General features: G+C 44.6%; 1 protein-coding gene and 2 long non-coding RNA genes across 4 annotated transcripts; 2 read left to right on the top strand and 1 right to left on the bottom strand.

Moving 5' to 3' along the window:
- Window positions 1–11,510: 11,510 nt before the first annotated feature.
- On the top strand, window positions 11,511–21,755 carry LOC118177523. 2 transcript variants are annotated; one of them, XR_004755832.1, is made up of 4 exons: window positions 11,511–11,640; window positions 12,335–12,413; window positions 17,946–18,064; window positions 21,620–21,755. It is a non-coding gene; the product is annotated as an uncharacterized LOC118177523 (long non-coding RNA). The 2 variants fall into 2 exon arrangements; XR_004755831.1 differs by lacking the exon at window positions 12,335–12,413 and having other exon boundaries at window positions 11,512–11,640.
- Window positions 20,006–40,235, bottom strand: ADRA1A (adrenoceptor alpha 1A). Its single transcript, XM_035345291.1, has 3 exons — window positions 39,738–40,235; window positions 36,777–38,402; window positions 20,006–21,958 (listed from the first exon to the last, which is right to left on the bottom strand). Exons 2-3 carry the CDS (start codon window positions 37,684–37,686, stop codon window positions 21,438–21,440), a joined length of 1,431 nt encoding a protein of 476 aa, XP_035201182.1. The 5' UTR covers window positions 37,687–38,402; window positions 39,738–40,235; the 3' UTR covers window positions 20,006–21,437.
- On the top strand, window positions 27,128–55,062 carry LOC118177524. The gene is made up of 7 exons (XR_004755833.1): window positions 27,128–27,173; window positions 27,904–27,994; window positions 28,721–28,843; window positions 32,026–32,214; window positions 34,166–34,269; window positions 49,596–49,745; window positions 54,961–55,062. It is a non-coding gene; the product is annotated as an uncharacterized LOC118177524 (long non-coding RNA).
- Window positions 55,063–71,147: the final 16,085 nt, after the last annotated feature.

The raw sequence follows: 71,147 nt of genomic DNA, 5'->3' as shown, positions 1-71,147 counted from the left end.
CAGACCCAGTCCCCGTGGGATGCGTGTCCTGAAGGATGCCACACACCCTACAGCCTCTCATTTTGGCTGCTGATGAGGGTTTGTACCTGAAATGAAACCCAAACCGTAATGAACTTGAGGCACGCTGTGTCATGACAGGGGTTTCTTTCTCCTGAATGATGTTTTGGTTTTGCAAAGATCCTGGAGGGAGGGAATATTTCTGGCTTAGGCTGTGCTTCTGAGCAGGAAAGACAGAAAATACAAGCCACACACAGAGACAATGGAGGGGAAAGGTTGGAAGCAGCATCCCAAAATAACTCGGCGGTTCAGCCAGAAATACAGCGGGCCTGTCTGTGCTAAAAAGTGTTGCTTCAAGAGGCAGAAAGCAGTCGAATGGGAGGAGCGTGGGAAGGATGCTAGGTGCTGCGTACGTCTGTGTGTGCGCACAAAACCTCACAAAAGGCAATTGCTGTCCACGCGTGCCTAAGCCAAGGTGACCACTGCCAGAGCCGTACGTGGTTTGGAGAGGTTTCTGCGTGCACGTAAACATTGCCACGGATAAAAGTGATTAATTGGCAGATTAAAAATCTGACCCCAAAAGGTATTGTTCTCTGTGATGAAAGATGAGCCCGAGCAAGGATTTACAGCCCCAGCGTCTCATTGCCATAGTAGGGGCTGTGCTTGCAGGCGAGGTTATTATGGTGAATGTTAATGACAACTGCATCTGGGTAAAAGCCTCTCCATCACCTCTTGCTGTCGATGCCTCTTCCGTAGCTATGGAAATGGCACCTTCTGCTCAGCTGCTGCTTCTGATTAAAATTCAAGTGGAGAGGGATGGGGAGAGAAGAAAAGCCAGGGGACAAACACAGCTGATGAGCCAGGCAGCGTGGAGGAGAGGAAGGGTGCAGTGTTACCTGTTCAGCTTCTTGGAGGGAGAGAGGGTGCTGGGCTTCGTTGCTCTGACGGCTGCAATTTAGAATGAGAGCCACTGTATTTGCCTGGCACAAAATCTGTTTTAAGAAAGAGTCCCTGAAAGGAGTAACTTAAACTGTGAGTACCCCTAGGAACGGAAAAGACCAGGGCAGAATTCTTTGCCCTACACATCAGCAGCCCTCTCCCTCGCAGAGCCAGGTAGAGGCTGGGTTTCTGCCTGCCTGGCTGCTGCGCTGCTTCCCGTGGGTTTGGCTGCTGATTAAGACACTTCAGTAGTTTTTGCCTCTTTTAGTCTGTAAACACGTTTGCGAGAACAATAGCAGCTTAATGGCAGATTTCAAAGGTCTGTCATACATCCATCTTCTAATGCAGCTTGTGTGGAGCTGTCTCTGCCTTCAACAACTGGAATAAGGAAAGGGGCTCCTGCAATAAGCGTAGGAAAGGAAGCACAACTCGGTTGCCATAAATTTATGTTATTATGGCTATGACACAGTGGCAGCATGGGAGCATCCAGCCAAAACTGGGGCTCTATTGTCTGAGGCAAACGCTACTGTGCGGAGCATTAATAAAAGAGGTAGCCAGAGGAGGTATGTTAGTGCACGCGACGCTCTCCATTTTAAAGCTGGAGAAGAGAGGCCCGGAGAGACGAAGTCATCTCAGGCTATGCAGGAATCCTGTGGCAGAACCACCTGAGGAATCAATATGCTGTCCTCCAGCAGTGCACAGCCTCCTGGGGACGGGAGTGCTGTCCCTGGAGGACTGCCTTGCTTCCTTCCGTGTCATCTTATTGCTCGGGCAGAGTTTCAGCTCACAGACACCTGGTTCAACACACGAATTGGAGGTCTGACCTTATTAATTTGCAGATAATAGGATCTGCTGTGCCCTAGCTGCTACAGGGCAACCGTGACCCTCTGTGGGCTAATTCAGGTTAGGATGGATGATGCTGCAGAAGTGCTGAGGCTCTTGAGCACTCGGTGAAGGTAGAGATAACAGAGCATTGGTGTTTTCTAGGAGACCCTGCTGAGACAGCATCCTGGGGCTATAAAAGCATCAGTGCAGGATATTGTCCTTTAAAACTGCTATAAGAATGAACTCAATTCTGACCTGCCACTTTCCAGTGCAGTGCTGACTGATCCTTAATGGAGACACCAACCCATACCCATCAGGTGTCTTCAGAGAAAGCACAGGTTTGGCTTTACCTCGTCCTTATGTTTGCAAGACAAGACACACCGCTTTGCTGTTCCCCCAGGTGCTAGAATCAGTATTTCAGGAAGCACCTTTCATGCTCAAAGCAGGCTTGTTTTCCTTTTTAATGTGAACATGGTACTAGTAACGACACTAGGAGCTGGGGATATCACAGGATGTCTTCTGACCCCGTAGCCTCACAACTGATGTGCTCCCTGTGTCACGAGTTGAGTGATTCTCCAGTCCTTGGAGTGCCTTTAAGGCATTTGCTTACCATCACTAGGTTATACTAACACAGATTGTGTGGCCTATGGGTTTGACCAACTGCTTAAATGGGAAATGTTTTGTATTGTAACAATCCTTGGCCCCAAAGACACATGTTCCGATCTATTTAATCTGTATAAATCTTCCTATTTTATTTTAGCAGAGCTGCTCTGGAGTCATATCAAATTCTGATGCCAGTTTTGCTGTGGCTCTTACTATTTTCACAATGTTCCTGTGTAGCCACACTGGGTTTGGATCTGAGGTTATGAGGTACAAGTCATCCTTGGCAAGAGATACAATGAGCTTCATAGGCTGGTAATTGAGATCAGATTCTGGCTTTTAGCATTTCCCCCCTCTGGCTCTGGCTAACCAATTGTGCTGGGAACTTCAGCTAGAACAAATCAGCTCAAAATAATTCTGAACAGTTTGTTTTTTTAGTTAGTGCAGAAAGAGAGAGAGAGATCCCCATGAATAATTATGGATTTTTTCCCTACTAAAATTATCACTTTCCTCCTCCAGATTTCACTGGTCTCCCACATGAGCGCCCAGAACATTACCTGCTGCAGTGGACAGTAACAACTCAGCCAGGCAACATTATCCCTTCCTGAGGACTGGATCCAAACGGGAGGTGAGCTGTTTCCAGCACCAGTGTAGGAGCTTTTAGCAACAGCACAGGCTGGGGCTACAAAATCAGGACTGGAACCACGTGCCATGGCAGAGGTGCTGCTGGTAGCTCTTGCAGGAGGTGCCTTTCGGGACATCCCACATGTCTGGCTTTGGGCCCTTTCTTTGTTGTGCATTTTTTTCCAGGCACTGATTTTAAAGTGCCCGTAGGACCACTTCAATTTCAATTTGCAGGAGTGGAAAGAATATATTTTGGCATTCACTTTATTGTACGAACAACTTAGCTAGCATCTTTTCACCTCAATGGAAAGAAGGAAAACAGCCCCAGTGGTGCTACCTAGAGCTTAAATACAACCTTGGTGCTGATTTGTGATTCTGCTTGCTCAATCATCATTTAAAACCTTTTTTTCCTACAAGACTGAGCAAGGGAGAAAGATTTCTGTCCCATGACAAGCCGCAAAAATTAGCACAAAAGTGCTACATTCCCTGCTGGGAATGCCTGCATCAAAGGTACGGGAAATGAGTGCCACCCTCATGCCTGTTTCTGGTTAGGGAGACAGTGAGTTCCTTTACTTTGTGCCTCAGTTTACCCTTTATAGAAGAGAAATATGATTCTGACCACCTTTGTAAGGAGCGTGGAATTCCCCCGATGAAAGCATCTCATCAGAACTATTTTATTACAGTAAAGATGCTTAGGTTTGTTCTCATGGCAGAGCCCTAAGTCAGATTCTCTGAAGCAAAAATTGCTTGGGCTCAGAATTTTCCATATCCGTTCTCCTCTCCACACAGTCCAATGTTAATTTCAACAACCAAGAGCATGTCCTTTGTGACCGAGCTGCTCTCTCTTTCCCCAGCACCAAGAAATCCCTGAGTAGAGCAGTTCCCTTAACCCTGGCAAGGGCTAGCAAACCCTCAGAGCATCCCTGACCGAATCCCAGTGCTGCAGAGGGAGGAAGCCAGCTGCAACAAAGCCACTGTGGTCTTTTGGGGAACCAGCTTTGTGGTTTATTGGCAGCCCGTCCTTATTAAATGTGTGTGTGTGGATGGTGCTGAATTTTATTGGGCAGCCCCTTCAGATGTGATGAACAACGGAGATCTCGTTGGCACAGCTCTTAAAAATCCCACCCCACCCCCACGTCATGAAGCTGAACAGACCAAAATCTGGAGAAAAAAAATGAATTACAAACAAATTTTGTCCTCTTTTTCTTTTGTGGGGGCTACTCTGGTGTTAATAGTCAGGCCTTCGTTATCTCTTACTGGAGACTTCACCCCTCCTAGCACAGAGAGGCTGACTGGTGGTTGTTTTTTTATTCTAATCCAACTCTAAGCCAGTTTTTCCTGGTACTTTATTTCTAATGTGAGCAACATCCACCAGAGGGCAAGATTCCCTCATCCCGGACGCAAAGAGATCTCTCCCCGTCCCACATTAAAAACAGGCTGGTCCCAACTCACTTAAATCAATGGGAGTATTTCCATCCACTTCAGTGGTCTTTGGATTGGGTCCTAGTGTTCTTTTAATATAAAAAAAATCCCAGCAAGATGTTTTATATAAACTTAGAAACAAGGTTTTATAAACTGAAAATAAATAAAAAAAGGCATTTATACACTCTGGGTTTAGCTGTAACTTGTCAGATGGATGTTAAATGGACCTTTTATTTATAATATGTTTGTTTTTTAAATACTCATGTTATGAACAAGCCACAGCAACAGAGGGGATGTAATCCAAAACCCTACAACTTTTGTTTTAAATCCACTTTGCAAAGCTGTGTCTGCACTGTGATGGGGTGAGCACTGCTCGTTAATACTGGCATTGAAAGGTAAGTGCTTGGGAGGCAGTTTTTGGCCGTAATTTAGCAGACTCTGTTGGCATGTGCTTGCCTATAGGCGTTGTACCAGCTCACCAACTGCAATGGGAATTGATGAAACCTAAGGTTTGAAATCCTTCTTAGCCTCCTGGAGGAAAATCCCCAATCCTATTCCTCGACCCCAGCCCAGACGCTTTGTGCAGGGCTCTGGTAGGGAGTCAGGAGGCACTGACAAAGGGGTGACAAACCTAACAGTGACAGACAGAACCCCATCTGCGCCGTGCCCAGCTGGGGAGGGACTTGCCTTCCCTCTGCATGCAACGTGCAGCCCCGTGCCTGCTGCTGGGGCACGGTGTCCAAGCCAGCGTGCCCTGCCAGAAAGTGAGGGTGCAGAGACTCTGGAAACACAAAACCATCTGAAATAAAACCCTATTGATCAGCAGGTGAGTCCCAAGGAGAAGGGGGTTAAGGTTACTCTCTTCTGAACCTATATTTTCCACAAATGTGAGTATAAAGAGCTCCTGGGTTGAATGAACTAAATCCCTTGCTGACCCATTGTATGAGCCAGGGCAGAGCCACATTTTCTAATTTTACAGCAGAAGAAATGGACATTAGAAACCTTTAACAGGGCTTAGACAGCATCTCAGAAGCACTGTGCCAGCCTAGCTAGGAAGCTCCAGGAAAGGACAGCAGCAACTCTGTATTGCCTTCAGTGGGAGCAGAGCTTTGGGCAATGCAAACTGTTAGGAAAAATCCTCCCCAGTAATGTTTATAAAGCTTTTTCACGTTTGCTGATGAAAGATGCTATTGAAGTACACAGTTTTTGCTGGAAGTTTTCCCTCCCACCTACTGCACTGTTTCCAGGCAAATATCTTGCCCTTTTGAATAATACGGTGTGGAGTGGAAAGATAAACTCATGTAATTATCCCTTTCCTCAGCGTGGCTGTGCTGAAAAGACAAACTGCCTCCTTCAGCATTACTGCTCGCAGAAAAATTGGACCTGACGCATACGTGGGAAGATTAGACTGACTGAAACATTTTTTGCTTGCACCCTGGTTCTTGAGGATGCTACGGCAAGGTGCAAAAGCGGTTCATAAAAGCCCTAGGGGACACAAAGCCCTCATTTCCACGGGGGAAGTTATCATCTTCAACCTGTAACGGAGGTGAGGAGAGGTCTGTGGGGTGGAGGAGGAATCACTGGTTCATCACGAAAGCAGGGATGCTGTAATACAAAGATCTGAGCTGGAGCCACTGCTTGAACGAGGTTCTCCCGAGCCCCCCAGTGCCTGGCACTGCTGCATCGCTTGCCCTTGCCCCCTGTTCTGTGCTGAGGTTATTTCAGTCTTCAGGGCTGCCAAAACTTACACTAGCTCTAAAAACACTTCATTTCAGTACCAAAGCAGCTCAGGAGAAAGCTCAGGAACATCTGTAGAAGATAATCTTAGCACGTCTCCCAGTTTGGAAGCGCAGTTTGCTACCCAATATCAGGGGAGTGGAAACTCCTATTTTGAGAAAAACCTCTTGACATCAGGCCTGCCCTAAGAGTTTGATTTAGAAATAAGGCAAACTGCAGATGCCGTAGTCATATATCCGTGCTTGCTCTGGGCCAGGAATTATTCACCCCCGGGCTTTGTGTTGCATGACGGTATCCCCAGTGACAAGCACTCAAGGAAGGCTACGACAGTGACTTCAGCCTGACATCCAAAGGGTAGAGAAAATAATCTGAAGCCAAGAAAGAGGAAGGAAAACGGATCCTTTGTGTCTTGAACATGAGAGTTAATGTGCCAGTGTGACACACACCAAGGACATTTCACTGGGGAACTTTCAATGGAGACAATGAGGATGGAAATGTCAGCTGAGAGCATGAGATCCTACCAGGGAAGCGCCCTTCTTGTGCTGCTTTGCTTCTCCAAAGAGATTTAATTCATTAGGTAGAAGTAATGGATTGTCAGGTTATCTTCAGTCCTATTTCTGGCTGCTGCAATTCTCTCTGTAACAAGCTGCGGTTTAAGTATATAGAGAAAAATAAAATGTGCCTCCTTCCTGTTAGAGCAGAAAGTCTGCAATAATGAAATATCTGCTGGAAAACCAATCGGTGCCTTTGTGCACTTAGGAGGATGACAAGCATTTGCGGCTTTGTAGCTGCCAAAGAGGCTTAGATTCCTAAAAATTAAGTCTTTTTTTAAGGCAATGATCGTTGGTTAATTCCCTCATTGGTTCTAAGACTGGGCCCAAGAGTTTGAGGCTGCACAATCACTTTCTTTAGACACTTGTTTAGTCTTATTAAAAGGCTTTCAGAGAAGAAGTGAAGAATTTGTGATGTTGCTTCATAATCTGTCTTGATGGTGATTTGCTCTCCCCAATAATAATAATAAAAAGAGTCTCATTTCTCATTTTTCTGCCAGACACCGACTTTTAAAATGAAGCAGAAAGACAGAAATAGCCTCAGTTTCTTCAGAGAGATCTTCATGGTCCCCAGGAGGATGGAAGTCCCATTGCTGTGCCATGCTGGTTGTGCTGCACTGTTCAGGAGCCGCAGGGTTGGAAGCTGCTGGGTGATATTACCAATACAGAGCTGGAACAGGCAGACTCCTTTTTCTTTAGCTGTCTTAGAAAATGACTTCTGATTTTTTTTTAAATGTAAATTTTTTTTCTGTGGCTTGCTTCTTTTGTATTTGAATAATTCCAGCCTTGCCATTTACTGAGAAGGTCTCTCTGCTAAATTTAGATGAGAATGTTACTTGCTTTTCTAAGACGTGTTAATATCCCTTAGGTTAAGAATAATTAGATGTTAATTTTCAGAACCTGAAAGGAAATTATACCCCTAATTCATCATTTAAAGTAAAATAGCTGCTTTAAAAGTCATACTTAGCTACATTAAACAAAGGTCTAGCCATTTTTCTCCTAAACAAAAATTAACCTCAATACAAATTAAGATGATATGATTCTAGTTAGATTAACAACACCAATTAGGCTAATGCATTTCTAAAGCTCCCAGAGTTTGTGGAATTCAAGAAGGCAGAAGATCAGCCACTGCAAAGCAGCGTACCTTCTCCAGCTACGTTTTGCTTTGCTGGCTCACGTCTCCAGCATTAACCTGCCTACAGCAGCTGAAGCTGTACCCCCTGCCATGGGGCTCACAGACTGCTCTTCCCCAAAATTAGGAGCAGGGTTTCCTCTGTTGGCATGAGCAAAATATCTGCAGGGATGGAGGAACCCTGGCCATATAAAGGGAAGGTAAGAATTTATCCCTGTTAGCTCACTGCTGTGATCAAGGTGAAGAGCTGATTTTGCCGTGTCAATCTTAACATTTCCGTGGTCTTCTCAGTTATTTGCAGGCATCTGCTCTTGATGTTTCTGAGGCTGACCTCCCCACCTGTCCCCCATCCCTGAGACCTGGCCGGCTCCAGCATCTCCCCAGCCCACCACGACACCTCTGCAGCGACGGGGTGAAGGGGAGTGAAGTCCCTCCTTTACCAAGACAGGTGCCTGGCAGATGAACCATGAGGAAATTGTTCTCTGTAAGTGTTTAACGTGGTAGCAATGTTGCTCAGTTACACCACATATTTTATTACTGTACAACCAGCATAAGAAACCAGTGTAGTTTGCACAGGGTGCAAATACTGGGGGGCAATAGGATCCCATGGGTGCATTCAGGAAGAGCCTATATATGCCAGTATTGGCCTATACGTGCCTCGAGCAGTTGGAAGGCAGATTTTCCTCCCTGTATGTTGCCATTTCTGCTGGTGGGATGAGAAATCAAGCCTGGTAGTGAAGTTCATGGCTCTGAACTGCCAGCATTAACCCAGTAGCCCCATTGCAGACAGTGGAGCATATAGCGGTGTAAAATAGGACAGCAAACAGACTGGGGGCAACTCCTCTCCCATGACATTTTTCCCTGTCTTCTTGAGTCACTGTAGCATCACTTTCTCTTCCCACCTGTGCTGTCAGACCCCCTTCTTACCCCAAGTTGCCTTTCAAACTTGCAGAGCTGAGCAGACCACAAGATGGCAAGGCTGTACTGAACATGCCCGGGACAAGTGCTGTGGATGCAACAGGTGTTTATTGGCCAATTTGATGTTTGCCACCTGCTTCAGTAGATACTGAATTGTATTTTTATACATAGCTTCCAGCAAAACAAATGTCCCCAGTATCCTGCCTGATGTGAACACTGGGTTCTGGAGCATTTCGGCACGATCCCTTTGCAGCACCAGGAAGGGGTATATGATTCTTATGAGTCCTCTGGAGCCTTTTAATATGCCCAGATCCATATGTAAATATAGCTTGAGATGAGATTTATATTCAGATATTTCCTGGTGAAGCCAGCAAACACTCCAGGCATGTTACAAATGAAACAACAACCCAACCAAGCCTTGTAATTTAATTTAACTGCCTCTTTTGGGGTATGTGTCATGCATTCAGAATTAGAGAACTGAATTCCCAATCAAATGTTCTTTGGATATAACAACATAGTGAAAAGCATGGAAGTGCCTTAAAATAGCTTACTAACAACCACATGGAACCTATTCTTTTGGCAAAAGGAGGAGGCAATTTATAGGTCTGGACTTACTGCTCATAAATAAGTACATGTTCCTTTTTCTTTGCATTGGCATGTTTTGGCTTTTCAGATTTTCTGTGCACTTTATAAATTCTCATATAACTATTCAGACAGTAGATGGGAATGCACAGGCATTTGCAGAGGGGGAGGGCATGAATTTATCCCATTTGAACTGTCTGAAACAAGTTCTCTATTAACATTGCAATGAAATTCCTCCTGGGCTGGTTATTCTAAGTTTTCCTGCCGTGCCTATTCTGCTTGAAAACCCCGAGACCAAACAAGCTACTTGGTTTACTGAGCACGTTCTAAATATTATTTTCCTTAAGAGGAGTGGCAGCAAGTGAATTTAAGCAAACAGCAATTGCAGTTTGTTGCCTCCACTTTTTGTGATGTTTGTTAGCATCAAAATGTCACATGCCTTTCTTGAGGTAGGTAAACAGGAGCTTGATTCCTGAGCAGAGGAAAGACAGGCAGAACACCAGAAACAGTCTGGTGATTAAATGCAGCTGCCTCAGTACAGGCTACCACACTGCAGTGCCTGAGCTAAGTACTGATAAAAACTGATTTAAGAGAGATTTTTCCTGTGTAGAAAGTGATTTTGCTGTGATGGTGTTCTGAATGAGGACTACTGAAACTGGAAAAGAGTTGTTTTTTTAAAGTCAAGATAAATTGATGAACAATACTGCTTGTAACCAGCAGATTTGGTTTGTCCTCCCTTTTACATATGCCCAAGGAAAGAAATACTTTTAAAAACTAAGGCTAACTGGTAATATTCTCCCTACCAGCCTCCTCCTCCACTACATCTCCGGATATAGCACCATTAGTTTGAGATTTTTATGACTCTCAGGGGAAACGCGGAACATTCCTGAAACTGAAGTAGCATTTTGGAATCCCTGAGCTGGAGTTCAGATAGTGTGGTCTCTCTCAAGGATAAATCATGGGAGCTGCCAACATATGGGATATTTGGTTTAAGAGGCATGGGGCCAATAAACTTCGATACTGTTACTTGATTCACTAATAAATAGCAAATGTTTCATCTCAAGCTAGCTCAGTGTGATTTCCAGTAGCAACGTGATGATAAAGAAGTGTCACAACTGAGGGCAGGTAGTGTTAATAAAAACCTAACATCACGAGCTAGCTTTTGCAGCCAGCTGCCTCCATCTCAGCAGCTGTAATGAGAAAAGAACAACCAGTGAAGGTGCAGACAGCAGCTCTTCAGCTTTGTGTCAACACCAAACAACACAGTGCGATCGTGAATTTTATTAAAATGACTATTTAATTGTAAAAAAACCAACCAACCAGTGAAACAAAAGAGCCTGGTATAGCACAGCCTTAGCTGGCCTGAAATACTGCGGTGGATTTCACTTTGTCCAAGTGGAATTTCTCTAGCTTTCAACTCTGTGGAGTCGGTCTGTTATGGTTAAAAACTGAGCATTTGAAATATATTTGTCGGAAGGGAGATGCTGTACTAGCTAGGGAGTGTGTTGCTGGGTTCATTCACTCCTCCTATTTATCATAACTGGTAGGTTAACATAAAAACTGGACAGAAGGTGGGTTCAGCACACAGCAACGTGGGCTGGGTTGTTATTTCCTGGCTGTCAACCACCCTTTCCACCATAAAGGTTGTCATCTATAACATGGTGATGTCATGTCATCTATAACTAGATGTTTCCCTGGCCAACCCTGTTTTTGTTGTGAGCTTAAGGCTGTGTAACTGATGAAAAGTTGGGATTTGGAGGTTTTAGATCCTACTATTGACATTACATACATCAATAATGATATGGAGTCAGTGGTTGCTCTGTGTTATTGTTATTAAACCGTTGTCTGTGCTGAGCAAGCCTCAAGTTTCCAAGATCCTTGAAGGAGGGTAGTATTAATGGGGATTTAAGCTCAGATTAATTAATTCTACCAAAAAGCAGAGCACATTAGTTTGGTGGAGGTGCCACCACTGGAAAAAGTGCCACGTAAAAATCCTGTCTCCTTGGTCAGAGGTAGACTCCTCACTCAGTAAGCAGCAGCGTGCAGCTGCAGAGAGCCCTGGCCCCCACACCCTTGGGCAGCTGAACCAGTAGCGATCACCAGGATCAGCTGCTAAAAAGAGAATCAGGTGTGTGTTGGGGGGAAGGGGTGAAAAAAGCAGAGCCATGCACACATGTGAGTGTGTGAATGTCCATAGCGAGGCAATGAGCAACAAATGGGCTGTTTAATGAAGCCCTCTAACACTGTCTTTCCTTTGCTCTTCAATAGGTACACGAAGGTCTGAAGGACCAAGTTGAGGATCTACGAAAGCAGGTATGTGTGCTTTCTTTTGGTAAACAAGTTCAGGGCAGGCCTTTCTATTTGAGAAGGAAGGCATCTTATGCAGAGCTTAAGTTTCTAAAATAAACCTTTAGATTAGCTGATAACTCCTGGCTTCTTGCAGGCTATTTTGTCCTTTTTAGCCTTTAGCCAGCACATCTAGGGGAAGTTAGGAGGGGAAACTAACTGGTATCCCAACATACTATTATGCAAAGGAAACTTAAATGCTATCTTGTCACTACCAGCAATGTCACAGGGCTTTATTGTTGTGGTGCATTATCAGCCAAGTGGGGAATAAAACATGGAGAGTCATTCACTTGTGCTAATTTATTATTTACTGGGTTAAACTGTGATCGGTCTTACACCAAATGAAGTTAGTTGTGGCCCAGGCCTCAAGGCTTTGTCCAGAAAGCGATGTTATACCCTGTATGAAGAAAAGGATGTGTGTATACTGATCAGTAACAGAACGCCCTCAGTTCAGCATTATAACAAAAGGGCTTTGTTTGACTCTCAGTGTTCTCAGCTCTGTAAAAGTTCACCTGCATTTCCTGCTAATTCTTCTAAAAACCAGTGTTACTTCTCTGTATCCAGGGATTGCTTCTGAGAGCAAAGGAATGACTTTCAGGCTGTGATGCTGATGACCTCTTTGAGGTTTGGTTTGCATCAACTGGATGTTACTGTGTTTGAGACAAGGAGACAAAGGTGGTGGTCTGGTGAGCTGTGCTGCTGGGACTACTGGGACTCCGTGTGACTGACTGCTCAGCGCAGTAAGGAATGCTGGATCTGCTTCAATATATAGTTTTAATTGGGTTGAAGGGAAACAAGATCAGCCCTTTGCTTTTTTCAAATATGGGAGGCATTCATTTTTTACTTCCCCTCCACTTTTCTGCCAAAATGTCAGGAAGAAAGTGCAAAACAAAAAGAAAACATACCCAGAAAGCTTCTATCCATCACGAGCTGTGTTTTCTTGAAAACAGAACAGCACTTCAGTTATAACAAACCATAAAATCTAAAAGATGTGCTCTGGTGTGGAAGTGTGTTTAGGTACAGTCCTCAGCTGAAATTTAATCCCGCTCCTTATTTGTTATGTCTCTTCTGTTGTGTACAAGCTAAGGTCCTGATTTCAGTTAAACTCTTAGAAATGTTTATGCAGAATTTATTACCCTTCTCTCTGATGTGTTTTCTGCATGTTCTCCTTGCTCTGGGAGATGGACTGGGAGATTAACAGGGCCACTTCTAATTGTATCTGGGGATCTGCCCCTTACAGAACCAATCATTAGCGGTAAGCTAAGCCAGCAGTGACAGATCACTGCTAGCCTTGTCCATATAGGTGCTCCAAATGTATTTGCTTCACACAAAAGATAATGTTGACTGCACGCCCTGGCCAAGTCTGGAGAACAGCATTATCTCAGGGAGAGAGCAGCCGTTCTCCAAAGCTGCTCAGTCAATTCTGCAGCTTTCTGATAACGATCAGCAGCTGGAAATTGCATTATGTGAGCTGGTGGATTAACGAATACCTGTTTGGCTCACTTACACTTTAATGAACAGCAAAAGAAGGTTTCTTTAAAACCTGATAGCATTAGGCCAAAAGAATGTGTAAGAAAAACCTGGATGTTTTCTCGCTCTTGCTTCTCCTGAGATTGCCAGCACGACGTGTCACTTATCATTGTAAAAGCTTTTGAACCCCAATAAAGCTGTTGACTGCTTTGACCTTTGCCTGCAGCTAGATAACAGGACAAAAGCTGCAGCGCTGAGATTTTTCCCCTGCAGCAGACGATGATTATAACTGTAGTAAAATTTCCCACTGGGTCTGCATCTTTATGAAAAAGACCCACTCATTCCGGAGAGCATTAGCAGAATTCCTCTGGAAGATGAAGCAGATAACCCTGGCCTCAAGGGTCCGGGGGTTATTAAAGCATTCAGACTGAATATACATTAAGTATAGTTTATCTATTTCATAAACTTCAGCCTAACATAATTGCAAATTTAAAGTGTGTAGTAGTCTCAGAAAGGGCCTTCAGCTGAATTTCCTGGCAGTGAAGTAGCTGTGCTGGCCCATGGTCAGGATTTGAGTGAAAGCTGTTCCTCTTCCCTTCATATTGAGGACAGGTGGAAGTAGCAGCCTCGTGGCTCTTTCTCACTGTGCTGTTAGCACTGTCCTGCTGAGGGATTTTGGCCTTTATGAGAAAGGATGCAATGAGGGCAGTTTATTGATGGAACTGAGCAGACAGAAGCTGCTGAGAATCCAGCACGGACATCCGAGGAACCGGAAAGGGGTAGGAAGTTTATCCCCCCAAAAAAGCACTGGCAGCATTTGCCTAACTCATGTAGCTGTAAAGAAAGGTAACAAATGCACCAACAGGTTTTATTGTTTTTCCTGACATACGTCAGCTTTTCAAAATCATTGATGGTATTTTATGAGGCTCAGCATTCCTGGGACAGTTGGGATATGTCACATCCATTGCACAGAGGGGAATTTAAACACAGTGCAAGTGCTCAGAAAATCGCGACCAAGTTAGGAAAATAAAATCCTCATCCAGCATGTCAGAAAATGTAATTCCTTCCTGTCCTCACCTGGCAGGTTTGCTGCCAGGTTCACAGCAAGGGCACGCGTCCTGTAACAGAGGAGGAGCTGCAACCACTCCACTAAGAAAGATTGACGTAGTCCTACGTAGTCTTATCTGAATTTATTTTATATGTACAAAAATACACACATTTCCTACAAAATTTTCCTACCATTGACTAAAAATAACTTGTTATCTGGCAGCAAAGGTACTGATCACAAAAGCATTCTGACACTAAGTCTTTATTTATAGCTGCAATATTTTCACACCCATCCCTAAATTTAAATGGCAGTTGTGTAGAGCAATGTCTGCATCATTCAAGGGCCAAAATTTGGTCCTCAGTGAAGCTCCCAGGCTCTCCTGCAATACAAAGTAATACAGGGCAAATGCTTATCCTATGCCAGAGGAAGAACAGGTCTGTAAAAGAAGCAGGAGAGCAATGGTTGTTGATTTTTCCTCTTGTAGTTTTTCTCCTTTGTTTCCCTGAGACCTAGGGTGAAATTTTCAAGGGTTTCACCAATGACAACTGTAGGCAGGGCTCTCAAAGTTCCTCGTGTATTGGCTGTTTTGGAAATCTCTTTCCTTCTCTGTTTTCCCTTTATAAATCATGGAAAATAGTCATTCAGCACTGTCTTTCCCAAAGAGGATTTACATTCTTGGGTTGACAGGGATTGTTCTCTTAGTGTTTGTTTATAAGGGATACAGCAAAATGGACTGGATTTCATCTGGGACCTGATGTTTTACTGTAAGCAAACTGCACAAGCATGGTAAGGACCAGTCTCCTTTCAAATTGTTTGGGAAGTCTAACTTTTTACAGAAGAAATACAAGTGTGATTCCTTTATTTTCCTTGTACCTCACTCCCACTAAAACCACTGAGATCAACAGAATCAGGAGGACTCCCCACCTGATCCTGTACTTTGAGGGATTTGTGGTAAGGGAAAGATCACAGATACATATTTAAATATAAGAAATAAAACCAGGCAAACAAACCCATAGCTCACATGTCACAAAGTGCACGTTCCCCCCCCCAAATAATTTATTTGTTCACTGAGCAATATTTCATATACATTCAATTTTGTTCAAGGAAATGACCAGTATGACTGTTCAAACATGTTGCATAATAAACAACGGGCCTATAAAAACAGCATATAGAAAATTCAATGACATCAGAATACCAGAAAATGCAGTGCCCATTTCAAGAATTGTCTTTAGAAACCATTGGCAGCCAAATTTGTACAACATGCAGGAGAAATGCTGCTGCAGACAGAGGAGAAATAAAACATCTTTTCTGCAACCAAAGGCTGGCTAAGCAAAAACAAACAAACAAAATAAAACCACACCAGCTTGCATACAACTCCCACAGGCGTAACGTAAGTACAATCAGGTATTTAACATGATTCAGCAAAGGCATTGTACCACAAAACAATGATGCTGCGATTGTTAGCTGAGTGGAATTGCTGCCCAAGTGGAAGCCTGCTGAAATGCAGGCTATTGTCTTTTTCTTCAGAAAAATGTCCAAGTTTAGGCAGTAAAAATGCGGATCGATACAAGAAGATCTTGTCATTTAGTCCGACACATGGAAAATCAGTTTTGCTTTTCAGTATAAACACTTGGGCGTTTTTGACTCTGCAAAAGATCCGAAGGTATTGTGATGCTAAAGGAGAGGATTTTTTCAGGCTGGATTTAAGCTCAGCTTAACAGATAGCAATCTACATTAACCGGCCCTTGGAGCATGTCGTGGAACTAAAAGACGTGTTATTTCTTATTTGTTCACAATACACAGCTCTCATCTTTAGCAATTCATTTTCCCTTAGCTCATGCTTGCTATTTTTCTCCTTCTCTGCCAGTATGAGAAATATGCAGCATGTTCTGCGTAGAAGGCCTGACATTTTACTTGGATCCCTAATACAAATGCTTAATCTCCTCCTGGGAAATAAGTGATTCAATTACGTTTATCAAGCTGTGTGGAAGATCTTACTTTAATGCACCAGAAACTCTCTCGTAGTGCCTTGGATTTTCAGAATACTGTCGTACGTTAAACAATCTGCTCGTGAGTGCCTTCAAGACTTGGGTGGTTGTGTTTCTGGATCGGGAAGGTTTGGTTTGGTGCAGTGATAGGAAAAGGCAGGATTAGTCTGGTCAAAGGGTCTGCCCTTCTCCCTGCCTTCTCGTAATTAGGCAAGAAGCAGAGTAAATAGCAGATGGGTTCATTCATAAAAGCATTAGCTGGCTCCTGGGCTTCTTGAGAAACAACTCCAGGGCTGATACGGTGGTGAGAATAACGAGCTCCGAGCAGAAGGATGACTGGACGTAGGAATGAGGAGTGTGGATAGAGAGCAGGGAGTGCAAAGCCGTCTCCTTCCAGCAGCTCTCTCGGGAGCTCTGGGGGGCCTCTTCCTTCTAGCAAACACCGACACTGCCTGGGGAGGTCCCAGATAGGCCTGGAGCTTCGCGTAGTGTCTCGCAGGCTGGCTTTGCTTTTTGGCACTGTTGATGGCAGCAATCATCCTGAAATAACTGGTGCCAACAGCCTGTCCTATTGAGTTTCAGCGTTGTCTTACTTATCCAGCCAATATTAAGACAGGAAGGAGGGTAAAGGCACCTCTGAATAGGATACTGAGTTAATTACCAAGCATGGATTCAGCATGGGATGCCTGAAATCTTCCTTAAGGAATCACTGGGTCACTCTACCTCAGTCCCTTTATCTTACACTGGAGTTCTTAAAAGTCCATTCTCACATCAACATTATTTAACGTGAGACTAACAGGCATGCCTAGGACAAGTAACCTCCACTTCAGTAAAGCTATAAGAGCTTTTTAAACTGACTAACAGTTGCTTTAAGGTACTACAGCCCTCATTACCTTTCAGAAAATTGAAGAAGTCAAGACGGGGAATTCTGCAAGACTGGAGAAGCTTTGTGAATCTGAGTAGAAGAGCAAGAGATATTCCAACCTCTTCTCAATGCTGTGGATTTTCAAATTATTAAAGCCTGGCAAAGGGAAATATTTCCTCATATGATGTATAATTTATCCTTGGTCTTGGCAGAGTCAAAATCATGAAAATGAGGAGACATTTGGATAACGGGCAAACTTTACTGCGTTTGGGACCTGAATAAGCTGAAAGAGTCTGCGAAGCCTCAAAGCCATAATACAGTCAGTCCGAATGAACACTGACTGTGGAAGCTGTATTACAATATACACAAGCAGTGTATGTTGTACATAACCCTCAAAGATTTCCATCCGGACACATCAATTAAGCGGTCAGCGTGGTTCAGTGGACGTGATGGAGGGAGAATCACGACACTCCAGTGCTCTGACCACCTTGTGCTTATTTTCTAAACTCTCTGACTCCTTCCTGTGCCGTATTCCTAGAGTAACGCACACAACAGAGTCCCGATTGTAGAGAAATTTTACCTATGATGATAGGTGGCAAGCCAGCGGGGGATCTCTTGTGCTACTAGTGTTTTTTATACCAACCAACCTTCAGACTCCGGGGCTGTAGCTCTTCTACCAGTGCCAAGTTCACTTTAAATAACAGAAAAAATCTGGGCTGTTTAAATATGCACTTATTTTTTCCCCCCTAGAACTCCTTCTACAGCTTTTGAAACTTGTCAGTCCAAATGTCCATCAAGATGACAAGTGCCTGACACTACTTGCGGGGAGGGAGCCGGGTGGTTTTCATGCAGGAATTCTCGGAGTGACCCAGACAAATCGTGGGCTTGTTTTTGCTGGCAGATGTGACAGCAGCGGAGGTGTGGCTAGGACCAGGCTTGCCTGATGCAGAGGTCTGAGTGCTTTTCAGCATCACTGGACAAAAAGAGGTTCTTTACTGCGTCTGATGACAGACAAAAAGGGTAAGGATTGAGACCAAGACTTCGTTATTCTAACCTCTGCCTCTCCGAGGCAGGAGCACTGCTCCTGTCCCTGATACCAGGCGGTGCCAGCAGCACGCTGACTTCCTTGCACTCACTTCAGTTTAAAATTATATCACAGCTACAGAAGTGCTCCACAATTAAACGAGGAAGCCGTTTGTTCTGCCCCATGGGTAGCTCCACAACAACCCCTTGCCTGACACCACGAAACCTCAACAAATCTAAAATTACAAGAGCTGCTATGTAAAGTGCTCCCAAGGAGAGACGGCACGCATCACCTTGTTGGTCCAAGCTATAAAATAGGTGTACAGATGGGGTTAGGCAGCAAGTGGCTGCAGCGGGGATACTAAATCTTGCTCTCTTTGCTCAATTCAATGGGTGTTTTCAAATGTTTCAGAGTTCAGGTTTTCTTCAAATAAGTGTCCCACGTATTTGAACCCCGTGAGACTGAAAACCTTGGCTACGAGTCTCATGTGACTTTCTTATGAGATTTCCAGCTTTTCTGCTTCTGGTCTTGGCTTGAACTACCATGAGAATATTTTTTCGTGGTATTTCAACACTCCTGGTTTCAAATCCTAGGCTTTATTGAAAGACCTGAAGAAAAGCTTGAAGGGTGGGGTGGGTTTTTTATTTAAAATAAAAATGGGGTAACGCCGCAGGCTTGCTGTTTGTGAATACCTGTTTTTGGAAAAAAATAAGGGTTTGAGTCTAGGGACTGGATTTGAAGTCTTCTCTAATTTTAACCTGTTCGGGACATTCCGTAGCTTTCTTACCCAGCATTTATACGAGAGAACAAACATACTTGCTTAAGTCAATCAGCTGAGCTAGATAGTTCATTCTTCCAAGTAGAAGTGCTGGAAGGTGCCATTTACTGGCACACCAAACACAGCAAAACCTTAATGGGCTAAAAAACGCCGTGCTTCCAAGCTCAAGTCTCTTCTCCGTGTCTGCAGGACCGCTGCAGGCTGGGTTGGGGATATTAGCGTCATGTTCCCTGTGTGCTCATTAATTTGAAGGCTTGGGGAAGAAAGTTGTCTGCTCAATGTGACTTATTAGCACCTGAAAGCACCTGTGAGATGTGTATCTGAGGCAGCAGATACTGCAAGGAAAATGGACAGGCAGATATGGGACCTTTGTGGGTGTTCTGCTGTGTAATAGCATTACACAACTATTTTAATGCATTGAACATGGCCAGATGAAGGGGAAAACTCGCTAGCTTGCCCTGCCTCTGTGACCAGGTTACTTAAACACAGGCTAAGGTCCATTTACGATGTTCTTTCACCTTGAGCTCAACATTTATTTATGACGGGGGTGCCTTTTTAGCATCCTGGCCTTGTTAGCATCCTGTATCGATACAGCCTTTGTATCGATAAGAAGTGCATTTACTCTCTGAGGTGGCTTCCTGCTTCCAGGGTTGTGCAAAGCCACAGTATTGCAAGAGCTCTAAGCGTTGGATTTTACTTTTTGCAAGTTTTCTGGTAATGTTCTAGCTGCAAACGTGTTTGCAGGAGGAAAGAAACCTCATTCGTGCATAAATAAAATGCAGAAAACTGAAATTCTCTTAATGCTGGAGACTTACTACTGAGTGAGAGATGAATAAACAACGATTCCTCATCAGTATGACTGAGGCGTCCTTCCAAGGTCCTATCATGTAAAAGTTACACTTATCTGAAGCCCCTTCCGTTTCCAAGCTAGCAGATATTCAGCACGGCGCAGGGTCTGAGACATGAGTAAAAGCTTGTGTCTTGTTTCAAGGAAACTGCATTCTTACTTGGCAGGCTCAGGAGGAGTTCTGTCAAGAGCTGCTGATTTCTAATACTGTACAGAGAATTCCTCCCCCTATTTCTTCCAGATGCTATTTATTTATTTATTTGGATTAGTTGTATTTTAATATAACAGGCTTCCAACTGCTTTTCTCCCAAATTCCCAAAGGAAGGCCCTTTCTCATGAGGATGTACATCCTTAAGTCATTTAATGAGTTTAACTCCCCCTGCTCTGAACAAGGATCAAGTTCCTGACTTCAGGGTACCAGGGTCTCTCGGAAGGCTTAGGGCAGTTCGCACGGGAGGAGTCAGAAGAGGAATGTGGTGTGACACCGGGCAAGGAGACAGCAAAGCATCAGCTCTTTTCCAGCGATGGTGGCACTGCGGTACCCTGGGATCTGACTAGCGCAAGCACCTGGGCAAGGAGTTTTTGAGTTTTTAAGCAGTCCCCTGCTGGACTCGGATCAGGGAGAACAAATGGATGACCTCTTCAAGCCTTATTTGATGATGCCTTACCTAGTTTTGAATTTTATCAGGCCCACATCAAAGCGCAGACACCCTCCAAAGAAACCTAGGACACATGCAAATTTTCATTTGGATTTGGTTGGGGATTTCGGGGGGTTGTACAAAAAAGAAAAGTTCCGGCTTGTCTCTGAAGCTAGGTGGGGCACAGCCACGTGGACTGAGTTTCTCTTGGCAGTGGAATTTACTGAAATCCACAGCACCAAGGGAAACATCGAGCGACTCCAAGTAAGGCAAGAGCCGAGAGAGTTTTGCTGTGCCCCGTGGTTTGAAGTTGCTGCCTTTCCAGGCAGGTGGAAGCCCAGCAGCCTTGTGGCCGCTGCAGAACACCAGATCCCCACCTGGCACAGCTCGGGGATGAGGACCACAGTGGCTGCCCAGCTGAAGGTATAATCCAAAGAGCTGCCTGGCCTCTTCAGCAAGGGCGGTAGGACCTCGCCAAACCGGGACCTGGAGATGAACAAAAGAGGCAAGACATGGTAGGAACGCATCCTTGTCCACAGTCCCTTAACAAAAAGTAAGCAGAGATCTGTAAACACTGTCCCAAGACCTGAGCCTCCCGACCTCAGTTCTCCTGGCTGTTAAATCAATGTTTATCTTTTTAGTATTAAAAAGTCACAGAAGTGGCTCTAGACTCGGAGCTGTCTGAAAGCATTCATGCTGAACTCAGTGTGGGAGCTTTGTAGTTTGCTCTTTTTCCGTCCTTGCACCTAAACCAGAGCAGTTGGCCTTTAAAACAGAGGAATATAGTGAAAAATAAGGCCTTTAAATATCCGGCAAATCGCTTGCAGGGGCCAGTCTTATGGAAGAGCAACGGGTGCTCACCATCCACTGAAGCTGTTCACTGTCTTTTAGGGCCTTTGGTCAGGCTCCCAGCACTCCAAGGCACCACTCCTCAAAAGACTTGGCACTGTTTTACTGTACTCTATTCTTTTCACCCAACCCCCTTCAGCTGTCATAGCCCCTACTTCTACTTCCCACTAAAAAGAGCAACTTCCAATGCAGAGAGCGACCTCCCGTCAGCAGAGCCACCAGTTTGCCAGCCTACCCTAGTAGGCATGTTCAGTCCTTTAGACATCCTCCCCGTTCTCGCTGAGGGAGATGGTGTGGATTTTAATGGTTGGCACTTTACAATTTTCGTGGACCACGTTCCCTGAAGTGCCTGCACAGCAACATTCCTGGAGGAAACCTTTGCTTTTCACTTTGGCAGTAGTGCAGCTAGACTTGTCCTTAGAAACCGTGTTTTTTGTAGGCACGCTTTGCACGGCAGAGAAGATCTTCCATTCGCAGACCCCATCGGACTTGGAGATCTTATAGAAGGTTTCGCCCGAGCCGACGGGGATACGGACCACACCTTTGCCACTTTCCATGCTTTGGCTGGCGGGATGGTTGAGGTTGAAACTTGGGGATTGCTTCTTTGCTGCATGCTTCCTCGGGAGGCACTGCGCTCTCAGGACGTTTTGGAACGCTTTCTTAAACTCTTGACTTGAGCACGGATAGATTATGGGGTTGATGCAGCTGTTTAAATATCCAAGCCAAAATGTTATTTTAAAAAGCGTGTCCGGGGGTTTGATTGCAGGAAAGAAAGAACCTAAAATGGAAAATATACAGAGTGTTAAGGCAGAGGCAGTGAGAAATTGCAGGTAACCAAAGAAACTTAAACATTGGAAAAAAATAAATAAGATTCTGTTCTGTCTTGCAAAATTTATGACTCAAAGCCTAATTCCTGCAGGAATGAGTCTTTCAGAATGTATGATGTTGTGCAATTACATGGATGTTATATCAGAGATCAATTCAATATTCAAGACATCTACTTAATTAAACAAGCATTGTATTCATCCAGTTACAGCCAGAGAGGCAAGAGGACTGATACCAAGTGATAAAGGGAAATTGCTTCCTCCAGGACTTTTAATTCAAGGTTAGTTAGCCAAACAACAACCGTGACATGGAGGTCATCAAAAGGGGCTTCAAAGGACAAGGAAACCACACCAGTTCAGAATCTGAGAAGGTGGATTACTGCGTTGACTATATTACAACGGAAAGCCTTAGAAATGATAAAGTAGTGGGTGCTCATTTTCCCTTGAAGCCTTTTGGAAGAAAAAAAAAAGATAATTTTCCACATTTTTCTTTCTCATGGCGTGCATCTAAAATTCAGAGGAGTTAAAGGAAAGGTTCCTTCTTATGTCAGTGAACACTGAAGAGGGTCTGAAACTGGAATATCCTGGAAACTGATATATACTTGCAAGCTCATCTCCCAGAGACTGTTCAGAGAGCAAGAACTTTGGTGGCTCCTTGGTAAGGAAAGTCCTGTGGGCCTTTTCATTCTATGGGAGGCAGGACAACATAAAAAATTGAGAAATTGTTTGACAAAGGTTATTCTGCAAATCAGTGACAGTCATCGATGATGCATTTATTAGTCCTCACTGCCACAACGGTCAACCTCAAGTGACCATGCCGACTGAAACAGCATTCCTAACAGCTTTTTTTTTTTTTTAAAGTAGGTTACAAGACACGATTGAAAATGTAGGATTTCGTAATACAAGGTATCTGCTGATTTAACATCTTGGAAACGTTTTCCCTAATGCCAAACGTTTGATTTTTTGTTTAAATACAATTGGAGCATCTTACTGCTTCTATAAGCAAGTTCTTCATTTTAAATTATTTGAATAGGATGTCAGTAAGCACTTAAGAGATTTCCTCCTGGAGAGATGTTACTATAAAGCTACGGAGCCGCATTTAGGATATCAAAGAGTCAACGCTGCTGCTGCTTACGGAGAGTTGTTTAGAAATTTGTTGCTTTTCCTGAATGACACTGGAAAGCAGCCATTGTAACAAGATCCTTTAATTCTCTCGGTGGTACTTCTCTTTGCTTGGAAATAAAAACAGCATTGTCTGAATGTGAATGAGACAGAAAACCAAACTCCGTGTGATGCTGGGGTGGGAATAAGTGATAACAGCACTTCTAAGACACCCGTCTTGTCAAATGGATCTAGAATGAGAAAAAGAGAAAAATATTTCCCGTATGTTGTCAAGGGAAAGGTTGTTATTTACTTTCCTACAGTAAAAAAAATAGTTCCATCACTCCACTGTCAGTAATTTGGATAGCAGATCATGGGCACGGGAAGCAAAGTCATTTCCCAGAAAACAAAATTGGCTTGTTTTGGCCTTTATAATCAGGTATGTAATAAATGGATCTTCTAGCACTGACCTATGCTTCTCTTCCTGCTCCCCCCCAAAAATCGTAAGCATGTGCATGCTGGAAGAAAAGCTGGGGAAGATTTTATCTATACATTTGTCATCCTCTGCAGTTTACCTATTTTCTGCAAGCCGCTCCTAAGCTTTACAAGGATCGATCTGTTTCTTAGACCTCCAGTGACTCTGGAAAAGCTAATAATGTAATCAGGGAGTCTCCTAATTAAATTCCGAGAGCTGCTGAACTTCGCTTTGAGTCTTTTGCTTCGCATCTTTGCCAAGCAAAGCTACAGCAAGTGCAGCGAAAGCTTTCAAGCGGTGAAAGCCGGAGAGGAATTCTGAGGGTGTTTTTTGCCTGTGTGAGAACGTATCAAAATATTGCCTGCACCAGAGACGCAAATAGTGCAGGGTGATTAATGGCGCGCTCCTTCTGCTTCTGCTGAGCATGGTCTGTGCTGCCTGGAGCAATGCTGTCTGCCTGTGGCACCGGCTCGGAGCGGCACCGACAGCCCCGAGGACGCGCTGCTGTCACGGAGGTTATCGTGCCGCTTATCCCTGGCTTGGGAGCAGTCCCCCAAGACCCGAGCTGTCAGGTGCACGTCGGAGCAGCTGCTGCTTTGCAGGGAAGTGAGTCACAATACCCAAAGGTAACACACAACGTACCAAAGGAGCTTGCGCTTTGTATTCCAGCAGCTCAACCTTGGATTTCAGCTCCAGGTGCAACCTGGGCAGCCAACGCGAGCTCGGGCTGGCTAGGTACACCACTTTCACTATCGGTTTCAATGCTGGCAAGTGTTTTAAGGCCAAAAAATGCTGTGCTAAAGACAGCAATTGCTATTTTGCAGTTTAGCACGAGCGAGCAGGCACGTCTCAGCAAATTACTGCTGCTTTCCTGTAATGAAAAACAACTAAATAAGCTTCTCGGGTAACTTTCTGGCTGAAGCCGCTGGCAGATGAAAAATACAAACGGATTCGAGATGCCCAAATCCCGCTCATCCCTCGCTTTATTTCTTCATTTAGGTGCAGCATATCCACGGCTTCCCCGTGTCGTGTTAAGGCAAAAGGTGAAACAAATCTAGGTTTAGGGAATCAGCAACGTGAGGCTGAGTGTAAAAACGGGTAAACAATAACAATTCCTGTTTGCTGCAACTTCTGGCTCCCTTTAACTGGAATGCAAGTGCCTTGCCAAAGCCTGCTAAAAATAGTAAAGAGCCAGTGTCAGACTCTGTCTCTTGCTCTTTTTTTTTTTTTTTTTTTTTTTTTTTTTTTCGGGGGGGGTAAGAGATCTGCATGCTAATTTATTAATGTAACCATTTTTGGTTCATCAGCGTAGAGATTTGTTGCCTTGGAACAATGTGCTGTCAGAGAAAGGAAAAAGAGAATGAAGTAGCTTTAAGAGCATACGAACTTTGCTACGGTAGGTCTCATCACACGTTCTCATTAACTCGTTCCTTCCAGAACAGATAGGACTCAGGTTTGAGGACAGTAGCTTTTCTCTGCCGTGTATTTGGTCGTGCTAGTCCGTGATGTTTCGTAAGTTTAGACCAGCTAAAGCTCTGCCTACAGGCATCGTTATAACTGCGTGGTGTCCTGTAAATGAAACAGTCCTGATGCCAAGAGGAAGAAACGTGATCAGTGGAGTCCTGTTGGAACGGGGCTGGAACTGATAGTCCCAGTATGTAACCCAATACATAACAGAGCTAGATGGAAAATGAAAGTAGAGATGCTATGCACCTTCTTCTTACTGATGCCAACAGCTTCTTCAACGTCCAGAGCCATATAAATCAAGGTCAGTTTGTCTAAACCTTGGGCCACTGAACTATTGTGTAGGGCAGAGAAATTATTTCACCTCCTGCATCTTTTGTACAGTGGGCCAAATCTTCCTGTGCTTTGCAGGACTGTAGCGAGGAGCTCTGGGCACGTGAGTTGTGTAGTGCCTCTACGAGAGTCCGGTGTCCTCTTCTAGTGGCCCCACAAAGCAGTGCAGACACCTGGTTAGCTCTGTAGTTCAGTCATTCCCTAGCTTATTTTGTTCCCTACCAGAATATCTGGCAAAAGGGGGAAAATACTGTATTTCCTGGGTCCCTGGGGGACCATCACACCTCCCACAGAATATTAGGAATGTGTTCTTCCCTTCCTCGAGTTGAAAATTCAGTAATGTTGCTGTCATGATTGATATCAGCGGTGGATGTATCTGGTAGCAAGTAGGAGTAATTTCCAAACAGCACTGCTAAGCCTGGTGATAAAGTATTTTGTTCAGTGTGCAGGGACATCTAACCAGGCTGTGGCTGGCAGTTCGAGTCAGACAGTCAAAGTAGAAATAAAGCATGGGTGGGTTTTTGTTTGTTTGTTTTAACAATGGTTGTGATTAACCATGAGAAAAAATAACAAAGCGGAGTGGTGAATTCTCTATTTTTTTTGAGGTATTCAGTGTAAGGTTGTCTGTTTCCTATGTGGCAGTGAGGCACTACAGAGCAACTACGTGAAAACCTTTGGTCTGTGCCGTACAGGGTGTTGAAGCAGAAGACCTCATTTGCCTTTTGGCCTTTACAACCTAAGTATGCAGGTATTGTGTTGTAAAATGAACAAAACCAATCAAAGTCTGCTTATAGAAGCAATCACAGAGGCCATTCCCTTCTGGGGGGCAGCTAGCTCCTCACAAACTCATTTCCTTACACTCCTCCTGGCACAGGAGGGTGCTCACGGTGTGCTCCCAGGGGCACCACGTGTGTGCCAGGGCTGGGCAAGGCGAGCAGGGTCTCTACAGGGTGAGGAAAGGCCAAGAGCTATGCAGTGATGCTTGGCTCTCTGGATATTCACGGAAGGAGTAAAATGTGACCTGAGCAGTGTCTGAGCAAAGCTTTCTTGTCACAACTCCTCCACCCTTGGGGTGAGCAGTTCAGAGACCTCGGCCATCCAAACCTTGGCCGCTGAGTGGCTGCCAATTAGTGTCAGCTTGGATTTGGACACCTGCCTACCAATAGTCAGGGCTGAGAAAAAAAAGAATTATAATAGCATCCAATCCTCCAGAGCGAGTTTTCCTAATCGTCTCACTCTAGGCTGGATGTAACCTTAGTTTAATCAAGTGCTGCCATCCCCATATCCTCCAGTAGAGGTTGGATGGCGAGCAGTGGCTGAGAAGTGAAAAGATTTTTTACTTAAAACTAATTCTTCACCCTATTCACAGGCCTTAATGTCTTGCCTGGTTATACTGTCAGGGATGAACTAGTGAATAGTGGCAAAACCAAACACAGTTCAGAGCTTTCCTCTTCCATTGTCCCTCTACAGTTTGTGCTGGAAGGAAGCAAAGAAAACTTGAACTCATCCTTTAATGCCTTTGACTTGTAGATTGACTAAATGATGCTTGAATTCCTGCTTTGTTTTCAAAAGGTTGAGGATTTTCAAGTGTCACTAGCACAATGCAGTTGTTTGTTAGCTGAAAATTAAATAAAACAGAATGTATTATTAGCCTCCTGAGATCCTTTGCCATTAAGTATTTAATCACTCTCCCTGAAAATGTCAGGATCGCGTTCCCTTCCCTCATCGTTTATTTTCCTGTTTGTGAACCTCAAGTTTCTTCAGATCTGACAGAGAAGTTTTCCCTGTGCCTCCTGGTGAGTAAGTGCCAATTCAGTCACAGCGAAGTAATTTGACTTTGTCGTTACTCACAAGTTACAGAGCTGCTTGATTACAGGTTCCTTAAAAGCCAGTGCTGATGTTGGGCGTCATTTCACTGATGGACAGCACCGAGGGATTTAGAAGCTCCCAGGCTTCAGAAATTTGTAGTGTTTACTCCGTATTGTCTCCTTTGCACCACAGGAAGAAGATCCTCTAGATTTTTATGACCTGTGGACCTCGTTTTGTTGTTAAAATCCAACTCCGTGGCTAAATCCTGCAGCTCTGTTTAGGTTCACTACTTTTTCCCCGTTTATGTTGTATGGCACACATTTGGTGGTCGAGTCAGAGCACAGGAAAAGGGTGGGATGGCTCCAATAGTGCTTGAGGGAGATCGGGGCTGTACCCAGGTGTGCTGGGGAACCAGCACCAACCTGCAAAATGGTCACGGCCTTGTATTCAGAGCCTGCAGCGAGCAGCTGTGTGCGGTACCGGTGCTCCTTGTGAGCAGAGAACCACCCAGTGCTGTTAGTGTTGTGTTGTCAGGGCTTTAAGAGCCCAAAGGGATCAGGAAAAGTGCATGTTTTACACCTAAAATCTAAGCACATCTTGCCTCTGGCACCTGGGAAATATTCCTCTATAATCACAGCAAATTGAAAATAAGGATAGTGGTGTGGTTTGCAGAGAGGCGAAGCTAACACTCAGGTCCTGAAATCTGTCCTATTCCAGAGCGATTGCCCTAAGGACCCCGAGGATGAAGCACAGAAGAGCCCTGATTTTCTCCCACGGACGGACTCTTACCAGGGACTCTGGATCTCTCGTGAGTCTGCCCTACTAATGTAGATAAATGTGCTTCGTCGTGGGTTCCCAAGCTTAGTGTTAGCGTTGAACTTTATTCCATGAGCCTGGCACTCTATCCTGTGTCTCAGGTCAAGCACAAACCACCCCATAGGAAGTGTATTTATATATACATACGTATAAATATATATACGTATTGCTGCAGACACGTAGCAGCTGCACTCTGTACATATATGCTGTCCCAGCACGTCTCGCCCCGCAGCTCCCTTATGGAAAGTATCTTCTGTGGGAACAGAAATGGGATCAAAGAGCCCTTCAATAGTAGGAAACGCTTCTGGGTTTTGTATAATCAAATTAGTGGAAGAAATGCAGAGCAGTGGTTAAGTATCGAGTAAGAAGAGACATGAGGAAGGGTAAGAGCCTGCATCTGTTAAGGCTTACACGTTTACAGCCAGCATATCCCAGGACTTGGAATCTGGGGCTGATTCAGGGGGAAAACGAGAATGACATTGTGCTTAGACATCCCTAAAATGCAATAAACAGCCATAGAAAGAGGAGCAAGAGGTTGTTCCTCTTCACAGGACCTGAACTCAGATCTCTGGGGCATTCAGCGGGGTGTGGGTGTTTCTCCAAAGGAGACAGATGGAACAGACAGAGAACAGGAATGGGTCAGTCTGGGAATGGTGCTCTGATTATTTGGATTTTTTCAGCCCTAATTTATGCTCTGTTTCATGTCGTACCCACTTAGGATGGATGATATTTCTGGCAGAGAGCAAACATCTCATCAAGCAACTATTTCCAGATTCACTGTGCGCAGATGCAGATTTAGAAAGCAGATTAAAAAAAAAAAAAAGAAAAATAACATGGGAAGGTAAACTGAGATTTTCTTACCTGTGACAACTTAAATAATAACATTGCTTTATGAATCAATCTAATTGCCAGTGAAATTCTGGCTCCCGTGCTGTTACTGCAGTGGAATGGTTCTGGCTCTCATTGCTAGCATTTTTACATTTGATATTCCTCCCAAAGTCCTAGCTCCTGGCGTCATGCATTTACAATAAAACCTTAGCTTTCATTTAAAAGTTTTTTTTAAAAAATCTGATGGTTCAGGGGATAGTTTGAAAAGATTAGTCTATCTCAGCCTGTCTCATGATCACTGTGTGACTGTTGGTCGTGATTTTGGAATCTTTGGGGTTAGCAACGCTGGAATTACACACCTCAGCAAGAGCTGAGCATCTAGCCCTCGTGCATCCAAATTGACGACAAAGCCTGAAATCTGCTGGGTGGGGTGGGAGAATTATTCATCACCTTTCAATCACTAACAGATTCTAAATGGCACCATGACGTTTGAGAGGAGAGCGAGTGAAAATTACATTCTTGGTTCATTTACTCCAGGAGCCTGATGGTGGTGACTACAGCAAGCAAGAACATTTTGAAGACAAGGACAAGCCTCCCTGACAGGTAGTTCATGCAGGAAAGCCATAGGCATGAATCACGAAACACAGCACAACTCACTCCAGATTTTCTCTCTTGTTTTCAGTTTCAGTGGCTATTAATATTAGCAATTCTTTCTGCTCCTTTGCCGGATTATGAGTCAGTGGGACATAACGTTTCAGGACTTGGTAATGGCAGAGAACTGTTGCCCATGGGGATGTCAATGGTATTTTTGCCATTGGCTTCAGTGTGGCTGTTATCAACCTAGACCAGCAAGGCCTTTGCAGTCTGTGTTTACAAAAACCAGCCCTTGTAGTTAGACAAAAAACTTGCCTCTTGACTCTTCTGGCTTATTTTCTCCCCATTCAGTGATTTAACACGCACACACACACAGCCATGTTCCATGTTCCAAGAGTGTTAAACACACTTTTTCTCTCTAACCTGAGACTGTCACTGCCTAGAATAAGCTGGGGCTTTATTCTGCTTTTTCTTTCTTTTTTTTTTTTTTCCCCTTTTATTTCTGTTTTCCTTTTTGTCGCCGAGGGAACACACTGAAATGCTAATGAAGGGAATCTAGCTCTGAATATTCCCACCGTGGCTGGAATTTAGCGTTTTCTAATATCAAAACTATTGTTGTCCCAGCTTCTATTCATTTTACTTTATTATGTTATTATCAGCTGAACAATGAAAAGAAAAAGGCTTCAGATCCTTGCTTCCCACAGTACTGGATGACCGAGCCATGGTGATATCAAGGGAGTGCTCGGGCTGCTTGTCTTATTCTGCCTTCCAAGCAAAAAGGTGGGAGGGACAGGAGAATCCTGTGCCTCTCTTAACTACTATGAGACCATCTGGCCGATGCTACAGAAGAAAAGGGGTGATTCATGGAAAGTTTTATTTACCTCGTGTGGGGAAATGCCAGGATAACGTATTGCAGTCCCATTGTGCTTCCCTGGAATGCTGGTACAATTGGACACAGTTCTCCTCCCCAGGAAAACTTTTGCTTTCTCTTCCTTATTTTCCCCATCAGCAAATGTATTTCCTCTCCTGCCATGTAACCACCTTCTCTTTGACACTGCCTTCACGGGATAAGACGGCACTAGCCACCGTGTCAGTATCATCAATCAAAGAGATCTCGATTCTATGGGAAATTGCTGATTTGCTGTTCAGCACCTGCAGTTAACCTGTTACCGAGAGATCCCAGCTCATTTCTGAATCTCCCAGCGTGCTAATTCCCATTATACCATTGGTTAAATGATGGGGCATGGAAGAATCACGAGCACTTCCTTTTTGTGCCTCTAAAAGACCTTAAAAACCACGTTTAAACTGCTCTCAGTATCTCACTCAAGTGGGATCCTGTCCGTTACTCTGAAATGATGTTCCCAGTTTTTGCTCATTAAAACACTGCTGTCTGCAGGAGGCAGCAGGCAGGGAGCAGGGAGCTGCACAGTATGAATGTCATGACAGCAGCAGGTAGTTGAATCCCTGCTATGATGAGATACAGGCGAAGCAGAGATCCCCGCTTTACTTCTCCGACCCGTCTCTGTCATATTCTGGTTGCTGGTGACAAAGGAACATGGCCCAGAGCCCAATTACTTTGCCAGCAAGTGGGCAGGGTGGAGGATGGCTCATCCCGAAACATTGGGAGCTGAGCAGAACGTGTTCTGACAGGAGAACTTCTACTGAATCGAGACTTGGATGGTCCTGAAAAGAGCAAGAGGCCAGCAAGCTGTATCTGATGGGGTTTTTACTGGTAACAAAAATCAGGTGGGTCCTTGAGGCACAGCCTTTGGGAAATACAGCTCCCTGGAGAACAGGAGAACAAATGGGTAAATCCACTGACCTCCAGGATTTGGTGCATGTTCCCCTCCCTACCTGAGACATTCCGTCAGTGGCAGAGAGAAAATTGCATTTTATGCTTCTGGTTTACCTCTAGTAAAAGTCGACAGTTATCCTCCTGGACTCCAGTTCAAAAAACAACCACAAAACAGTAATTAGAAACCAGCCGCAGACGGGCACGTAGGCAGGATTAGAGGATTCCCTTGACAGGGTTTGTGTGTCAGTTCACAGGACTAATTTACTACTCTAAATATCCTCCAGTGTATCCTCTTTTCTGCTCTTCTTCATCTTGAGAATGATTGACAAACACTAAAAGCCTCGCTTGCCCGTTTCAGTAGCCTGTGTTGTAATTTCCCCCATGGCACCCTGGATCACACTTTCTCTTTTGTCTTCTTTCTGTGTCTGAAAGCAGCAGCCACAACCAGAGAGCTTTAAGCGAGCTTGCCACAAGAAATGGACAGCAAACCAGGCTCACGGGTCATTAGGATGAAGCATCAATCCTAACACAGGACTGTTTATGTCACACCCGAACCCTTTTTCATTATTCCAGCAGTTCTGTGTTTGTTTCATCTCAAAATGACCTGTAGGTACTGTTATCTCTGATGTTGAAAAGTAACCTGAAAAATTCCCAGAGCAGCTCTGGGAGATCCGCTGTCAGGTGTAACCTGGTCCTCAGCATCACCTTGAAAACTAGTCCCACCACTCGGGGAATGCACTGAACTTCCAGACTCTCCTAGTTCTGAGCATTTCTTTTCACATCTGTCTGTCTATTTCCCTTTCCAGGGACTGCAAGAAGAAAACAAAGCAACCAACCGAAAAAAAAAACCCACAAACAGAAACGGACGAAGCAGGCTGTTCGTCAAGCACTGCAGCGTGCCCCAGCCCTAGGTGCAACAAGCCTTAGCTGCCCTGAGAAGCCTCATCTGGGACCTCTCCCAGGACCTGCCCAGCTGCCCAGGAGCTGCACAGAAGGTCAGGTTCCTCTCCTCGCTCCCATCTGAGTGATGTAGGGACGCTCAGACCTGTACTTTGCTGGCTCTGCTTTGTTGCTTTATGTTTTTCGGGTGGTTAGAGAACATCAGCTGAACCTTCCTCCTTTGCTCAGGTACAGTGAGGACGTGGTTTTGGTGGGGACACGGCTGCTGCCTGCGCTGTTGTCACCCTGGATCACCCTCCCTCAGGGAGCAGCCCTGCCTTTGCTGCTCCTCGACATTCAAATTCGTCCAGAAACCTGTTCTCAGCTTTCTATTTCAGCTTCAAGTAATCCCGATTTGTTGGAGCCTTGGAGGTCGTGGTTGCTCTACGATAATTATCACTAATTTAAAAAGCAATATTGCTTCATTTAAGGCATCTTTTTTTTTTTTTTCTTGCTCTTAAAGAGCTGTGGTAAAATGTCAAACATTTGTGTAGAGCAGCAGGATTTTGTTTTTTGGCTGTGTCAAAAACAGAAGTTTTGTGATTAGAAGGTTTTGACTAATTTAGGAAAACTAAAATGCAGTTCTGTTACTCAACAGCCTTCCTAGCTAGGTCACGGATCTTTGTGTCTTCCAGCGAAGCTGCACCTTGTGGCTCACGTACAGGAGTGCATGCAGTAAAATCCCTTGCTAGTGCTGGTTGTGTGGGGTGTTGTAGCCCAGCTCCTTGAGCAAGGAGCCAAACCCAGGCTAACCGAAGCGTGGCCAGCACTAAAGGCTTTAAAGCTGCTCTGGCTATGTGGATCACATGAGGGGTTGTAGCCAGGGAAGCTCAAGTCCTATGGGCTGGCAATAAGTGACTCAAAAGTGGCTAGCAGTTGGGAATGTGGTCATTAAGTCTTGCCAAAGAGAAATAATGGTCAAAGTCAGAAAAGGAGGCAATGGATGTGATAGATACAGAGTCGACAGGGAAGTGTCCTTTCCAGCCGCCTTATTTGAAGGGCAGAAGAGGCTACCTGCACGGGGTAGGGTGCTCTCGTAGTCTATCTGGAGCATGCAGAAGTCTATCTGAGTAAGAGGTATACAGAGAAAGTATTTTGAGTTCCTAAATAGGACCGTAATCTATTCAGCTGATTAACTTATGCTGAATATATCCTTTCTACACTTATCCTTAAAGAAAAGGTTGATGCCTAGTGTAGAATAAGGAAATTTGGGTGCATTTGCCTGAAAATCTGCTTGGGAAGCAATTGCAGAGAGCTGTAAATGCCAGTAAACTTCAGCCTGTCTTTCTTTGCAGCCTAATACAAGCACTAACGTGTTAGGCATGGTTCCTCTTAGGCGGTGACATTTATAGGAAGAATCTGTGCAGAATTTCACAGTTTTTGTTGTTGTTGTTTTGTTTTGTTTTTGAGGTAATAACAATTCAAAGGGAGATTAGCAGAATAAAGAGTGTTTTACCCTATCTGACTTGCAGTGCTGCAGGGTAGAGACAGAACCTGGACTTACTGAGAACAGGTGTCTTTTCTAGATGCCACTGGATGTGGACAAAGGACCTCACAGTTCATGCTGGATCTCAGATGAGGCCCCTATTTAGGTGTTGTTACATCTTAACCGTTTTCAGTCAGTCTAAGCCTGCCCTAAATACCAAGGAAAAACACCTCTCATTGCACTATGAAAGTAGTGTGTCTAGAGAGGAACCGAGATTTAATTAAGGGAGTACAAAGATTGCAGATTTAATTAGAATTGAATCTAGGTAAGTTTAGTTAAATAATTTGTGAGGGCATGTTGAATTCCAAGAAGCTCTTAAAGGAAAGCTTTGAGTCTAGGAGCAAGTCCACTGGCCAGAGCTACAGAGGCAGACGGACTGCATGCAGAAATGAAAACCTGACTTCTTTCCAGGGGAAATCATCTGTTTTGACACTCATTTCACAGAAGTTTTGTGAAGGCTGAGTTTGCACTCCGGCTTGCAGTGAAAACAAATCTTAACCTCATTTATTTTCATGCGACAGGATTATCATTCACTGGCTTACTCCACAAACATTGAAGCCAAGTGAGAAGGTGAATTGGACTTTGCACAGCCTTTTTTGCCTGGAATGAAACTCCATCCAAGAAGGTAAGAAAGACATTACTCACACAGATTGCCACTGGCAGTCTTACACACTGATTGCAATTAAGGTATTGTCTCGTGGCAGGGATGCTCAAGTTGTTTCTGCAGTTATTTCAGTAATACCTTCTGATCTGGATGCCATGCCTTTATCCCATTCCTGATATCCTTCCGTTACTCTTGTACTCCCCATACATACACCCCAGAAGTTTCCACCCCTGTTTATATTGGACCTGAACAAGCCAGGTGTTTCTTGTTTTACCGCGGTACTTAGCTGGTGGAGCTGATGTTAATAAATGTGGGGATCATGAGCATGCTGTAAATAAAACAGTAGTAGTTCCTGATCTGGCAACAGCTGCTGCATAGAGTGGCAAGCACCTGCCAGTCACCTGAAGGGGATTGTGTAGCAAAGGATAAAGTCTGTCTCGTGGGGCATCCTTCACTGAGGACCTGCTTCTGGAAGACTACAGATAGCTGAAATGACCTGCAGCAGCCGATGGGGCTATTTATGCGTCTGTCCCATTACAAAAAAGAAGCTGCAGGGCTGGTCTTTTGCACAACAAAGTTCTTGTTCTCCAACTGACTGTATCACGAGCTCCTCAACTGCTACTGGCTTCAGCAGCAGAGAGGGGAGTGCTCTGTACAGCTGGAAAGTCAGCCCTCTGGAGCTAATCTGCTGCGTGATCCTGGCCGGACCACCTCCATTACCTGTGCCTGCCTTCTCCTGTCTGCAGGATAGATCTGAAAATGCTTATCTCGTGGGAAGTGTTCTGCCTTGTATAGGTGTAGAGTGCCATGTAAAATCAGCTCTGGATGAGTTTCTGGTTTGGGGTGCACCTGTCTGCTTCAGGATGTTTTCTTGTTTGTTTTGAAGACTTCTGTTGCACCATTTGTCTGTTTAATATATATATATATTTGTCTCTAACAAAAGTAACAAGTAGGTTTTGAAAGGCTTGTTATAGGTTTTAAAAGTAACGTGACAAGAAAAACTAATAATACAGGGAAACTAACCTCAAGTAAGTTGCCTTATAAGGGATCAAAGAAAGATGCAAAGCCAGTCTCGAATCAAGAAAATTTCTTAAATCCAAAGCAAATTAGCAACAGCTCTGTGTGGGCAACCACATTAGCAAATGAAAAGTGTGTTTGATGCGTTCTCGCAAACCCTTTTTGGGTATGTTTCAGACATCTTGGCAACCAGCATTCCAACGTGCTGACATCCTGGGCGGCATGAGCCAGGCTTTTCAGGGCTCCCCCTTATGTAACATGGACATCTCAAACTCCAGCACTTCCCAGCACTGACCAACAGAAAAGATTCTCTAGAGTTTGGTTTTTCATGCAGCAACATTAGTGGCAGGTTTTCGTGAACCAACCCGGTGTTCTTGGTAAATCCAGTAGAGGTAAATTGAAAAAGAACAGATTTCTATAGGGTTAAAAAAAATAATAATCCCTCAAATCTTTCTTGTAGTGCTTAGGTAATGCTGACTTTTTTTTAGTTGTACACATTGTTCCCTTACTAGCTAAAACTTCTACTACTTTATTTTTCCTCTGCAGCATAAGCCCTTCCATAAGAAAAGCTACTGAAATCGAGCAAGTCAGATTTTAGGTTCTGTGTTTCAAAAGCTCGTATTTAGTAGAGTTCTGCACAGAGAACTTTAGGGTAATATGCCACATACCCTCAGATATAGGTATAAAATTAGTATTCTGCTTTTAAATCCCGAAGTCTCATCAAAGGTGACTGAGCAAGGTTTAATTAAAATTCTAATTACTTTATATTTCAGTGATAGCAAAGCAGAACATATTTCTCCCCTTTAGAATTGTAACTGGTGAGTAAATATTCAGAGTCAGTGTGATGGTTGAAATGGCAGCCAGCGTTTGGCCAGTGGGCTCCGTGGGTTTCTGCATGGGATGCGAGCCAGAGAAGTGTAAAATTGGTTTGAAGAATCCTCGCTGCTGTGTTGTGACTGGCCAGATGATAAATTAAAGAACATATTTGTTTGGAATATGGTGTTTCGTGGGGTGAAACTTTCTGGCAGGAAGCTGATTATTCTTCATAGTGGGGAATCAGGTGCTGAGCACTTCGGGATATTTGGTCCCAAGGCTGTGAACTGCTGCTTTGACCCTGAATACTTTTATATCTTGATCTTTTACAATTTTATATCACCTGGAAAACCGACCACAAACTTAAACACACACATAAAGGTACCGTTCCTATAGCAGAATCGGTCAGAAATTAGTCTTAGTTCTGAGAGAATATTTTCTATATGGAAAAGCACTGTTAAAATCTGTTCATTTTCAGAACTTTATGCTTCCCTTTCAAACCTAACAAAGCATCTCTGGCTCAGACTTTTCATTTTTCACGTTCACAGTATCGTGCTGGGGAATGTTTTGATTTTTGACAGCTTTCCAATGGAAAATTATTCCCTCAGAGCTTTTCTGATCAGCTCTATTGTACGCAGGCCAAAACACGGCCCTCCCTTCAGGGAAGGTGCCGCACAAGCGGGTTTCGCGTTACTTACCAAGAGGCATGACTACAAAAAATGGGAGCCAGCACAGAACGAAGCATCCCACAACTATTCCCAGGGTCTTGGCAGCTTTCTTTTCCCTGGAGAACTTGAGGAGGCGCACTGAGAAGTGGTGCTTGCTCTTGGGGTTGGATGTGGACCCGCTCGTTTCGCGAGTGTTTTTACGGTGGATCCGTAGGGTCACTTCTTCCGAACGGGATCTCTCTGTCTTCAGACCAGAGGTGAGCCCTTTGTTTTCCCTTTTGGCCACCACGTACACACGGCAGTACATCACCAAGATAATAGTCAGGGGGAGGTAGAAGGAGCCTAGGGCAGAGAACAGCACGTAGCCAGGCTCTTCAGTGATCTGACAGATGGTCTCATCTTCTGGGGCTGGCTCCTTCCAGCCAAAGAGAGGTCCGATCGATATCACCAGGGACAGTGCCCAAACGCACAGTAAAGCCAGGAGGCCTCTCTTCTCTGTCACTATGCTCGGGTACCTCAGCGGGTAGCTCACCCCGATGTACCTGTCTATCGAGATGATACAGAGGCTCATAATGGAAGCAGTGCAGCAAAGGACGTCGACGGCTGCCCAGATGTTGCAGAAGATCCTCCCAAAGGCCCAGTAGCCCAAAATCTCCATGGTGGCTGAGAAGGGCAGGACAGTGGAAGTCAAGAGGAGGTCAGCTACAGCCAGGTTAATTATGTAATAGTGGGTAACGCTCTGCAGGTGTCTGTGGCAGGCTACAGAGAGGATAACCAGGATGTTACCCAAAACCCCAAAAATGATTAATCCCCCTAGAATAACGCCGAGCAAAATGGCCTTGGAAATGTTCACGGGCCCCACAGAGTGGGTGCAATTGGAGCAGTCAGATGAGTTTCCAGGGAGGAAGACCATGGTGAGTGGCTGACAGTGTTCATGCATGCACTTCACTCCCTTTTCAGGTGAAAAGAGTGATGAGATCAGTTCTCAGAAAGTCCTACAGGCAACATCTGCCTGGCTTCGCTGGGGAAAAGAGTTTTTAAGAACGTCTTGGAAGTGCAGCACCAGGATCAACAAGAAGGATCCAGAAACAGAATAGAAAACCTGCTTTTATCCCTAAGTTCTTACCATCCTAGCACAGTTAATAGCCACCATTTCAGTCAAATTTAACCCCTTTGGCATTGTTCTTGGGGTGCAGAAGTGAGGCTGAGGCTCTTTCTCCTACATCCCAGGACAGAGTGATGAGAAGGATTGCAGGTGGAATTACAGGTTAAGGTCATTTCTGCCTTCTGGGCAAGATTCAGTCAAGTAACAGAAATATTCCAAAGGGCCTCAAATTTAGGTTTCTCCTAAGAGGAAGTCACTGATGCTTTAATTGCGTTGTGTTAGTCCTGATCCCGTTTTACAAGTGCCTTAGCAGAAACCTGGCAGGGTGAAGGCTGCTGCTGCCTGCTCAGCAATGTCATTTGAGATACCTGCCACCACTGGTCCTCAGGGGCTGAAGGGTCACTCAAAGCCTCTGCGTGCTGTGGAGCAGCTGGCACCTGGGCTACGAATAGAAGTTGGTTTACATCAGCTTCTGGCTTGCTCTGAAGGGGAGAGTGAAGTTTGCCACGTGAGTGACGCAGGCTGTTGTGCTCCTTTCAGATTATCACCCCCTGCAAGAGACAAAGACACAAACAATGTGTTTCCCAGAAGCAGCACTCGCTTACTGCTATGGTTCCCATATAAGAATAGAGCGGGAAGCTATTTTAGGGAGCCTTCCTCAGGCTGGCTCCAGCCAGTGGAACCAACCTTTTTCAGCCCAGCATTGTTTAACAACTGAGGGGCCAACGTGAATTTTGTTGCCTGGATTTTTCTCACCAGGCTCCCAGCAGAAGCCTGTTGTCCTGTAGGGACAGCAATCAATCCTGATTATCAGTTCACCTGCGGAGACCAACTCTGCAAGGGAGAAACCCGCAGGACGCAATTCAGGACTGCAAACTGTGAAGCAGGTCTGTAAGTCCAGAGTTTAACCTGAGATGTATTTAAGTGACCCCATTACCCTTTGAGCTACTCGTTAGTCCAGCTGAACAGCCCGCTTTAGGAATCTACAGGGAAAAGCGATTTCTGCGAAGCAGAAGATGTAGCGAGGAACAAGTTTCCTACTGAGTGGCACAACATTTCAGAGGATCTGGAAGCCAAGCTCAGCCTCAGCTGACTAAATATGGAGAAAGGGTACATCAGATGGCAAAGTGAGGGTAAGCCTGGGAACTGAGACACTGGGGGTACGATGGAAAGCTACAAGTGTCAGCTGAAAGCCCTTCACGACACTGAGATGTAGGTATAGTGTTCCCATCCAAAATATTGATCAGACATCTGAAAAACCACCACTAAGTGTTCTGGTTAAATCTAAGCTAAGGTAAGGCTCTGGGAGTAGGAGGAGGAGGTCTTTCGGATGAAGCCCTCTTGTTGCGCCTTATGCAAACACCGAGCAGCAACAACTGCCATGTAGCTGAGTCTCAAAACTGCATTTTCCTTCAGGCAAAGAGGGCTGAAGCAACTCTTACTGCAAGCCCCGAAATGCCCAGTTTGCAAGCAGGGGGCATGGGGGAGGGGAGATAAAAGGTATTCCACTGTGGGAATTTGCCTTCCTTGCAGTGAAACAAAATTGGATCTTTGTATTTTCTTTTCCACAAGAGGGAACGAGTTGAAGAATAATTCCCAGAAAGGCAACGACAGATTTCAATACGCACCTCAATGAGAAGCGGCTAGCACTGAGCAGCTGTAACCACTATAACTGTGGTCAGTATAGGTGGACAAGAAAATGAAGAAATGATCCAACTTGATTTTTAAGCACACGAAACAAAACTTCCCAGCAAGTCAAGGAGACGCAGCAACAGAATGACACATTCATGCCCCAAACCCACCAGGTAATATTCCACCTGTGGAGAGAGAAGGCTCAGAGCAAGAGCACATCCTACACCCTGGTGCCTGCCCCAGTCCACACTCACCTCTTGGTCTCTAGAAGGCAGCACAGCTCCTCTGAGCATCTGGAAAGGAGATCCACAGCACAACACAGCAGGCTCCTCTCTTCACGCAGAGATGGGACTCTGCCTGCAAATCCACTGCCTCTCTGCCTCTCTCTCCCCCCTGGCGTTTTGATGACTCACCCTTGCTCTGCTCCCCTGTAGCCCGGTGCCTGTGCGGGGTCTGGCTCCAGCATCCCTCCAAGCACCCTCCCCAGTTGCAGTGCTCAGCTCCACGCTGTCAAGGAGCAGCAGTAACTTTACTGCTCTGCTGATGTAGCAGGCAGTATCCTTGCCATTACCGTAATCCCCTGCCGTTCCCGTATTGCTCCGAAAGAAGGAGCACTGAGCTGATGCCAAGTGGTGCGTGCGGAGTGTTTTTTTCCATGCAAGCCACCAGCTCCTGCAGAGATCCCAACGTGGAAGCCAGCTAGTAAGCTCCTGCTTATGGGCTAACAAGTAAATCTTGCTGTGATGCAGAAAGAGAGTCGCCTGCCAGATAAATGGAGGATGAAATAAAAAACAAGGGGTGGCAGCCAGGCTGAGCACACAGTCTGCTCACTGGGACAAAGTTCTGGGGTATCCAGCACAGCTAACCTGGAAGCGGGGGACAGGGAAAGCCTGGAGAGGTGGGCACTGAAGATTCCTCCTGTTTTCTCCTGCTTTGCTTTAAGGAGAGCGAGAGCCACTGGCATGATTTGAAATAGGCAGATTATAACTGTGTTAAAGCGTACGGCTAGGGAAGCTGAGTATGAAGTATCTTGGACACAATGTGCTTTGGAGGTGGGCTTCGTTTCTGCGTGGTTCTTTCTGATGCATTTTTTAAAAAGTGCCCTGAGTCACTGGTGATGAACAGATGAATATTAAACAGGTGGCCTGAGGTGAGAGGAGGGGAGCAGAAGACAAATGAGGATTTTACAGCTGGGAGAAAGCCATCCTGCAGCCTCAGGGGTGAGCCACGTGCCAGTTTCCCCACACCACCTCATCACCTCCTCATCCTGGGCAATAACCCTGAGAGGGAAAGCTGGGTTCATGTTTCCTGAACTGAGGCAACTTTAAACGTGATGCTCAAATCCCCCCAGGAGAGCACCGGGTGAGGGCTGGCACCACAGGTAACCCTGATCCCTGCTCCAGCAACCTGGGCTCAGCTTTCTTCTTGGATAGCCATTGCTGCTGGGGGGGGGGGGATGTAAAAACAGATAACATGGGTGTGTGATTTGTGTAGATGAGGCAGAGTTCGGGAAAGTGCAGTCATCCTTACCTCTGACAGTTCCAGCTCCTGTGTCATTTGCAGTTTTGATTTTAGAACAAAAGATCCCACGAGAGGAAATTAGAAGGGGGATGAGGGGAGGAGAGAATTCACACTGACTTTTAAAGCCTTGCGAACTGTGAGAAGGAGAGATTTGTAAATGCTCAGCCTCCATCCCTTCCTCTGCCCTCCTGGCACCTGTGCTGCTTGCCCCGTAGATGCAAGGCTTGGTTTTGAAGTTTGTTCGGAAGCCTTGGGCTGACAACAAGCCCCTGCACAGACAGGGTGTCAGTCACCCTGTGCCACGATTTCCCTGAGTAACAAAGGGTGTTAGGAGAGGCTGAAGCCTAAATAAATAAAGGAAAGCTTGAGTTACTAAAGACCCAGGGTCCTAAAATCCTCAGAGAATCCTCCTAAAAGCCCAGGGTTTTGCTCCTCCTGGTACATGAGACCTCTTCATCCTGGTGGCTGCTTCCAAGCTCTTAAGTGCCCGATGGAAATAAATTTATGTTCGTAGCTTTAGTTCTTAGTGCTGTGCTCAGCTCCCGATGAGTAATACCCTTGTTGGAGGACATCTTCCTGGAATGGAGGGAAGCAGAAGGAAGCGCCAGACAGCCCTAAAATCCTCAGAGAAAAATGAATGCATCGCAGCGAATGATTCCTACAGCCCAGGGTCAGAAGGGGCACCGAACGAGGGACAGTCCATGTGTGTCATCAGGTGAAGAGGACAGGGTAGGATTACTGACACAGCCAAGTTTTAAGAAGTGAACTTTGTACTCAGCCCTGCCAAGATCTGTGCCAGAGTTGCACGTGCCCGGTTTAAAAGTTCTGTGCTAATCTGCTTTCAGGCAGTGGAAAGAACGAGAGTCCCAAACGTGGTCCCTGTTTCTGCTGCAGGATCTTCAGAAATCCATCTTGGCAAGTCTGCTTTCAATCTTCTCTTCCCTGTCTGTGAAGTATAATGCTTTCCTCTTGCTTCTCTTATTCATGTAGACTGTAATCCTGATGTCAGGGTTGTCCCCAGCTCTGTCTAGATAGCATTTATCACACACAAGCTCCTTTCCTCACTGTATTGCCAATTGTATTCATTAGCGAGAAAGGGCTCCCAAGGGAGGGCTATGGGCAAATAATGTGCAGTCACTTCTCAGCCTCTGGCCCTCTCTTATTCACTGGCTTGGTTAAAATCAGAGCAGGGTCGGACCAGAAGGACCCAGAGGTCCCTGCCATCCTCCGGCACTCTGGGATTGTCTGAGTCCAGCAGTGGAGTAACTTCTCTGAGGTGCTGCAGGCTTTGCTGAGATTGGAGCTGTTCACCCTTACAGAAAGCAGTGGGAAGTAGTGCACTGAGAAAGCAGCCCTCGGGGTTTAGTAGGGGTTTAGCTTATGCTTGGGTGAGAAAGAAAATCCACTCGAAGGCAAGTGATGTTAAATGTTGCCTATTAAACTGCAGCTCGAAGGAGGAGTAGTCCCATCCCTCTGTCTTTTAAGATTAGGAGAGCCCGAAGCTCAAAGCACAGCCGAGTGGAAGATAAATGGGGCTGAACGTTTTCAAAGCAGATAGATTTGCTTGTTTATATTAAACACGTTTTAATAGCGAGGTATTACAGGTGCCTAAAATTTTCCATCTTGGGATTCACGAGGACTTTTCCCTCCGTGTTGCTGAATCACTAAGCAGAGGCTGATTACCAGGAGAGGAAGAGCCATGCTTTGCATACAGCTTCGTTAAAGCTAACGATAATTGCTCAGTTCACAGCAGATGAAGATTTGGGCCACTGGATTTTGTGTCCAGTTGCAGGTCTGAAGACTTCCTAATTAGAGCTGTTGTTAAAAGTTTGTTTCCATGCAACTCACGGAGAATTTCCCGGTCTGACTTATTACTTGGGTGATCTGATGAAGTCTAACCACGTATGGAGAGCAGTGCTATTTCGTAGCCTCGGGAAGATTGATTTTTACCTACTGCTGAAACAAATCTACCCAGAGATGAGTGCCTACTTCAGTTTTCATTCCTCCTGCTTCTTTCTTGTTTACCTCCTGTGTCTTGCTGGGCCCTTTCCCATAACATTGCCGCTGCTTTCCTGCAGGGAGAGTTTACGCCACTTCTCTCTGCTTCAGCTTCACCTGAATCTGCGATATGTAAAGTGGTTTAGGGGAGCAGAAGGTGAGTTTAAACAAGACAGACCAAGATGGGCACGATTTAAATGCTTCTCTCAGGTTTTTATATGCTGCCTGCCCACCTGTGAGAAGCAGGGGGATCCGGTGTTCTGCAGCACCTGCCTTCGTGCTGCTGCCTGGATTTTTCTCCCTGAATCTCCCTTTCTCCTTCCAGCTTCTGTCTGGCAAGGCAGGATCTCTGCAGGGCCAGGGCTCGTGCTTCCAGTGTGGCACACGCAGCTCTCTGTACAGCAGCCCTTACAACATCACTGTGACGGGAACAGTACCAGGGTGCTGCTTTATCTCGCCCAGATCTGAGCTAGATTTAGGGCTGGTCTTGTGCCTCAGCACTCGCTGCAGGCCTGCAAGTTTTCCTTCCCATCCAAAGCACACAGCACGGTGAATTCCTTGACTGCTTTAGAGACGCGCAGCTCTGAATAAGCCTTTGGTAGAAGTCGTGTCTTTATTCAGAAACGTTCCCTTTAGTCCAGCAGGGCTGAAAGTCACTGCAGGCTTTGTTTGTCCCCCGGTGTTGCTGTGAGCGTTGGCTGGCTGTCCAAGCGCAGGGCATCCTCTTGCCATATGGCCGTATACAGGTGCTCAGCCTCCATCTCCCCACTGGCCTTGAACAGCAGCTTTTGCCCGAGTGCTCTTCCAATAAAGCATAACAAGAAGTTACAGCTGATATATAGAGCCTCACGTCTACGAGGAACCAGTGGTACTTCGGGAACATAAATGCAGCGCTCGCTTCACCCACTGCCACCTCCAGGCAGCAGTGCTTTACTGGCAAAGAGAGACAATTGTGTAGGGAAGGAGGTGTGATGCTCGTGATCCAGCAGCCTTTCCACGGACGTACGATTACCCGTTATTTACTGACAGCGTGTCTTGTCTGAGATCCCCTTGAAATGGAAGGGCCAAGGCTGGTAAGGGAAGTCAGGAGCTTTACAAGAGTTGGGGCACCAGCAAGTGCCCCTGGTGGGGTTACGGGGAGCAGCTCTCTGGGGGCAGCATGGCCGTCGGCACGGGAAGGGATGAGACCCAAACCCACAAAGTCAATCTCTGGAGTTCCTGACACTTTTCTCCTGAGCTCACTGGGCTTACTATTAGGATAGAAACCGCCATGCCAAAATAAATCAGTGCTCCATCTAATTCCGGAACCTGTCAAATAGGGGCCAGCACAAGATGTTCCAGAGACAGAGATGGAAGTAGTGAGTGTGCCATAACTCTACAGCGGGTCCGACAGGCAGCAGTATCCATATGCAAGAACCACGTGAATAGGAGATGATTATACCTTCAAAATCCAATAAAATTTGTAAAGAAGCCGTAGCACTCAGCACTGACGCAGCCTTAGGTGGCCACGGGTCACTTTTTTCTGAATTAACATATGCTTGTCAGATAAGTGCCTTATTGCTAAGTGGACTCCATCCAGGAGGACAGTGTAACAGGCATCTCCCTTCTGGCGTCAAAAACCAGATTGTATCTAACAGATCCTCTTGCCAAATCTCTTCAGGCTCTTTGCTGTAGACTTGATGACAGAATTTGGCTGAATCTTTAATCCTTGGTTGTTTGAAACTGGACCAGGAGCAAGGGGACTTTGTGCATCACCAAACAAAATGCTTCTGGGGAACAAAAACCCCGCTCCCTGTTTCTTCCGTTCCCATTTTCAAGATGAAGCCACCCAGATGCTTTGCCTTTTCAAGGCCTTTCTTGTCTTTTTTTTTTTTTTTTTTTTTTTTTCCCTTTCTTCTTGCAAATTAAGAGTAATTGCATGAGCTGAACCAACACAGTGCAGCTCCCAGGTCCTGTCTGGAACCCCTGCACACCCTGCCCTGGGTTCTCGCCCTTCAGTTCAGCAAAAATGACTCATCAACAATTTTGGAGAGGATTTTACCTGAATTTCCAAAAGTTGCTAAAAAAAAAAAAAAAAAAAGTAAATCTATAAAAAGCCACAGCTTTCACCTTCTCCAAGGCAGCCTGCTGCCCTGCCAGCCTAGCTGATGGTTTGGGGCAGACGGGTCGGGAGCCATCCTGTGGCTTTTTTTCTTTGCCTAGGCTGAACTCTCCTGCTTCTTCTGAGACACCTGCTCGCTCCCTCGCCCATCTGCTCCATCATGTCTTGAGCACCACAGGGTCGGAGCTGCTGTTTTACTTCGGGTCTGAGCAGAGCAGAGCATGCTGTGTTCCTAATTAAGATGTTGAGGTATTGCTGCACCACCACCACCAAGCTATTGCAATTTAGTTTTTTTCCTCTCCTGGTGGGTCCTTCCTCTTAAGGACTTCAAATTGCCAAAGGAGCTGGCAGCCTCTATGCACCTTGTGCTATGACAAAAATCATTGCTTATTTCTTCCTCTATTCCCATTAATTACCTTAAATTATTTGGGCCTATAAAATTGTATACAATTTGTTTCTTGGTGGCAAACCAGTAGACATAGGTGTTTGAGAGATGCTAGCCCCATATTTTTCCCCTTAAAGCAACAAGCTGTAGCTTTCTTCCGCAGTACGTGAGCATTTTAGTAATAAGTTCTTTCTCCTGCCTCAGTTTTTGTCTCTCTAATCATTATTACTAAAATACACACACCAATAATTCCCTTCCTCTGAGCCAGCCTCTTAAGACTGCATAATACAATTACTGCAAATTAGCATCTTATGAAAAACAAAGAAACAGCACAAAGCCCAAAAACCCAAACAAACCCTCCCAACTGCCTGACATTTATAAACTCTCCTTAAAACACTAGCAGGCGAGAGTGGTAATTAGATTTGCAGAGCAAAATGTTTTTACATGTGAAGGACTTTAATTCAATAGCTCTGCGCATTTTATTTACGCTCGATCTGTGTCCCTGGAAGATTTGCAGGGGAAATGTCTTTTCTGTAAGGTTTCAGGTGAAGGAGTGGTGCCCTGCATGATTTATTGTCCTCCAGAGGCCTAGGGACGAGGCAGGTGAGGAAAACATACTCATGGTCCAGCAATGGGGGAAAAAAAGAAAAAAGAAAAAACAACATAAATGATAATATTTATATTCTTAAAATGTTTTTTTTTCTACTACTCAGTGCCCATTCTTACTAATGTAGGAGGATAATAGTAAAGCTGCCTTAGGCTCTGTTAGGAAATATGAGCTTTTAGTGAGAATTTCTAGATGGTAGCTGATGGGCAATCGTGAAACAAAATACAAGCCCAAATACACCGTTTGTCCATTTTTAACATCACGTGGAATAGAAAGTGTGTTAAAAATAGGTCAAATTATTGCATTAGTCTCAGAAGTTCTTCAATGTTCATGGAAGGAATAGTCTTACATGAAGAAGGTGCTGGAGCAAGTTCTTTCATTCCTGTTCCTATTTTGGTATTTTTGAGCCTCCGGAGTACCTGTTTGTAAAGCTGCCCATATCAAAAGTTCCCTTGTTTTTATTTTTTTCTCATGCTGATGAATCCAAGGTCAAAAGAGCAGCGATTTTTCTGACATCTTTCACTGTCACAGGAATTGCTAAATAACTTAAATGTTAAACGACGAAGTATTTGGGGTGAAAGCGCACAAAAAAAATGTTTTATTGTAAATCCAATTTACAGGGAAGAAATGATGTGCTGTGCTGTCTGTTTTCTTCAGACCCAAGCATAACTGCAAGCAGCTTTCCAAGAAACTGAGTGCAATTACAAGAAAATGTGTCCTTGTCACTGATTCTTTCTAGGGACTAATTGGGCTCCATACTGAATAACATCTATAAAAGTGAAAGGAATTGGATTGTTCCAACCACATGGACAGGTTGTCATCTAGAGGTGTGTAGTGGCTCATGGCTGGGGCAGCAGAGCAGGATTCTGGGTTGTTCTGTGCCCTTGTGCCTACTGGTATCGTGTGAAGGAAGCCCCCCAAAAAAGCAGTGTTGCTCCTGCAGTGCTGCTCAGTATTGGTGTTCAGGTCCTGGCACTGGGAGTCAGCATTCGGAGTTGTCTTCTGGTTGCTTAGTTCTCTGACACTTTTGTTGCCTATGTGTTGAGACAGTCAGAATTTATTGTCACTGAAAACACTTTCTTGGTGCTACGTGGCTGTTACCACCTCATAAATGCCACCTTATTTCAGGGACATGGTGCTGGTGATTCCCTTGATAACTCTTACTGTCTCCCCACGGCACATTCTGTTTGTCGAGGTTTTTAACCTTTTATTAAAGTCTTTTCTGAGTTTCCTGCAGGGTGTGGAACTGGTTTGGGCCTGTGGTAAGCAGTGCGTTGTAGAGACCTGTGGCTGTTGGATCTAGGGAACAGCTCTTGATCTTGGGAAGAGGATCAAGCAATGAGGCATCCTTACAGCTGCTCAGCTTGGAGCACCCTCCCTCGTTTACACTGCAGACATGTTCCTAATCACACTCATATTAATAAATCCCCATCCCTTAGAGCCTGTGGAACTGGAGCCGTTGATGGTGTACGTATATCGGACTTCTCGCTTATCTTTTAGTGGGCCCCCGTGAACGTGCACGGATTTTCCCAGGCTGGCTGGTGTCAGAGTGCCAGTGCACGCTGCTTTTTGGCAGAAACCTGGGGCACGATGTTCTCTGCAGCCTGAAGAATGGACCCAAACCAAAGTGATTTTCCCCTCCAACATTTTCCGGGCACAAACAATACACAGAATTCCTCTGACCGAACGTCACAGAAAGCAGGCTCGAGCGCTGGATTTCACTGTGCAACTTTGTCCTAAACTTAACGTGGTATGGGGAGGTGGAGGAAGCAGTCCCATCACTTATTTTTAGGTGCCTAACTCTGTTCCTAGGCAATGGGAACAAGTACATCACTGGCTGAAGTAGCTAGAGCAGGAGACGGACTGCTGGCTGGTACAAGTTCTTGTCCCGCAGACTGGAAAATCCCATGCAAAGGACGCTGATCCAGGAGCAAATTGAAAGTGTCTTTGAGAGTGTGTAGGGAATGTTGCTGCTGCTAATTTGATTGTTGGTTTAGCAGATGCTGAGGGGGAAAGGGAGGCCCTCTTGCCTAGGACTTCACGATTTGCTCAGGATAATAATAATAATAATAATAATAATAATAGAGAGTTCCTGGTGTTTTGGAGCACGCTGCTGCTGCATCTTATACTCACAGTGCTCCAAAATGCTTGGGCTCAAGCAGGGATTCGTCTTAGCAAAGGGGTGAAGGTGATCAAGGAGGAGCAGCTAAATGAAAGAAGTTGTGCATTTCTTTGCTTAATCAGGTAAAGAATCAGTAGGATCTCACAACACGTTTTTTTACAAATAATTTTTTGTATATAAACAATACTCAGGATAATAAAAAACGACCGTGCTGATTTCCCAGTGGTAACACTAACCAAGCAGTATTACTAAGGAATAAATAAATAAAATAGTTGTGTTAAACACTGTAGCTCTCAGAGCAAAGTATTCCTTTGCTCACATCACCCGAAGTTAATTGCTTCTTGCACGTGGGGGTTGCCTACCACAGTAAAAATACACCTCAAAAATTAGTTGTGAAAGCTATGTTTTCTTTTAAATGAGAAGAAATATTGTAACTGCATTTTCCTGCTTTCATTCTGCCTGATGTGGGAGACTATTAGTGAGCTGAACTATAAATGTTTCGGTGATAGAAAACTAGAAATGAATTGTTGTTCCTTGCAATTTTTTCCTCCCACTCGTTACACCATAGCAGAAAACAAAACTCTCAAATCATCAGAACTGGATAGAAACTGCAGGGCTTTTTTTTTATTATTTTTTTATTTCAGAAATTGAGTGTCTGGAGTGATCTACAGTCTTTTCAAAAAAAAAAAAAAAAAGTAAAAAATTGAACGCTAGGCAGAAAACGAAGGGTTTTTTTTTGCATGATGCCAGTGCCAAGCCTCTGTGAAGGGTATTCTGAGATGTTTTGCAGACAAGCAGGAAGCCCATAAGAAAAGAATCAGTCGATGAACTGGAAAGGTATGCAGCATCCATATCCATCGAGGGAAATTCAGATGGAAAAGCTCTCGCTAGGGCGAGTTAACGCTTCAGTCAGTCAATATCAGCGAAACCTCACTAACTTCACAGCTGTTTCTGCAGTGAAGTATCTAGCAGGAGGAAAGCTATCAACTATCTGTGCTGACTTCCAGCTGTTTCTGTCCAAAAAGTGCGGATTACTGAAGGCTTGATGTTGACCTGGCAGTTGTTAATGGGTAGCAGACAAAGCAGGAATTCTCTTTAAAGACGTCGCGTGGACCTGTGTGCGTACATAATCCCCTTCCTGACCTCTGCCCCAAAACGTTCTTCTTAGAGCCCAGTAGGGCAGGATAAACCCATTTTGCTGTAACTGCTGAAGTTTCATGTTTCAGTTTCGTCCTGGGTTGGAAAAGCAGCAAAGTCTTTCTCCAAGGTAGAGTGGCACCAGTTCTCGTTTTGTGCATCACTGCTGCATGGATCGCGTGAACTCAGAACCTAATTCTAAGCAGATGGACCTGATTTTAGTCGCTCTTTTTTTTGCCAGCTCCTCCATTTCTGTGTCAGCAAGAAATCCAGCCGCACTGGGAAGCGTCCTCCTTTTACTTCTATACAAGGCAAACCAAAGCGCTTCTGCTGTCGCATTTACTTCTTGGCCCCTGTGAGCTGCAACCAACAGCCACGGCTTTCACTTTAGGTCAGTGTTCGAGCAGTTCCCAAGCTTTTATGCCTGCTCTCATTGAGCAGTGTCTTCATATTTTCATGCTGTAAAACTTTTCCTGTTTACTGGCACTCTGTGCGTGCGCGACGGAGCTGTTAAGGGGAGAGACCAGTATGCGCTGGGCATTGGGAATGCACCGAGCTGGGAGATTAAAGTCCAGATGGCACAGAGTCAGGGGACGGTTTGGGTTGGTTGGGACCCTTAAGGATCTCCCAGTTCTTTAAATTCAGACTGGACAGGCCTTTTGCTGAATTTCTGCCTGCACAACAAGCAAGAAAACTATCTAACATTATATGCATCTGTAAGAACCCCTGCCATCCACTCAGGACACGCTAATGTAGCAGTCCCACCTCGTATTACATCCCTTTCTGGATGGATCTTGCCTTATAAATCACATCCTGGTTTCTGGCATACCCAGCCACAGGTAACTTGCTGCCGAAGCAATGCATCCAGGACACCGTCCCCTTACCTCTTTGCTCCTTGAGATTCCTGTAACACAATATTGTGTGGGGACTATCTGCCGTATCATTGTTTTAATTATTTTAATTTTCTATTTGTGTAATGAACGTCGAAATGTGCTGCTTCAGCCCAGCAAAATGTCCTGTTCTTGGAGCAAGGACCTTCCGTTTGTGTTCTGAATAGCAAAGCACCAGGACAGGAGCTCGCTCCATCTCACGCTCACTGGCCATTCACCGCCTGCACTTACACCCTGTTCTCCTCCGCGGGAACGTCAGAGCATCTGGAATAAATCAAGTCTTGGAAGCCACTGCTTTATGTGCAGGCTCCAGTTTGGGGGTTTAAATGATGCAGGATGGTGCGATGCAAAGCCACCCATAGCTGCCTTGTTTCTAGCTCACGTTTTAAAGACTGAAAGTTGCACCCATCATTCAGCTACCCCGTGCCTTACAGGAAAGGGACGCATGTCATGAAAGCACGGGAGGCAGCTCCAGCACTGCCATACTTGAGAACCCAATGAATATTAAGCAAGTGTTATGAAAGTTATTTGAGTGTCCCTAAATTATTGTGGGCCTATAAAGACCTGAGACAGATTAAATAAAGGCTCCTGGGAGCAGAGGATCGATCCCAGGCATTCCAGGTAACCTTCTGCTCACTCCTTGTGGCTTTTTCTTTCTTGCTGGTGCCCTGCATCTGCAGCCAGCTATAAAGCTGCTGCTGTGGGTGCTCAGCAAGACGTACAGCGGCTGGTCCGTGCAGACCGATGCCCTTGTCACAGTCAAATGCGAAGTCTTTAAATCACATTTAAAGCTGAGGAATACTAACAAGGGACAGGGGACAGTTGTTACTAGGCTTATTCTCTAGATATGCGCTTGTATTTATTTTTCCCTGTGTACTAAAGCATCTTTCACAGACGTGGCATTTATGAGCGATCAGTATAAAAAATGGCAGAGCAGTATGGGAGGAACAAGATTTATGGTTTAGGTACAGGACTGGGGACAGGGAGAGCAAAGCCCTCTAGTTTGAGTGGATTGTAAAATGGAGATAAAATGATCTTTCTGTAGGGCTACTCCTAAGCTAAACCTAGTGTGTATGAACTGTGAGCGTGATGAGACAGCCGACAATATAATACTCGGTTATAATAACACTTGGTTATTATTTCTGTATCATCCGTCTTGTCACTGGCTTCTGCATCCCATATCCCAGCAGCTGCTTCTGTAGGTGCATGCAGAGCGGTTCCTGGGCGTTCCCAAAGCCCGTGCAGGGGAAGGCAGGACGGCTCTCCAAGCTTGGACTGGGAATTCAAAGTCTCTCATGGTGCAGAGAGCTGGGACGAGGAATGAAGCAACCGTAATTCCGAAATGCCTGTATTTTTAGGAAGCTGATTTGTTATGTGCTAAACGGTGCCTTGGGAATCTCTTTGCTTGAAACAAACCGAGGCTCTCTCGCGTTCAGCTGGCAGACCTCTGCAAGGCTTTAACGTCTCAAAAACTTCTCATCTGGGCTTGGCTAAAATTTCATTGCGACTCCAAGAAAACAACGAGATGGGGAAGGAATTAGAAAATATTCCAATGTGTGCAATAGGTGGTGGTGGGGAGCAGTGTGAGCTCTTCCAGGCTTACAGATTCCCTTAGTACTTACATTTGAAAGTCTTTCCTGAAAAAACAGCAACTTGTTAGGGCTCCCGGTGGTTCCCGAATTCTCCCGTGCAGCGTTGTGGCCAGATGATCTCCGTGCCCGCAGAAATCGTGGTGCAGTTCCCGCCGGCTCAGCCCCAATTTCTCTGTTTTTCAGACCGATCTGTTTGTGAAGCACCACAAGAGGCAGGTGTTCGATCACTTGCAGCGGGAGCTGAGCTCAGCATCTTAAACAGCCACTCTCTGGGACATTTCTCTTTACTCTTGACTAGGACATTGGCCATCCTGGGCACTCAGCCTTGCCCCAGGGTAGCACATCTGTCTACAAATCTCCTGCTGCCACGTCTCTGCTTTCTTTGCTGAGCACCTAGATGACTGCCTTTCATCCACAGGCACGTCCCTTGCCTGCTTAGAAACAATGTTTGGATATTATGGGAAATATCTCTTTATGAAAACCGATTTAAGCAGGGAGCTGAGCAGAATTATGAACGCTCCGCAGCCAAGCGAGGGCTGGATCCAGTCATTGACTCCGACTGCCTCTGGTTGGGTAGGTTTAGCTGCAGGAAATGGATTAAATGATGTCCATGAGGCATATCAGAGAGGAAAGTAATGCGTCCATTTTCCATTTTTGTGAATTTTTTGCTCCTTTTGAGATGTTCCCAGGGCACCAGTGTATTTGGGAATTACGGCGTTGCTGGTTAGCAGCCAGGCACAGCAGCAACCCCCCGTCAGCCTTGCCAGAAAAGCAGCGTTTTGTGGTCGGCCCAGATTCTTCTTCTGCCTTCAGAGATATTTCCTGCCGTTGACTCATCTGCGTCTCTGCCCGTGACTGAAGACTCAAAACATCAAGGTCAGGAAAGCACATGACCGAGACGCTTATCAAGACCTGCCTGGGCAGAATTTGGCCAGAAAACCCATAGAGAAAACAGCGAGACCTGGTGTGAAACTGCACCAACTCCTGCTGGCTCAGGGCTGCCTCGGACATCTTTTGGTTGGTACCTTGAATTCAGAATGCTTTCTACTGACAGACACAGGGAGAGCGGATAGCCAAAGCAAAATGTAGTCAACTGTAGTTATCTATTTTTAGAGCTCAGGGAAAATAACTGGTTCCAGAGTTTAGCGGAGGCATACGTTACAGGCCTGACATGCATTTACTCTGAGGACTTGCTCTTGGGATGGAGCAGGGAGTGGTTTGATTTTATTAATATGAGACAGTAAGAAAAGATGGGAGGGCACGGGGTCAACAAGGGCTGTCTGGTTGGCAACTGCAAGAGTTTGGAAAAGCCTGTGGTTTAACCCTGGATGAATTTGATTTTATTTTTTGGAGTGTTCTTCAAAAGCAAACCTCATCGCCATGCAGCAGGGATGCTCACAAGTCCCACGCTTGGACGAGCAGACTCGTATCCGTGACTGCTGACCAGCCTCTGCCTCCAGCCGGGGGCTGTGAGACCCTTCCAGCCTCCCTGGAGGCCCGGAGAGCCTTTGCTTTGTGTGCAAATGTAAAACCCAGACAGTCCTGAAAATGCCAGTGGCGTGGGGAGTACACAAACGCAGCTTCAGCACTTCAGGACTGTTTTTTCTGTAAAATAACTTGGCTAGCATAGCAATCTGCCACTCACTAGATAGCGTTCCTGCCATCCCCAAAAATATTAGAAATAGCAAGATATTGGATTGTGCTGCTAGAGTGGGCTCCAACAAAAAACTGCAGACCAGAGAAATATCTGTCTGAGCTCTCAAGGGAAGGTCTGGTTGGGTTGCAGCTCACTTCTGATCTTTAAATCTTCCTGGATGGACTTGATTTTTTCCTTCTAATGTGCTTCTTGTGCATGGTGCTGAACAGCGAGCCATGTTTTTGTGCCCGGTGCTGTAGTAGGGCTTCTAGATCTATCTAGGGAAGTCTAAGCAAGGCCTACAAAACCCTTTTGTGCAGTTTTCCCAGGAGCAACGAAACCTTCCAGTCTTGAGGAGGGGCTGTCCCATACCACAGGCAAGGCCTGGGCTCTCATAGGAGAGAAATGGTGTTGAGTTTGCATGGATTGTCGATGCTTTTTAAAGAGAAGGTAGCAAAGGTGTACAGAATTGTGTGATGGTGGAGAACAGATAAAGACAGTTGAGAAGGGGGAAAGTGTCTCATTGTATGGGTGGGGTAGTGAATCTGAGTAGTGCAGCTGCCAAGCAGGAGTAGTAATTAGCGCTCTTCACTGCTCTGTCCCTGGCTGTCTGACACATTTCCACAGCCCTTTTAGCCTGCTCTCCCTTCGTCTCTAGCCCATGGCACAGCCAAGTGACACGGGTGGCTTGGAGATGGAGAAAAGTCCTGTGCTACCCGTAATGGTAGATCATTGGTAGATTTTCCTTCCTGGGGTGTCACACATCAGCAGGCTGCTCCGATTCAGGTCCTAATGAACAACCCAGCTTCGGAGAGGTCTTAAAACATGCACGTGGTGATTTCAGCCCATCTAGCTATGGTTTGGTCCAGGCTCCTAGGAGGTGCGGGTTCCACATTTCTAATAACTCCTGATAACTTCTTCCTTTGCAAAGGCAAAGGGAACTATTTTTCTTCTAGGCTCCTTTCCATCAATAGATATCGATCACTTAACAGAGCTAGTCTTTCAGCTACGGAAGGCCTTTGATTAAAATTTTACTTGGCAGCCTCTTGGATGAGATATTTTATCATCATCATGAACACTAGAGGCCCATAATGCGAAAAAGGAAATGAAATGAGGAGGCAGTAACCTGAAGTAAGAACTGAAAAATTATGTATTAAATGCCAGACACATACTCTTAGATAATACTGTGCCATTTTACATATTGTACAGTCAATTAGATTTTATAGGGATGGCTGTAATTACTGCAGAAAAATCTGAGTGGCTAAAAAAAAAAAAAAGAAAAATCTATTTAATCTAAGCATTTTGAAAAACATCTGTGAATCTTACTGTTTTGGTTAAGAGGCTGTAGATTTTCTGCTGTGTTCTTGTGGCACGTCAAATTCTCTCCACCTTAGAAAACCAAGGTGCATTTTTTACAGCAAACAAACTGTCCCCTACAAAATCTGTTCGGATAGAGCTGAATTTTCAGTCTTTCTCTGTTTTTGCCAGAAAACTCTGTACCACATGGGGAGATGGCTGATATTAGGGATAAATGCGACTGAAGATGAGTCAGCTGCAGAGGGAGGAGAGGACTGCTCAAGTAACTTGCTGGAGAAAGAGAAAATATCATTTGAGATTCAACCAAAAGGAAGCAAGCATGGCTTTATTTAGCTGTAAGGCAGCAGCGGTGATCAGGGATGATAAAGGAAGAGCCAGAAAGCATTGATTCTGTTGCAAATGATCCATCCTGCGCTACCGATAGCATTTGGGTGGGCAGGTTAACTCTTTCTTAGGTGCTACTCGAAGCTCTTTGAGCAAGGAGCTCTTCAGGGCTTGTGCACTGCTACTGAACAGCTAATGGCATATTGAGCTGAAGAACAAATTTGGTTGTGTTCCTCCAAAAAGACATCTGTTTTTAAATTCATGGTAAGTAGTTGCAACCACAGTCGTTCCGGGAGGATGAAGAAGGCGTACAGACCTTCTGCTGTTTCCCTCAGTAACGGGACTGATGTGGGGACCGCCAATATCAAAGCCCTACAGGCTTGGAAATTGCTCAGTAGGAATGTCAAGAACCAAGCTGCTGTTGAGGAGGACATGAAAGCAAGCAGACACATGGCAGAATGCACTTGAAGTTATTAATGATCTGTTAATTATTTGGTTTCCTGTGCTGCTTCCAAGTGCTAACATGTCAAGTCAGCATATTCAAAGGAAATGGAGGCTTGGTTGAACAAAATGTAGGAAGTGCCAGTCTAGTTGTTCTTTTCCAGGCAGGTAAGTGCTAATTAGTGTATTCATCTAATTCGTTACACCCACCTCTGCAATGAATGTGCTTGTATCTGACCTAGCTACTTTGGTTACCTTTATAATATAGAGACAGAGATGTAAACACAGACAAAAAGTGATTTTTTTGTCAACAAATCGAAGGTCCTACAGCTTATCTCTCCCACTCCGTGAGAAGATAATTAAGCAAGGACAACAGTTTCCTGACTGAGGGGGGATCTCTTATGACCTCAATTAGAGCATGGGAAAGATTGAAATGTTTTTCTTCTGTTTTAACCTAATTGTCTCACCAGGCCTTTTCTTCAAAGGCCACAGATCAAAAACTTTTGGAATGGTTATTAGATCTTTATCTGAGAGTAAGAAAAATAGCACAACATCTGGAAAGGTTAATGCTGACTGACAAATCCTTCTTAAAAAGCAAAGCTATAGCTCTGTGACCTGGAGCTACCAGCAGTAAAGGAAGGATGGCGCAGGACACACAAACAACCTCCTGGAAGTGGGGTCCTGGGAGACATCCCCCAGGAAAGGAGAGCAGTGATGCTAAGGGGAGGAGAAGCTCACGAGTCCCAGTTCTCACAACCCCTATAATGAGAGGATTTGAGGTTTTGTGGCTGTTGAAACTGAATTTGTTCTTCAAAGCCTATGTGCCCTTACATTGCTACACAACAGAAATAGGTAAATGGCTAGACATTTGCTGATCCCTCTAAATGTATAAATAGTAGTGTTCTCATTATACAGGCAAGAAAGTGCCTTGTGGTTTATCTTCTTTATCTTGAAATGTTACAAGGTCCAGACTTCACCATGGTTGGAAAAATACAGCTTCAAAGGCCACCATTGCAGAAAGCGCCGCAGTGTAGGTTTTCTATTGGAATGAAAGGCTTTTGTGGCACAGTATTGAAGGGCTGAATTCAGTTTTTCTGCTTGTTTGGTTGTGGCTGGCTGGAATATTTTCTCCATGACTTTTCTCATCTGGTCACCATTTGCAATCAGTTACGGTAAATGAGAATTTTGCTTGCTTGGCAGTACTAGCAGCTAATAAATTTAAGGAAAGCTATTTGATACAAACAAATCAACGCTCATTGATTTTACTTTTTCACCCTGAGTCTTTTGTCTGTCATTTCAGTGCATTAATGAGCTCATTAATAGTTCTGGAGAAGACTGGAAGGTATGGCCATTCAACTTCATCCATCAGTCGTACACCTGCTGCTGTCAACACAAAATGGTACTACACCACCAGAATGGGATATGAAACTATTACTATAATGGAGACAGCAGTGTAGGCCAGTCTTCTATTATTCATAGTAAACTATATTTAGAGCTTAATAGCTCTACTCTGCATTGACTCATGGGTACACGGCATACATATTAATAAGTTACATTCCACTAACAACAAAAGCGTGACGTTGGTTTTCAGGCATCTGCGTCTTTGTAAGTATTTCTGGTTGATGTGTCACCGTTAGGTGTCCTCGGTGTGTACCAGCCTATCGAGTCATGACTCATCAGTCTTATCTTGGAAGACTATATCATACACACTTACCCAACCCCAAGATATTTACTGTTGTGTTCTAAAGCAAGCACGGTCACATAACCTTGATGTTTGTGATAGCAGAAACCCTACTTTATTATTTTGGCTGAGTAGACTTTATGTTTAGGCATAACTTTGTGCTTTAGCACACTAAGCCACCGCACCTACTACTGGTTGCTACTCCCAAATTCCAGTGGACCTCAATGAAGAACCTCAAGCTGCCAAGCAAGAAGGAAGATGATAGATAACAAGAACAGTAGGCAGACAAATAATAAAAATTCATCTTCTTACAGCTAGATCCCAAAGATGATCATTTGTATTCAGCCTTAAGATGTAGCAGATTGAAATACGTTTAGTCGGTGATGCTTTTCCCTTTGTTGCCTTATCAGTTTGGAAACAAAGATGCTACTATTGAATGGTTACTCAAAACCTGATCTGTTCTGCCTCTGAGCTTTAATAATTAAACCTGTTCAATGAAATGAATTCATTGCGGTGCTAAGACAATGTGGTTTCAAAACCACCAGCTTTTATGTTGATTAAAATATTTCCCTAGGCTGTGATAAGCAGCCAACAGCTGGCTTAGAGTTTCTTGGTAAGTAGGATTGCTCTGTCTAATTCTCATATCTGCTGGAAAAAAACACAACCTTGTTATAAAGGAAGAGGTCAAAGGATGCACAAGCCGAAACTCACAATTTAATTCTACCTTTAGGTGAGTTTTAAGTATAGTTGTGTCTGCCAAATGGCTGTAGTTAAGGGGTGGATATTTCTGAAGCCCCAAGTACCCGCTCGTGGCAAAATCACTCACTGAGTTTCAAAAACAGGTGGATGAAGAGAGGCTGACAGAATTATACCCCCAAAAGGTTAAGCCTGTCAGAAACCAGCCTGAAACGCTCTGCATTGACTTTGCCCTTTACTGAAGTAAATATTTATTGGCCACATGAACTAAACCAGAACAGAAGCCTTCGCGTTGGCTGCAAGGAGCTCCCAGATTCATGCAATAGGTTGTGGGAGAAGCAACAAATCCAGAAGCTCAAACTGCCCAAACTTTCATTTGTTTCTCTCCCCATTTCGATTCAAAGCTTACAATGTCTTTATGATAGCACAGCCACAAATAAGTTGGCTGTTCATCCACCGTGAAATGATTTTTTAAATTTGTATCCATTATCTGAATAGGAAGAGGCACTGCTTCTCTTGTTTATTGTGCTAGCAAAAGAGCTTCCAGTAACACAAAGATTATTTTCGGGATAGCTTTTCAGGATAGCTGACTGTCTTCTTGTTTTGTTAACTCTGTTGAACTAGTTTGCAACACCAGTGCCAACTTCTTAGGAAAGTTTGTTGGCCTCATCTTCTTTAAACTAATTAGTTGGATGTAACGTCCTTGCCTGAAGCATCAGATAAAAGGGTATAGATTTTGTTAATGGCTGTCATTCAATTTGATTCTCTCTCTGGCAAGAAAACTTGAAATACTATACTATACCAACTAGTATTTTCTTTTGCACTTTCCAAACTTTGCTTCACTATTTCATGAGACAGCAGGTGACAATGTTCCCTCCAGGCACATCCACGCTGAAGTCAAAACTGGCAGATCCCTGATGTTGTACCGCGCGGAGGTGTGTCTGCTGTGGGATGGAGCCTGCGCCTCGATGCCATGCTGAAGCCGTTCCCCTAGCAAAAATGAGCTTTTGCTTAGCTTATGCAGGTAGTTCCAATCTATACCTGTAGTGGAGACAGCTCTTTTACAGTCTGCTGCTCATGGAAAGTATTTTGAAAGCTTTTAGCTCCTGCCATAGCCTCTTTGCAATACCTGTGCGCAAATTTCCAGTCCTTACTATAAATCTGGCATTTCAATACTTGAATATGTTACAAGCTTAGTTTTTTGGGGAAAAATGCTTTGCCAAATAATATTGTTAGTTAAATAAAAATGTTTTGAAATGCCAACAATACCATTCTCAATTATGCAGCGCTGCATTATTTCTTTGTAACTGAGAAAGAATAGCTGAAAGCAGATGTAAATTGTTCAGCCTAATACAATTACTTGCATTCAGTGAAAGGTTGAAAGTAAAGATCATAAAGTGAACATTTAAATCCTTTCAGATTTAATCACATAAGAAGTCTTTAGCAAATGATTTGACCTTTAACAAAAGTTTTTCAATATTTATGAAAAACTGTAATGATTTTCTTTCCCACTTAATTGCTGCTTGCAGAGAGATAAGCTTTTGTTCTATTCATGGTCCTTGGGATTCCATTTGAATAACCATCCTCCATCGGGGTGTGTTTGTGGATTTCTTTGAAGTCAAAGCAAATCAGGGAGGCAACTGTAGCTAATTCTTCACTTAGTCATGTTAAGTTGTAAACGGAAAAACGCTCTGGTACTGGTGATTTACTTAATGGCAAGCAACACATGCACCCCCTCATACACAGTGTAAAGAAAAATAACAAAATTTGATCTGATTTACTGAAGAACGTTGATCTAAAACGTACATTGTAATCTCATTTTAAAATAGCAGTAATGCATGCCTCGATTATGCAATGAATTCCACTTATAGCCACAAGAACGAGTACACACATCAGTGTTGATTTTTACAGGCCAGTACACACTGCCAGAAGCTGCAAGCAGAAGAGGGGATATTCAGCCATTAATAACCAAAGCGATAGAGGCTGATGGAAGAGCTGTGAATCTGCCTGATGATGGGGAAATCGCTCAGGAGCTCGTGTACAATCTCAGGCCTTCTGCAGCAAGGAAGCAACGCATTCAACTTCACACCCGGTGCCACGTTTTAATTTCTGCAGCACATTGTTCCTCAGGATCCTCTGGCGTACTCTGGGACCTCCTGGCTCCTGTGATTATACGAGAAGATGCTAAAGCCCAGATGGAGCTGTTCATTTATTTTGCTGCTGCTAACAATGAGAGGTAACAATGCTTGCCGATTTTATTTATAGAACGAGCTTTCGCAATGATTCGCCTGGGACCAGCAGACGCCTCCAACCACCGTGTGAAGCACTGAATGCCCACGGCTCTCCAGGGTCACTCGATATTGATCAGCTAACGCCGTGCTGTGAACAGCTGGTTGGGCTAGATTAGAAGTGTGACCTGGGAGGGCTGGAGTCTAATAAACTAGCGGAGCCACAAGCTGCAGAGACCAAATGATTCGTGTCCTCTGAGCATTCACTGAACAAATACTGTCACCCTAAGAGCACGCAGAACCAACAAAGAGGTTTTCTTTGGAGGCAAAGAGACATCTGCTGTAATTAGGGTGGGACACAGATGGGACATATTGTATCCAGGTTAACTGTCCCTTATTGCAATATGTCGCTCGCTTTAAATCTAGGTAAGCTGTCTTGCGGCGCTAAATATTCAAAGCCTAACAGGAGCAGGGGCTGAAGTCTCATACAAAACTTGCTGCCTTATTTTGCTGTCTTCATGGGAGATGCACAGTCCCTCAAGCATGCAGTCTTAAAATAAGCAATGCTCACCCTTGTGGTGTGTGGCTGGACAAGCTTCGCTCATCTTGTGGTGCAAGGTGAAGTGCAGAAAGACATTTGGTGGACAGAGAGCCAGTCAGTCTTTATAGAAGAACTATGATGAGTGGAGAGTCTCAAAATAGCAACATACCATTATTTCAGGTGCACTCTCTCTACATTTGATGTTTTACACACAAATGATAGGCACTCCTTGCTCAGAAGAGACTGCAACCTCAAAAGAGACAAGACAGAAGTTTGGGCAATCCTTTGTCCAAGTCCTTTGGGCAATCCACAGTTGTAGAAATTGCATCTTTTTTTTTATTATTATTTTTTATTATTTTTTTTTTTTTTTCTCCATACATCGTTAGCAGTATCTGTACATGTAATGAAAATCATTGATGTAACTCACTTCACCTCTATCTCTATACAGCTCTTTAAGAAGACATGTAGGTTAACTACTCTATCCCACGACATATGCAGTATTTCTTCCCTTCTACAAATTATTTGGCAAACGTAAAAGGAAATACATGGTAAGACGCTTTAGCATCTTCTCTGAAACATCGTACAACATCCTATTCTAGAGAGATATAGGAAACCCATTTCAAGAACAATAACAGAGCCGATTAATTCAGTTGATTCCTGTTGATCTTTGTGGGCTAGAGTGTCAGAAAAATGCACTGCCTCATACATGAAGCTAATAGGGAAATTTTTCTTGTTATTTGGAAGAAATTTTCAACTAAATGAATATGAAGGCTTGAGAAACTCATCAGAAGCCTCAAAAATAGCTGGTTTTCCCAGTTCATTCTTCTACTTCTGTATTTTGGCATGACTCTATTAGATTTGTCACCGTTTAAGAGTCATAGTTAAATGGAGGAGGGCTGAATTTGGAAATGGAACCATTTATCTCCAGAATTAAGCTAAACAACGTTGAGAAATTCTTCAAGTTCCAGAGGGAAGAAAGATGGAAGCTCTTTTCTCTACAAGAAATGCAAACTTTACAGACAGTAAGAGACAGCTGGCAGTAATCTATTCCAACAGTGTTTGAGGAGGCATATGTTTATGGCAAAGTAATTTCAAGGCATCTCAGAAGATAATCATAGGAGCTATTTTGGTCTCTAATACTTCACAATCTCCATCACCCCAGGAACCATTAATATATCTGAGTTGTAAACTGTTCTCCAAGTTCCTCTCACTGTTTCTCTCAAACCCGTGAGCAGAATGACTTTGAATGGAGTCGAGTGAAGAGTTTTCTGTTGGGGTTTGTACGAGACAAAAGAAGTGAATATGTCTTTACTTGGAAGAGCAGAAGAAAGAGGTATTGAAGAGACGTTTGTGTTACACCAAAGCCTTTTTAGTACAAAGAGGTTTAAATAAACATACATGCACTTTCGGGTTCTTTAATGCTGCCAGCATGAGAACCAGGCCCTCCTATTGTACGATGGCTTAAAAGGTTTTAATATAAGAAGCGGAAAAGCTGCACAGGGAGACAGAGTACACTCGAACAGATAGAAAAGGAAGTTATTTTTCTCCCCTCCTACTTCAAACAAAGGTCAGTCATCCAGTCCTCTCCAATTTTCCATTTTGCTCTGCTTTAGACTTCTCCAGCCACCTCCACCCCCTCGCTAGGCAGGCCTGATCTGCTTTTTTTTTTTTTTTTTTGCGTCTGACCTGAAACATGCCAAAGCTAACAAACATCCTTTCCCATTGACTTCAGCAACTGCTTTGTGACGTCCTTAAAATACGGTTCTGATCTCCGTCCTGCTGCCTTCGCATCGATACAAGTTCATTCACTGCAGAGGGGTCTGGTAATTACGCTGCTGGAGAACAAGAACTAAATCAAGGCATCGGTGACAAATGATGAAACCGAAAAAATAAACTTTGGTGTCAAAGATCACTTCAGCGGGGGGTTGCGCAAATATTCTCACAAAAATCAAAGCATAAAGGGAACAAGGAAAATAAACTATCCAGCAGTCGTCCCAGCACTTTCAGGCCCTGGTTCCTGCGATCCCATGAAGAACAGCGAACTGAAAATATTCGCTAGCATCTTTTTGAACGATTTAGCCACGGTCAACTGTGATTCCCAGTGGCATGTGATTTCTTGTGTTGAGGAGATCTACTCTATCACCAACAGGTATTTTATTTTACTTTGCTGACCTCGGTGCAGCAGCGTGAAGGCATTTCTTATCTGCAGAAATTCCCAGGAGAAGTTAGGGACACAAACAGCGGGAGGCTGAGCAGCAGCAGGGGCAAGGGAGCAGCGTGCTCTTCCCATGTCCCGTTGGTGGTTCTGATGACAGGTCTTTGGCATCGTAGGATGGTCGCGGAAGCCAAGAGACCATGGGCAAACTTCACTCGTTTCTATTTTTGTGGTTTGTAGGGTTTTTTAACAATTTCTTGCTCCCTTTTCTGATAGCGCAAAGCTGCGGCACCTTTGTAGTCGGATCTTTCCTTGTTGGCTTTCCAGAAGAGTTCGTTGCTCAGACCTAAGTTCTTATAAGGCTACGGGCTGCTGTTATTTACCATAAAATGAGCAAAAGTATACCTAATACCCCCACTCCCCTGGCTGTTTTGGCATCAAGGGAGCTGTAGATTAATTTTGAGTCCTGTTGGCTGCTTGACAGAAAAATCCTCAAGAATTAACTTCTTCAATAAATGGGAAAATAATTCAGTACGATCTAGGAATGCCTTGGCATTGCAGTATAAGATTTAATAGTAATTCCTTGCACTTTCTGTTCTCCGGATGAGAGATGCTTTATAAATATAAGGGGACATTTATTTCAGAGGAGCTCAGCTTGATGGATGCAAAGCATGTCTAAGACTGGAGGGCTCTGGCTGAGTGTTTCTGGTCCTTCTGGGGCAAGTACATTTTCAGAGATTTCCCTGTTGCCAGTTCCACATTATTCCCATTTTGATAACACTCCTTCTGTTAGGTTGATTCACCTGATTGTAGAGCCACGCTTTGAAAATGAGTCAGCTCTGTTTTTTTGTTTCAAAGGTGGAGGCTATGCTGGGCTGGAGGCAGAGAGTGGAAACCATATCTCCTTCTGAAGAAAGAGCAGCATGTAAAAGCAGCCAAGAGGGTAAGAGGTTGCACGATATGCCAGAAATCTATTTGACATTTAGATGCTTAACTGGTAAACCGAGGTGGAGACTTTCAAAGATACAGCTTAGCTTCTAAGGGATTTTGAAGAGTATCTTGGCATATGAGGTACCTAAATTCCCGTTGAACCTCATCTCTAGGCATTAAGCAGCTGAACCCCTTGCAAAAATACACCCTCCAAAGGCTCCAAATGTATCCCCTATTTTATTTCCTTTAGGTTTATGTGATTTTTTCCTGCATGCACCCACCACATTTATCTCGGTCTGAGGCAGCTGGGTGTGACTTGCTGCTGAGAGGCCAGTGGTGTGAGCAACGTGAGTGCTAAAGAAAATGAATTCATTACCAGCAACTGACAGAGAAAAATGCCAGGCTGCTGGATGGCACTGGTGGTAGCTTTTATTTGCTTTCCAAACATATTTGCACAAAAGCGCTTTGCCAAGAAAGACAGTAAAAAGGCAAAAGAGAGAGAGAGGGTGTTAAATATAGAACGTATTTCTGCATTGTGCTAATAGCATCATGAGGACGTGGGCCATCCAGGCAACAGCACCAGTCCGTGACGATCTCTGAGCTGGAGCATGTGATACGGACAGTGTGGTCTTAAAGCAGTGGCTACAGCAAAAGTTTTGCAACCAGCTTGTCCATGGGGTTGATTTGTTCAAGGAGTGGGTTATGAATACATGCTTTCACAACAGCTACGTTCTAAAAATCAAAGCCTGTACGTGCTCATTTGAAAGGGGACATCAGCTGCATAGACCCACCAGCACCTTGCTCGCTGCTCAGGGTGTGTAGCTTTTCCCTGCTAACGCAGCTGGACAGAAGGCAGAGCAGGGCAGTGAAACGATTTGTCCCTGTTATGGATGCAGAGGACTGAGAAGGGTGCCCCAAAGACATGCTGAAGCTACACATCCGTCTGCCTATGCTGAACTTCTTCCCTGTGATAGATTTCCTTGTTCAATTCCAGCTGGTTTGAACACTGGGGCCCTTGAATCCTTTGGGAATTGTGAACAGGAGGCACCTGACAACTGCATTAATACTCATGCTGGAAGAGGTCTGCTAGTCTTTTAATACGTGTAACATTTCCTATGTCTGCATGTGGCAGGTTTTTTGTAGTGGGGATATAACCCTGGATCTTTTTATTGAAAGAGCAAGGTTTTTTGTCCGCCTTTGAATATTGACCTGTGGGTTTATACCCCACAGAGATGTCAGTCACTAGAGGGAGACAAAATCATGCTCTGGAAGTACAGACTGCTGTTTCCAGCGCTGCCAGCCCTCACCCCTAGCTGTTGTTAGCAGTAGGTTGTGAAAAATGTTCACATTATTACATTAACAAAACAGTTTCGTTGACAGTGATTGAGCCAATCTGTTCAGCCCTGACAGTGAGAAATCTCTTCTCTGCCTGCAAGAGCAATTTGTGTAATTATACATGTGTCAGTGAAATGAGGTAAGGAATAAATCAGTGTCAGGGCACTAAACCACAGCCCATGAACCTAGCTGAAGTCTCTTCTTGTATCAACATCCTTCACATTTATTCAGCTTGGTATCTTTTAGCTCTCAAATCTCCTGCTTTTTCCATAGAGGGTTAACATTCTTGGTTTTTTTTTTTTTCCCCCTCCAAAAAGCAATTTTCCCTCACTTACAGAAAAATAATCACCTCCCCCCCCCCGTTCAGAATATTGTTGTCTGATGCAACATTGCCAGGCTCCAGGACAGCAGCAGGATGGAGAGCTGAGAACTGTTGCACCCTTAACCCCCTTTGACCAAGGCAGGTTAAAAGCAGCAGGGGTAGCTGTCAGTATGCTCATATATCCTGTAAGTACTTATTTCTGCAGGCAAAGAGCCAGTGGGCTCCAGACAGTTATTATTCTTATATTTAAGTAGTGTGCAAGGTTTAATGTTCTTGGAACAAGCAAATCCTGGAAGATGCAGGCTTATGGAAGCTGCATCTTGGCGACACCTTTGTAAATAGCCATATTCTCCTCCTTGCCTTCCTTTAGGTGTCATACCGATAGTGAGTATTGCCAGGACTGAAAAGCCCTTTTAATTACAAACTCTTAGCCAGGACTGGTGTGTCTTTCTTATAAGATCTAGCAATGGACCCTGATTTAATTTGGTGTCTCTGGTTTATCCTGTACAGAGCATAACTGTAAAACTGCCATAACAATTGCAATAGTAATGCTCCAATTATTGTGCAGCTCCAAACAATCATCACCGCGGTGTTTTAGAAGCAGCTCTGGTACAGACCATAATCGTTTTTAAGAAAGAGCATTTGATTCTGTGATATAGTCGATGGAAGGCTTCCTGGCTATTACCATGAGGTCTGATCAAGTCTTTTTCCAAGACCATTTGAGCACCACTTAAAAAAATGTATTGAACAAATGCTGCAATTTACACCTTGTGCTTAATTCCCGTCGAGTGCAGAGTTTCACGCCTAACTTGCCTGCAATAGAATTCAACAGTGGGATCCTCTCATACATCACCAAAAATCAGGTATTCCTTTCAGAATTATTTTGCACAGCAGAATGTTTAATTTTTAAAGGTTTCTTTAGCTTAGGTAAGTGGGTATCTTGCGAATGACAGAGCTTGCTTTCTGACAGCCAAGAGCTGGTGTGCTAAAGCGAGATGCTCTCCTCCCCTTCTGACCCAAACAGTAAAACTGCAGGCTGCTTCCCATGCTTTCTTCAGAGTGAGGATGCAGAATCTCCCCCTGCTGGCTAAGAGAGATGTTGGCTGCTCAGCTCAGAGGGGATTTCTGCTGGCAGCCAGGAGGTTACACACCTGTCTGGTGGCAGCTTACGACCTCCTGTAAACAGGCAGAGAACCTTGTGCGAGGATTTCTTATAGGCAAACAAACAGGCTGCATGGCTGAAACCATTTATATGGGTGATTTAGCAGTTGGTGTAGAAGAGGACAGGCAACTTCAGCCTGTACAAACCTCCGAAGCGTGCCAGCCAAGCACAGCTGAGAATTTCCAGCCGTTCCTTTTCCTGAATGCTCACAGAGGAGGAAAAAACACCAAGGGTGGAGGCTTGCTTCTCCCAGTGCTATACTGGAGGAGATGAATAATCAAGTAACCCAGCTAAGAACCGATCTGTAAGAGAATTATAAGAATGCAATGGCTATTTCTAGTCTAGAAAGGGGAAAAAAATACTCGTGACCCATTGGGGGACTTCAGAAGGGAATTTTGGGCCTCATCACAAAAGATCACCGAGGCCATTTAGGAGGATGGAGGGGAAAAAAGGCAGACATTTAGAGAAATAAACATTCTGTATTATAATCATGAGTTTGGTTCTTTTTAAATAAACAAAACAAATAAACAACTGAAGTTCAAAATCCAAGCGTTTAGGAAAGGATTGATTTTCCCCAGGCTCTGGATTTCCACAACTGAGCTGCTCCTTCCCCTGCGGCACGTGCTCCAGTAGCTTCAGGTTTGGGCAGGGTGCTGACTTGTTCTCATGGCAATATATGCCATCCTGCTCACGTGCTGTAGGTAAAACCCTCCCTAGTACTAAAGACCAGCAGAAGTTGTCTCTTTCCTCTTGCAAGTAAGGCTGCGGGTTTGTCCATCTGCATGGAGGCTGAGCTCTGCCGCGAGAGGACAGCACACAAAGGGTGGGAAACACGTTACTCTGGGTGTCACTTTTAACCCCAAACAACATGTTTGAACCTAGAAACAGGACCTGTGTGGCTGCTTAGGGTCTGTGTCTGAGCAGCTGCTGTGCCAGCCTGTGCTTGGCCTCAGCAGATGTGGCCTGAGGCCAGCAGCACAAAACGCGGCGTCCTGCTCGATTTTCTGAGGTCCTCTTAACAACCGTATCCTAAACTAGGGGGCTTAATGTTTGTAATTTCAAACAAATCTACAATTTCTCCATCTCTTTCTGTTTGTGTTGTGCTGAGATGGATGAAGAGGAGCTGTGCAGGCAGACTTTTGAGATTGCAGGTGCTCTGGTTGTCTGCAGACAAAGTACAGCGTGGCACTCACAAGACTTGAATAAAATTTTTTGGTAGTGACACTGAGGGCTTTTGACCAAAATAGTAAAAGCTCAAAGGCCTCCATGGAGCAGGCATTGATCTTTCCACCTCAAGGGCTATCCAGACTCAAGAACAGGCCTAATATTGTACTGAGCAGTGCCTTAGTGGGTAGCATATTCCACTCTTTTATGTCTGCTACTTTCCTTAGCAAGCTGGAAATGGGTGAAATAAACTCTCTTTGGGCTGGTACATTACGGAAGTGCTTGAGCTGTTATACACAGAAGTAACCCCGTGCTCCTGCACTGACCTCAGCCTCAGACTTTTGCAGTTGATTTGCAGAAACTTGCCAAAATAAAGCAGAAATCTTCGGAATTGCTGGACAGGCAGCCTTGCTTAATGAAACCAAAAGAAATAGAGAGTCTAGGAGTAAAGAAGGCCAAATTATCAAGAACCTGAATCCACTGAAATGTATGCAATTCATTTCAGTGGGAGCAGAAGTTGGCTCAAAATAGACTTGATTAATTAACAGTAATGATATTTTGGCACACTCCTCCCAGGCCACGGAGGAGCAGTCTATGCAATTACCACTGCAAAATCATCATAAATATTTGGCTGCATTTGCTCTATTAAATAAAAAGTCTATAGGAAGCTAATGGATTGGGTGAAGTCTTTATGCAGAGGAGGGCTCGTGATTAAGCACCGGAGCGCCACGGAGAAAACCGTGACTTCACAGAAGTCCATGGCAAAGTTCCCACGGACCTCAGTAGGGTGAGATTTTCACTTCGGATGACTGTCTGCGAAGACGGGAACATTTGCCTAATGCTAGCTTTATGCCAACATGCTACCAGCTCCGTGAACAAGCTGGCATCTGTTCCAGCTAGCCCAGACCTTTAGCTGAAGGCATCTGCTACCTTACGAACTGAATTCCTAAATCCCTCTGGCCCCGGGTCTGATTGAAATGCTGCGAGTGCGTGACAGGGCTTTAACTTGAAGCCTGCAGATAGTTTGGGGAAACAGCAAAATGAAAGGGGAAAGGAAAAGGAGTACTGGATTGGAGGTGATGGAAGAGGGCAGAACTTCTGGCTGCTCTCCGGATAGGTTTGGTTTCCCTTGTGGAACAACTTGTTAAAGGTTAGCCTCTATGACTCTTAACCACAGGTGGAAAGAAAACTATTATTAGGTTTCTCAATAATATAGACCTTTTCTGGGCTTAGGATCAAACCCCTATCTAGGATTAGATCTGGCGAGTTATGTGTATTTTGCTATTTGCTGTGTTCCTTAGAATGAACATACATGTTATGGTTTCATTGAACAGGCTGAGACTGATACTTTGGACCGAGAGAAAGCAGAACTTCCACCTTACTGCCCTTGACCCAGCTTATTTTGAGAGAATGAGAGCCAGAGCACCTCAGGCACATGTAATATTTACAGAGGAACGGCCAGGAGCACCTCACCCTGCTGTTGCCCCAAATCCAGGTTAGTTCCCCTGCCAGCGTCTCCTCCAGCAGGCTGTGCTCTGTTCAGTGCCTGGCTCAGCTTCTGCAGCAGTAATTTCAATGGGATGGATGCTGTTACTCTGCATCGCTAAGATAAAGTCTCATTTATTTCCTCTCTCATTGGCACTGAGGGATAATTGAAACACAGTCATACAGTTTGGCTCTTTATAAAGAACAGTCAGAGTGGAGAATTTTGTCTTTTGAATTATAATTATGCTCATCTCTGAACTATATTTTATTAACCACATTTTATTATCCTCCCTTTGCATTGTAAGTGCAGTAGCAGGGAACTGCCAACTACATTGTTTGCTGATTGACAAGTGATTTTCTGCTGTGTGCTTAAACGAGGGAAAATGAGAAAGTGTCCACAATTCCCAACACTAGCAGCTTTGAACTACTCCTGGAATTCCTTGTAGCTCACCATAACCTGCTGACCACGGTGTTACTCTCTGGTATGTTAACTGACTTTCGGGGAAATGCAGGCTCAATATTTTGTCTAAAGCATTTGCACATTCGATAGTGTAACTTGTTTACTGTTAGATTGGGGCAAAAATTAAGGAAGAGAACTATGTCATAGGACAAAATTCTGTATCATACCACTCAAGAAAAAGCAAAAGCCAAGGGGTTGAGACATTTAGGAAATTTAGAGGGTGCTAGTGAAGAAAACCATATGGCCTTTTGGAGGTTGTAAGGGTGGCAGTGAAGGAATGATATTGGTGTGCTGGCCATTGATATTGTTTTCAGTCTGAATGTGGAGTCAGCAGTGTCTTGACTAGTTACTGCTGTACTGATTAATGGAAGGAGCTCTCCACGTTATCCTTCAGCATAGGTTTACTGTCTGTTACAAATTATAACTAAACATGCTGAGACAGTCAGCAGAAGAGGACAAAAAGAAAGAAAAGCAGACTGACACAATGAAAAAGCTGTTTGTTAAATTGTATTGATCCTTTCCACCTGCATTTCTGCTTGTAACTTGCTCAAACTCCTGCCGAAGGTGTTTATCCCATTAATATGTTTTTCTGTAATACATACTACCATCTTTGGCAGCTGAGGACAACGAAAAGCTATGAACAATGATGCATGGACCCAGACATTACAGCAAACTAATCACTTGTGGCTGCACTGCAAGCAGTGGCGTTAACTAGCCCCAGCAATATTTTTTGACCCGTGTTGTCCGAGAGGTTGGAGTAAGTCCTATGTTGACCTTGCTGTCCTTGATTGAAGAGGAATGGCTTTTTGAGCCTGTTGCTTAGGGTGCAGACAAAACCACACTGTTTGAGTGGGAATATCCTTGCCGGTCATGTCACCCTACACCCAACCAGCCTCTGGCTGTTAGGAGTGAGACGTGGGGCAGACCATGCTTTTCAGTGCTGTCAGATGTGCATCTGGGGCAATTCCCAGGATCACCCAAGGAAGTTCATGTCCAAAGCCAGCTAATGCTGCATCTGAAGCCTTGTGGCAGGATTCTCTAACAGGAATGAGTTCAAGATGCGTGGAGCCAAGCTGCTCAGAAGCAGAAGACAACTGTGAGGCGTCACTGCCATTAATGGATGTTCTCCCTCGCTGCCAGATCCTGCAAGGGGTCATGAAAGCAAGAGCAGACCTCAGTGAGGTTACAGAGCCAGAAGAAAAGTCAGTCTGTGGTTTATGAATCCCTCACGTACTACTCCAATGGGATTTGTGAAAGGAAGCCAATATTTTAGAAGAAAGAATTGATTAAGTCTTGCCTAACAGTGCTATGAGATTTCATAAAAAAGTGCATTTTGAGGAGGATAACATCATCGAGATAGTCTTGGGTATTTTGGTTATTGTTGTATCTACCCTTCCTAGCAAAATTCTAGACTTCCTAGCAAATTCTGCTGGG

This window comes from Oxyura jamaicensis, chromosome 22 (genome assembly GCF_011077185.1).
Source record: "Oxyura jamaicensis isolate SHBP4307 breed ruddy duck chromosome 22, BPBGC_Ojam_1.0, whole genome shotgun sequence".
Classification (NCBI taxonomy): Eukaryota; Metazoa; Chordata; class Aves; order Anseriformes; family Anatidae; genus Oxyura; species Oxyura jamaicensis.
This window is presented reverse-complemented; position numbering and strand designations above follow the sequence as displayed.

What these genes read in the sequence shown, in the direction of transcription:
- ADRA1A (XM_035345291.1), bottom strand. Translation starts at nt 37,686, where the DNA reads ATGCATGAACACTGTCAGCCACTCACCATGGTCTTCCTCCCTGGAAAC. An exon ending in TTTTGTAGTCATGCCTCTTG is followed by an intron (nt 21,959 to 36,776) that starts GTAAGTAACGCG and finishes TTTCCATTTTAG; the next exon opens with GTTCTTTCTTTCCTGCAATC.